This window comes from Hibiscus syriacus, unplaced genomic scaffold (assembly GCF_006381635.1).
Source record: "Hibiscus syriacus cultivar Baekdansim isolate YM2019G1 unplaced genomic scaffold, ASM638163v2 tig00110339_pilon, whole genome shotgun sequence".
Classification (NCBI taxonomy): Eukaryota; Viridiplantae; Streptophyta; class Magnoliopsida; order Malvales; family Malvaceae; genus Hibiscus; species Hibiscus syriacus.
The window spans coordinates 1,945,674-1,998,109 of record NW_024062692.1 but is presented as its reverse complement, the minus strand read 5'-3'; the positions used below and the strand labels follow the sequence as shown (position 1 = coordinate 1,998,109).

The 52,436-nt window shown below is 33.1% G+C and overlaps 2 protein-coding genes and 1 pseudogene across 2 annotated transcripts; 1 reads left to right on the top strand and 2 right to left on the bottom strand.

Moving 5' to 3' along the window:
- Positions 1-5,645: 5,645 nt before the first annotated feature.
- On the bottom strand, positions 5,646-10,296 carry LOC120120483 (bifunctional purine biosynthesis protein PurH-like). The gene is made up of 11 exons (XM_039140117.1): positions 10,020-10,296; positions 9,778-9,853; positions 9,373-9,469; positions 8,720-8,822; positions 8,484-8,617; positions 7,929-8,106; positions 7,518-7,672; positions 6,908-7,117; positions 6,414-6,761; positions 6,150-6,276; positions 5,646-6,007 (listed from the first exon to the last, which is right to left on the bottom strand). Exons 1-11 carry the CDS (start codon positions 10,261-10,263, stop codon positions 5,856-5,858), a joined length of 1,824 nt encoding a protein of 607 aa, XP_038996048.1. The 5' UTR covers positions 10,264-10,296; the 3' UTR covers positions 5,646-5,855.
- A 7,361-nt stretch (positions 10,297-17,657) lies between these two features.
- LOC120120482 lies at positions 17,658-28,997 on the bottom strand (annotated as a pseudogene).
- A 12,699-nt stretch (positions 28,998-41,696) lies between these two features.
- On the top strand, positions 41,697-42,023 carry LOC120120567 (protein RALF-like 18). The gene has a single exon (XM_039140179.1). It carries the CDS (start codon positions 41,697-41,699, stop codon positions 42,021-42,023), a length of 327 nt encoding a protein of 108 aa, XP_038996110.1.
- Positions 42,024-52,436: the final 10,413 nt, after the last annotated feature.

The following is a 52,436-nucleotide window of genomic DNA, read 5'->3' as shown; positions in this document are numbered from 1 at the left end:
TCTCTCAGAGCCACCCTCACAATCAGAAATGGAAAATCAACCAAATCAACCAACGAGGGTTAGTTTTTTTTAATTATTTTCTTTTTGAAATTTTTGCATTATTATTAGGTTTTTCATATTGAAATTGATGATTAGTTTACTGGTAATTTCAATAATAGATTAACCATTTCACTTAGATTGCTTATTAAATCAACCAAGAATCGCAACGCGAAATGCAAATCGCAACGCGATTTTAGTTTCGCGTTGCGATTCTCTCGTTGCGATAGTCATTTTCGTGTTGCGATTTTCATTTTCAGAAACTATTCTTCTTCTGCAAATTGAAACTTGAATGAATTGCATTAATTCAACCAAAAAACAAAGACAAATACGAAATTCACAGTGTTGCATATTTAAGTTTGAAGAATAAACTACTACTATTTATGTTTATTATTGTTTTCGGTATATCTTCACAGTGTAGTTTTTGGTATATCTAATTTAGTATGTTTATTGTTTTTGTAGAACTTTTATTCGGCTCAATTGACCTTGAGAAATAAAGTCAGCCTGGCCAAAACAATTGCGTCGAAGCTTTCACCTGCACAAAGAAAAATGTTTGAGGATACATGCTTCGGGCCATGGTTGAAAGTACAACATCCCGGTGGAGATGCGATGTTGACACACCTGTTTCTTCAAACCATGACTAGAGATCTACCAGAGACTATACAACGTCGTGATGAAGAGATATGGTTTGATTTTCCACCGGCGTATACGTGTTTTGGGCGGGAGGAGTTTTGCTTAATCACCGGTCTACGCTTCGGACACGATGATGTAGGTCGGTACACTAAACACATTACCCGCCCATCATGGCTATCCCGGGTTTTTCCTAAGCTGGAGAGGCTGAGTCTACACGTAGAAGACCTGACAAGATTTTTGAATAATAAAGATGGTTTTACTCGGATGGATGACGTCGACGTTGTCCGAGTATGCCTTCTAATTCTTTTGCATGCCGGCTTTTTAGGCAGAGAGGCCAGACAACCTATTCCAAATGATCTAATCAAATTGGTAGAAGACCTAAATGCGTGGAACCTGTTTCCGTGGGGCTCGTATTTATGGAAAGCTACATGGAATAAGTTATCGTCTGCCTTGGATGATCGAAAAAGTTTGCATGGCGATGGTTCCAAATACACTTTGACAGGCTTTATTTGGGCCTTTAAGGTAAGAATTTTTATATAATGTTTCCAAAATTATAAGTAATTATTTAACAATTACTAATGTTTGTTATTATATTGTTTGTAGATTTGGATATTTGAGGCCTTTCCCGCCATGAAGACATATGCAATAAAAACTTCAAATAATATTCCCAGGGCTATTTCCTGGAAGAGGAAACGAACCTTGCAATGGGAAGATTTACTACGGTATACGACAATAAATAATGTAAGTTTAGCAGTTTTGGCAGCAACCGAATAAATTTACTAAGCAATCTAAGTGAAATGGTTAATTTAAGTGAAATTACGAGTAAATTTATCATCAAGTTAAATATGGAAAATCTTAAACTTACCTCGTTGCGTAGAGTATGAACCTCATTCTGCAACGATACTACCATCTCACGTAGAGCGGCAACCTCACCACGTAAAGTAGACACCTCCACACGCCATGCACCATCGTTATCGCGTAGAGTACCGATCTCCTCACGCAAGGCATTGACCTCATCACGTAACTCCCTTGACTCATCCCGTGGAGGTGGAGAACAGGGAGATAGAAGTCGTGGCATCTTTGTCGGTCGCCTATCATGAGGTGATGGTGGAGAAGAGACTCGATGATGTGACGGGATAGGTGATGGCTCTCGTTGTAGAGGTGTATAGTCGGGTCGATCAGGTGATGGCTCTGGGTGAGGTGATGGCTCTCGAAGTGGAGGAAGTGGAGGCTGCTCATCATTCGTGCCATCAAAAAAACGCTGACTAGCTTGCCACCAATCAGTGGCAAGCTCAGCCTCCGTGGGTGTCAGTCTCATTAATGGAGTGTTGGCCTCCTAAAAATATAAAAACTAAAACAAAGTTAAACGTCTACTATTAATAACTTGTTTATATATGATAGTATTTGTGTTAACTTACATTATTTATTGTCGCATATGGTATTAAGTCTTCCCAATCCAACATACGTTTCCTCTTCCAGGAAATAGCCCTAGGAATATCATATGAGGATTTTAATGCATATGTCCGCATGCTGGGGAAAGCCTCGAATATCCAAATCTACAAACAATATAATAACAAACATTAGTAATTGTTAAATAATTAATTATAATTTTGAAAACATTATATAGAAATTCTTACCTTAAAGGCCCAAACAAAGCCTGACAAAGTGTATTTCGACCCATCGCCCCGCAAACTTTTGCGGTCATCAAAGGCAGACGACAACTTAGTCCAGGTAGCTTTCCATATATACGAACCCCACGGAAACAGATTCCATGCATTTAGGTCCTCTACCAATAATATTAGCTCCTGAGGAATAGGTTGTCTGGCCTCTCTGCCTAGAAAGCCGGCATACAAAAGTAGTAGAAGGCATACTCGGACAACATCGACGTCATTCATCCGAGTAAAACCATCTTTCTTATTAAACAATTTCTTCATGTCGTCGACGTGTAAGTTCGGCTTCTCTATTGACTCATCAGGAAAAACCCTGGATAACCATGATGGGCGGCTGATATGACGAGTGTACCGGCCTACATCATCGTGTCCGAATCGTAGACCAGTGATTAAGCAGAACTCCTTCCGCCCAAAACAAGTATACGCCGGTGGAAAATGAAACCATATCTCTTCCTCACCACGTTGTATACTGTCGGGTAGATCGCTAGTCATGGTCTGAAGCCACAAATGGGTCAAACTAGCATCTCCACCCGGATGCTGTACTCTCAGCCATGGCCCGAAGCAGGTTTCTTCAAACAATTTTCTTTGTGCAGGTGAAAGCTTCGAAGCAATTGTAGTGGCTAGGCTAACTTTATTCCTTAATGTCAATGAAGCCGAAAAAAATTTCTACAAAAAAACAATAAACATACCAAGTTAGATATACCAAAAATTACACTGTCAAGATATACCAAAAACAAAACAATAAACATAAATAGTAGTTTATTCTTGAAACTAAAATTTGCAACACTGTTTTTGTCTTTTGGTTGAAATGAAAATCGCAACGAGATAATGAGAATCGCAACGCGGAAATGACTATCGCAACGAGAGAATCGCAACGCGAAATGACTATCGCGACCAGACAATCGCAACGCGAAATGAAAATCGCAACCGCGAAATAAAAATCGCAACGCGAAATGAAAATCGCAACGCGAAAAGAAAATCGCAATGCGATTTTGGTTTCGCGTTGCGATTTTTATTTCGCGTTGCGATAGTTATTTCCGCGTTGCGATTTTCATTCTCGAAACTATTCTTCTTCTGCATTACTTCAACCAAAAGACAAAGCAAAGACAAATACTAACTTCACAGGCTAAACAGTTTAGCAGTATTGGCAGCAATCGAATGAATTTAATAAGAAATCTAAGTGAAATGGTTAATCTATTATTGAAATTACCAGTAAACTTATCATCAATCTCAATATGAAAAACCTAAAATAATGCAAAAATTTCAAAATAAAAATAAAAAAAACTAACCCTCGGAGGTTGATTTTCCATTTCTGAATGATTGTGAGGGATTTTTGACTGTGAATGGTTGTGAGGGATTTCGCCGGCGATGGGGACGGAAATCTTCGGAGATGGGGACGGATTTCGCCGTAGAGAGTGAGAGATGGAGATGGGACTGAGTGTTGTGTTTTTGGGTTTGAGGTTATGAGTTGCGATTATTGTGGACGGTTCATTTTCCGATTTATTAAGAAAAAATACGTGTTTGGAATTTGAAAAAAAAAATACGCGTTAATACGAATGGCGCTATGTAAATCGCGTTGCGAAAGTCAGTATCGCGTTGCGAAAGTAAGTATCTCGTTGCGATTTTTTATTATCGCATTGCGATTTTCCCAATTTGCGTTGCGATTTACTTATTCGCATTGCGAATTGGGAAAATCGCAACGATACTGTAGACCATCGCAACGCGATTTTCAACTATCGCATTGCGAAAATGCAACGCGAATTTGCGATAATGGAGATCGCGTTGCGAATTAGCGATCGCATTGCGATTTTGTTGGTCATTTTGGCAAATCCGGAAAAAGTTGGTTAAAATCGTATATTATATGGGATTTTTGGTCACTGAGGTTATTTTCTCTAAATTATATTATATTATGGTGGGAGGGGAGATATTGAAAACATGAGGTGTAGCCAATTAGTTTCCAATAGTATTGATGTGTTTTATTATGCATGAGGGTAAATTACGTATTTAGTACCTAAACTATCAATTTAGTCTGTTTTAGTACTTAAACTTTCAATTTCTTCAAAACTATACCTAAAGTTTACTTTTTGTTTCATTTTAATACTCGTAGTTAAACACTTAACGCACTTAATACCTAAACTATCAATTTGTATCCGTTTTAGTACCTAATTTTTAAACAAATTTCAAAACTTAAGTATGATTTAGGTACTAAACGTGTTTTGGTACCTAGACTTTCATTTTTTTCAAAACTTACCGGCTGGGTACTAAAATGAATTAAAAACTAAACTTTAGGTATGATTTTGAGAAATTGAAAGTTAAGGTACTAAAACGGATCAAAACTGATCGTTTAGATACTAAATGTGTAGTTTACCCTAAAGTAATCATGTTGTATATATTTAGAAACGTTTTAGATTTGTTGGGTTTAAATTATATTATATTATGGTGGGAAGAGAGATCTTGAAAGCATGAGGTGTGGCCATTTAGTATCCAATGTACGTATAAGAATGGAGAAGCTTTTTGCTACTTTTAGAAGATTTGGAGTTCCCAAACTGAATTGATTTCTTTGTTGGAAACATGATCAAACTTCCACTAAATGACCTAAAGACAACAATCATGCACAACTTTTATATAAATGGGATCAAAAGCAAAACATAGGCCAACATTCAATTTAATGGAACCCTATTCAACCTTCCAATATTATCATCATTTGGGAAGTGGGGAACCCTATTTTATTATCACCATTATACCTTTTCAAGAGTCGAGTTACTACAGACTTCAAGATTGATTAGTAATTTATGAAAAATACAAATATTAAGATTGAAAAGTCAACATAACAAAAAAAAATATTGTATATTTAGGTCGAGTTTAAATTTAAAATTAATAATCATTCATGTTTGATTAAAATAGTCTAATATTTAAAATCTAGCTTGAATTTATCACTATTCAACCAACTCGAACTCATGAACAAATTTATTTTTATTAGTTTTGAAAAATTTAAAACTCTAATTATAAAAATGCTTACTTTAATTGATATATTTAATAAATCCAAGGACTATATTAAAGATCGTTGCCTTTAGAGTGTACGTATGTATTTGAGGTCAACCATAATACGACTACTCTCATTGCAATTGAACGTTCCTTTGGTTTCTCGTTTGAGAAATTGCAGGCCTTGTTAAAGGACCAATATAAAGTGCCCAACTTTCTGTCAAGTCCATGAACAGGATTTTGTCTTCTCCACTTTATAATGCTCCCTTTCATGTCTTCCCATCAGATATTTATGATCAGCTTAAGAATTAGAGTACATACAAATAATCAATCAAAATTCAGACCTCTTATTCTATTATTTTGGTAAACCAAGAGGAACGATAAACGTCCGGTACAAAACTGTAGGGTTCAACCTCTAAATAACACAAACAAAACGTTTCTTAGTTGTGAAGATTACAGCCAAATGAGTTGCATAACACTTGCATCCTCCCCCTTGGAGCACAGGTTGAATCCATGTTGGCAAAAATGCAAGTATCAATGCCTAAAATGCCTTACATTTGTGAAAAGCAATGAAACACCATACTTGTTACAACAGTCGACGGCATCCCCATCTCTAATGCTCCCACCAGGCTCCGCAATGACTCCAATCCCGCTTTCACAAGCTTCTTCCACTGCATCTTTCCAAGCTATTAATAGAAAAGAAAACATATTTGTTAGCAAACAGGTTATATAGGCCAAGCAATCACTGCAACATTGCATGCCTGAACAATTTTATATTTACGGGAGAACATTTTAATTATTCACTAAACTTTTGAAGGTGGTAATTACCAAATGGGAAGAACGCATCACTAGCCAAAGCAGCTCCCTTGACCTCATCTCCTGCTTTCCTCAAAGCTATTCTCAAACTCTCCCGACGGTTTGGCTGCCCACTTCCCATACCCAACATACAGTTGTCCTGAGTAATAATGTCCAAGGGTCAGAAAATCTTGCAATACTACTCTTTTTGGGATATTTATCACAAGGATCTACAAGCCAACAAGGTTATCAAGCACCATTTTAACCAGAATTTAATATCCTAGCAAAATAACAAACCTTTGCTATTACAATAGCGTTGCTCTTGACATGCTTTACACACAGCCATGCAAATTCTGCATCACGAAGCTCACCATCTTGTGGCTTATTCTCAGAAACCACTTTGAACTGGATGTCTTCAGGCGTAAAGTCATCTGAATCCTGGGCCAGCCAACCACCACCAACCTGTCGTAGTGAGAGCTTCCCTTTCTCATTCTTCTTTGCTTCAAGTATCCTCAGTGTTTTTGACTTTCCACGGAGTATCTCAAGTCCCTTCTCTGTATACTTGGGAGCCACAACGATCTCATAAAACATCCGAGTTTCACCATCCATTGGGCTTCGGAACTCTCGGATTTCCTTAGCAAGAGCCTAAAGCCAAAAAAGTGAGCAATCAAATTGTCAAAAAGGGTACTCTATCACGATTTTGAAGATACCATATGATAAGATGATATTCAATGTGTGATACAAAGACGGCACAATCGCATGTAAGGATTCCAAAAAACTTATTAACTTGCCTCGTCTACTTCTATGTTGAAGGCTACAATTCCTCCAAATGCACTCACGGGATCAGCTTTCACAGCAAGCCTATAAGCCTCAAGGATGTCAACACGAGAAGCTACTCCACATGGATTTGTGTGCTTTACAATCACGCATGTAGGGTTCCTAAACTCTGAGACACAATTCCATGCGGCATCGGCATCTAGATAGTTATTATACGACATTTCCTGCAGCAAGATAAAAAAGTGTATTAAGGATATACCATGGAATAATACAGCTGATAACTAAATTGGAAAACACAATCATAACATTCAACAATTTGCAAAGGATTTCATGTCCTCAACCACCATAGTGAAAAGGAACAGCAACATAACAAGACACTCTTCAACATAGGCAACAATAAAAATTCTATCGGCAATTGGAACCAATTGGAAAGGAAAAAGTATGGCCCGACTGACAAAATCTTATATCCTGTAACTGAGTTTACCGGCAAAGCATCCAAATAAAAAAATGGTAGAAGCAAATACTTTCTTGGAAAAGAAAAAAAAGGGAAGATGATTCCATAATTGTCTATTGTTTTAACTTATTAATAAGCATGAAAAAAAATAACATTAAGAACTAAATCACCTTCCCATGGTGTTGAACAGCTGTTGCAATACCACCAGCATTGACCTCAGACAGACTCTTGTCAACATAAAATGCAGCCTTCTGATGTGGATTTTCACCATAACGAAGTGAACTTTTCAGGGATAACGGCACCGTCAAGTTGGGAGGGAATTTATCTTCCAACAGATAAAGAATTATGTCAATCTAAATTTGTAACAATTATAGGTAGCACTTAATGAAAAAGTTCAATGAGTTGTTGCATTGATTCTTTTAACAAAGAACAAAAAAATAGTTTCTTTTTATGCAATAGTATATTTTGATTGCTGAGATCTAAGCTTATGACATGTAAAGTAGATCTATTTTCTTCTAAATATCATTAAATGACTACCATTTCAACTACAATGACCAAGTAGCTAAAGCATAGAAGAATACCTCCCGCGGTCTGTATCCAGAGCCACTCTGAAACTGCAGAATCATAAGAAGCAACATGTTCAAAAGCTTTCCAGGCAAGCTTTCTACGGAATTGTTGATCATCCTGACCGCCTTTAAGGAACTCGAGGAGTGCAGGATAGTCTTGTGAGTCAACAACAACCAAGACATCCTTATAATTCTGTTCAAGTAAATGTGTTATTTTGTAATAGAAAATGATTAAAACAAAGAATGGCCTATTCAACTTGTATGTTAAGGAATGATAAATTCCTCTGCTTTTAGCATTGCACTTAACTAGGAAGCTAATACTGATTCAGGAAGTTGAAACACCCTTCATAACCTAATTTTATAGCGTCCAAAATCAAGAAGTTGAAACACCCTTCATAACCAATGTAGTTCAATTACCTATTTAGCTTTGCTTTCTGAATAAACATGCTTGCATATAAGACTATCTACTAGAACATGAAACTACATAACAATGATTCCAGCTAAAACACAACTTGGGAAAATGAATACACCAATCAAATAACAATTCACTACCAACTTGTTAACAGTTACCTTTGCAGCAGCTCTAATCATTGCAGGGCCACCGATATCAATATTCTCAATGCCCTCGTCAAATCCAATTCCTCCAGTAGAAGTAACTTTATCATAAAACGGGTACAAGTTCACAACCACCACATCAAATGTACCTGAATAATAACAATTTTAGCTAAAAGAAAAAGGAAAGGGAAAGTCTGATACCACACTTGGAAAAGGAACGCTTAAACATCAAGGAGTTTCATTTCACCAACCAATGCCATGCTTATTAAGAGCTTGCATGTGATGTTTTTGGTCTCTTCTAGCAAGAATACCACCGTGTATGTTGGGATGTAGTGTTTTCACACGACCGTCAAGCTGTAAAATACACTTCAGTCAATCTCCAAACTCGATGAGCTTTAAAGCTGAAACTAGCATTTAAGAGAGGTATAATAGCATTAGCATCATATCGTTAGGAAAGCATGGCGATTGATCATTGAGAGAAGATAATAAGTAGGCTTTGACTTCAAGGCTGGGTCTTGTGTATCTCATTTTCCTATTAAAAATTTATCATTAAAATAGTTAAAATCAAGGTCAAGTTTCAAAAAGAAAAGCTTCCTAAATTATCAGTAAGGACGTCATAATCACTTCAGGTTATTCTTTTTTATCCCCTTAGATATTCCTGGATGCCCTAACAAGCTAAATTGCACAGACTCTTCATTTTTCATGAAGTAACCTGTACCCGTGTCTGACACACTTGGATTTGAGGTTATGACATCTAAGGATCCTCCAAATACATAGAAAAACTTAGAAAAATCTAGCCATACCCATGTCCAACACTTACACCCGAGTCAAGCAACATAGCTAACAAGGCCATAGAATATTAATCAAGAAGGATAGAACAGCACAAAATCAGAACCAAGGTTACCATTTCAGGAAAACAAGTAAGCTGCTCCACTTTGGTTACAGATACACCAGCATTTTCCAAGGCAGATGCAGTTCCTCCAGTTGAAACAATTGTGTACCTATAGTTTCCAAAGAAGCAAGTTCAAACCAAGGCTTCAAAATTGTTGCTTTACATTTTACACTGATACTGATAACATTGACCACACCAAGTCCTAAGAAAAAAACGTTTTAAAGAATTGAATACGCAGATGGTGCCATATTTATGACATCTTGTTCCTCTAGCAGTCCTCAATAGTCAATGTAAAAGGTTATATTTTCCCTCCTTTTTCTCTTCTAAAGAAGAAAAAAGAATAAGCAACAAAGGTCCATAACAAACGATGAAATAACACATGAAAGTATCTGAGCAAAAAAGGGGTTATTAATTTACCCCAATTCTTGAAGGCCATTGCCAAGCAATGTCAAGTCTTTCTTGTCTGACAAAGTTATTAGTGCTTGCTTATTGCCTGACAGAGAAACCAAAAAGGCATATGTTGTTTTCTTCTTTTCCAGAGGAGAGAGAGAGAGAGAGAGAGAGAGAGAGAGAGAGAGAGAGAGAGAGAGAGAGAGAGAGAGGTGAAGAGTGTTAAAGAAAACAATAAAATAGGGAAAAAGGGCAGGAAATAGAAGTACCGGAGGCAGGGGATTGAGGGTCGAGTTCAGAAGAAGCGATCGCTTGAGAGTGCGACATGGCTTTGGTTGAAACAGCGGCGAAGGTGCGTAGCGAGACAAAATGAAAGCGACCGCAGGCAATGGAGTGGTAAGGGGAATAAGAGACAGAACTCAACGTATTTCGGTGAAAAGAGCGGCGGACGGTTTTGGCAGCGCCGGTGGTGGTAGGGATGGTGGCGGCAGAATAAGCAGCTGTCCCCAACATTCTCTTTTTTTTTCGACCTTGCTTAGGACTTCGCCGTGTTTAGGTTGAAAGGAAATAGTGACGTTTCAAGTCCTTCTACTTTCTTTTATATGGATATAAATGTGCACAAATTAAGCCATCTTAATAGTAAAATTATTATAATTATTTTTTAAGATTTTATATTCGAGTATCAGAAATATCATAGATAGAGAATTCAATATCAAACAACTAAGATATATATATTTAAATAAATATTATCTTATACTTATTTAAATATCACGATATCGAGTTAACTCAAACTGAACAAATCACAACACTGTGATACATGTCAATCGGTCAAATCGTTGCACTGCAAGGGTATTCACACTTTAGTACTGAAAACTCTTGTCAAACTGATCATCTTCAGAATTATTGTTGAATGGATCATCTTCAGAATTATTGTTGAATGGATCTTAGGGAGACGAACATGTATTCCAAAGGTATTTATTTCATTTATGTATTGCAACGATATCAAGAAATGTCGACGTGTTTGATTCGTGATTCAAAACCCTTATGGACAGTACATATAAGATAATCAGCGTTTCCAGACTTATCCAAGTTATTCGCTTAATTCTAAGTCTTTTAGGATATTTAGGCCATTTAGTAGTCATGTTATCCCGGTCACTTCAGAGTTTCCAAAGTAATTCACTCGTTTCCACAATTCAGAAACCTACGATACTTCCATTTAGTTCAACTTGGTCATATAATATATTCATTTTACACTTCAAGGGTATTTTGGTCATTTTATACTTCAGGGGAAATTTCGTGATATCATAATCAGGTAATTTCGATATTCAATTTTTTTAACAAGGATAAATAAAATTTAGAGATTCTGAGGTTATTTGTTTTTCTGGATAATCGCTGAACTTGAAATCATTATTATCAGTCTTCTTGGTTCTATGCAGGTAGTCTGAGCCTTATTCAGTTTAATTTATTTTATTTCACAATCGGACCGAGTTAGAATTTTTAACTACACACATGTAACTATATTCATGTTAGAGTATGCCCAAATACCAATCATATGATGATTGTAATAATACTTTTATTTACCGATTTTATTGAATAAAGACATTGCTGCTATTATTTTCAGTTATATATGTGTTTAACATAATCTGGAAGATAATAAAATCCATATAATGACATAATTGTTATTATTAAAAGATCCCTAGTCAAGTATTATTATGGGCATGGACAATAATAATACGCTTAAGACTAACATGTTATTGATTGATGACAACGAGTTGTCATTGACATAGAGATGTCAGAACTGATGCATGATTATATTGTTAGAGAACAATGTATTTGATTGACCCACCATGAGCATATGTCTTGGATTATTATGTGACAGTCATAACATTGCTCATGGTGATGACTATATGTATGATCCTCAGACTTGAGATCAATACTATCCCAACATATATTGTTGTATGTTTTGATTCAGCTAAACAAGCTCCGTAACTGGTTGCTCTATAAAGACTGTTATTGAATATATATCAAAATATGTAGTGGGTGTGTATCATTAAGATAGGATTTGTCCTTCCTACATAATAGGAAATATATCACATGCCACTTGATTGAGTAAAACTAGAAACGCATGGCTATGCTCGAATAAGTTGATATGAGATATCATAAACTATTCGTTAATTAAAGTCTACTCTAGATATCAAGAAACAATAGATGAGCTATACAAGTGTGACTATTCCAAGACTTGTGCCTATTCTAGATATAAAGGACATAAGGATGTAATACATAAAAGAGTTAATCACCAAGATGATATGTCGGATCATATTTTCTTGTAATTTAGGTGACAATGATATATTGCTAGATGTCACTCATTGTATGTAATATTAGAATTGTTCTAATAATTACTGCTAGCGTTACAAGAACCTACAAGGTCACACCCTAGGATTGAAATGAGCAAAGATGTACAATTTGTTGTACGTTACTAAAATATATTTAGAGTTAATTAAGTATATGTTTTAATAATCTTGAATATTTAATTTCAGTTAATTAAATATATATTTAATTAATTTGAAATAATAAAATCCCTAATATGATTGGACATAAAAGGATTATTAAATTCCAATTAATTAAATATAGATTTAATTAATTTGAAATAATAAAAACCCTAATATGATTATGATAACTTGGCTATAAAAGGGTGTGTTAGATCTAGCAGCCGTTTTAGAGAACACACAAAAACCTTCAGTCATTTTCTCTCAAAACGGTTTTGGGGAAAACAAAATTGCTCTCAATCAGGTGAACTGAATAGAGGTCGAGACGTGATTTCATGGAGGCTTACGATTCGAACCGATCTACACCACTAGTATTCACTGTTGTTCTTGCTGTTTTTCAAAGAACCCACTATAAGTATTCACGTCTCTTCCTCCCGATTTCAGTTTTTCGTACTTGGATCGCTGGTGAGATCGTCGAGTTTTGTTTCCGCTGCGCCATGGTGTGCGCTGACGGTCCCAACAGTGGCATCAGAGCCACTTGTACGATCTGAATTTGGGTTAAATTTTTGGTTGATGCGATATGTATGAGATGCATGTTCTAGTTTTATCGATTTCGGTAAATATGTTGATATCATTGTTCGAATCGATAACCGCAACGATTAATATGTTAATTTGTTAATATGTTTTTCAATCGATTTGTTCCTGGATGATCTGTGGGAATGAGATAGCATATTGCGTTTGGAAGTGGAACAATGGTTGTTCCAATGCAGAAAACCTTCGGAAATACAACAGTGCACTTCATCGATATTTCAATCAATTATCTTTTTACAAAAGAATCGCATTTATATGAAGATCTTCAAATTCTTCTTTCAAGTTGTTGTTTTCTCTTCAATTATATTTCATGTTAATGCTCACAATGTCACTCATGATTCGAGATCAATCATCATTGATGGAACTCATCAAATTGTTCTCTTGGGTTCAATTCATTATCTAAGAAGTACTGCTCAGGTAATAATAAAATCCAACTCAAATATTTAGTTAAATTTTGAATTCGTGTTAATTTTGTTGAATTTTGATAGATGTGGCCTGATCTTATAAGAAAAGACAAAGAAGGTGGATTGGATGCAGTTGAAACATATGTATTTTGGAATGCGCATGAACCGATTTGTCGTCAATATGATTTTAGCGAAAATCTTGATCTTATTCGATTTCTTAAAACGATTCAAGACAAGGGCTTATATGCAATTCTTCGAATTGGACCTTATGCATGCGCGGAGTGGAATTATGGGTAAATTAATTCACTTGGTTTCTTTTTATCAATTATTTGAATAATTAATTTTTTTAGTACACATAATTTTATTCATTTCTTGAATAATATTTAATAGGGGTTTTCCTATGTGGCTGCATAATATGCCTGGTGCTTCTTTTCGAACAGCCAATGCATGCCAGAACAGTGCATAACTCTGTTAACACATTGATTATTCGTCTTTGAACAACAACGGATGCAACTCATGCAACAACATCGATTACATATTCGACCACAGTAATTTGAAGTTACCTTGACAACAAGAACTAGAATAAAAAATACTTGTATATATAATTTTTATTAATGTCAGTCGGAAACATGATAAACTAGTATAATTTCTTAAAATAATTAAAAAAAATTGAATAAAATTCCTTTCCTAAAATAAAAAATACTCCATAAATAAAACTAAAAAATTTAAAGTATAAAATCTTCACAAACGGCTTCCACGGCTAATCTTCTAACTTCACAATAAGCTTTTCCGAATTTGTCTTGAGAAATCTTAAATGTACATGACTCTTTTCCTACGCATTCCTGTTAAATTTAAAAAAGGAAAAAATATTATCAATTAAAAACAAAAATATAAAATTTTAACCCACTTTTTGCATAAATATAGATTTTTAACTTACATTTTCCAGTATTGATACTAAATCCACATCCGATTCACATTCACCTTTCTCAAATGATCCACACACACCTTGTGGATGACCAAAACTTGCAAATTCAATCTTTGAAATCGGTCGATTATGACAAGACAATTCTACCCATTTTCTTTCGTAAGCATTAACGCAAATCGATCCAATTTCAACGGTTTGAAATTGTACATATGAAGGATTACCACCAAATTCTTCAAACAAAACCAATGTATTATCACCATCATGAAGAAATGATCGAGGAACGTGATACCTTTAAAACCACAACAAAATCACAATAGTCAGTAAAAGCAAATAAAAATCTCCTCGAAAAATAATATATATATATATATATACATATAACTTAGGTTACCATCTTTGCGTAGGTTCACCACACTTGGAGAGACATTTTTATCACTAAATCTGCCACAATAATCACAAGCCTTTGTTTTGCAAAGCTGCTTATTAGCTATATAACTTGGCCAATATCTACCAAGACTATGACCATTCACCCAGGCCATGCCTTTTCCTAAACCCAATAAATCCACAACAACTGGTTTGTTCCCAAAGGAGCCTTGAATGTTGTCTGGGATTTCAACATAAGAAAATCAATATCAAATATCATATATATTATAAAGTAAATCATTTATTTACCTTGTACCAAGTGAAGTTCTTGTTAATTGGAATTTGATCTGAAATCCATTTCAATGATGATTTTTAAGGGTCAAAAAGTTTGTTTGAAAATCCATTCAAACCTATTTTATAGGTCCATTATTTGGGTCACAAAATTTTGGCGTGAAAGGGTAAGCATGTGACAATCGATACTCGATCAAAACCATTCAGTTTGAATATTAAAATTTTTATTAATCATCAAAGAAACTCATAATCTATTCAAACTTGCGCATTTCTTTTGAAATTTTCAATCTTTGCGTTATAAGAAAACACAACCAACATAAAACATTCCCACAACGACCAAACGACCTATGGGCATGCTTAATTCTACCAAAACAATCAAGTAAAATTATTTTCTTTCTCAACTTACTTAAAAAGTACTTCCAAGTTTGTTCCACACGTTGTAGTGCCATCTCTACTATGTCTTAACATTTTATGACGACGTCCTTAGGTAAGGTAGTGGCACACTCTATATTACCTTTAGGGGTAAGATGTAACTACCTCAATACTCTTAATGTTTCTCTCAACCACTGATTAGTGATTATCAAATTATCATCGATTATATCATGGAATTTAATTGTCTTGTACCTATGGAGTCTCCCTATCAGAGACTTCTGTAATGTAGCTGAAGGAGCATGTAAGGTATGATGGGCTCTTGGAATCACTCTCGCGATCTTACAAATTACAAACTTGATGTTTCTTATGTATACTACATCATCTACTCCAGCGTCTTTCAAAAAATCAAGGTCATTGCTGTACAAGATAAATTCATCTCTAGTATCATCAACGCATGAAACATGACTCTCCCATCGAGCCTCTAGAATATGATCAAAATCTTCAAGCACAAAAATTCTATAATCAAATATGAACAAAGGGAACACCATCAAAATCTTAGTTTTAAAATAGTATATTTGAACCTAGGGGCATGTATTCATCGATACTTACTAAGACTAACCAACTAGCCCTAAGATCGACTAAATCAAGACTTTAACATAATTAAATTAACACACTAAACCCGACCTGTAATATACGATGGACCTAAGAAGCCATATTTGACCACCCGAGCGACAGACAAAGTCAAGCCTTAATTTTTATTTATTAAAAATGCACAATATTTTTAAAACATACATACTAGATAAAATTAATGAGTAAAAAAATAAAAATGTTTATAAAAAATCGGAACTATGAATATATCATAGTATAAATCAAAGTAAATAATAATAATAATAAATTTACAAACTGAATATTACTAAAGTCTTACAAATACCCACTAAAGAATTAAGTATTGTATTTTGAATTGATGACGGTAGAGATCCCACGTTAACGATGCTCCTCGAACAAGAATAGAAATATAAAGATCTACGAATAGAATCAATCTAGATGGGGAGCTTTATAAGCTCATTAGTATACATCCATTCTATTAGATCTAATGCAATTCATAAACATTAGAATGTAAATCAAACATAAACATAGAAGTGTGACATAAACATCTCAATTAACTTATTCATCAGAGTTTGTCATGTTATTAATATTGTACATAGGGTTACTACAAAGGCTCACTTTATTATAGCCAAACTCATACAAACAGGTCTTACAAATGGTACTATATTTTTCATATTCAAGTTACTCCCTTGGAGTATATATTAACTTATAGATGTCGAACAAAGGAATAACAAATCAAACAGAAATAGACACGTGGTTAGAGTATAATGTGCTTATTTTGTTTGGCATAGCTCAACTGTTAGTAAGAACAAATTGATGAATAGTCAAGAACCAGGGATGCAAATGAATGAGTTTAAACGAACACAAATGTGTTTGTGTGTGTTTCTTTATTTTTAAAGATATTCATATTCGTTCGTTCGTTTAATGTTCTCGAACATATTCATTTAATATTCGGCGACCAACACTCTTTCTATTCTCTTATTTACAAGTCAGAAAATGGTATAACTACACTCTTAATGCTCAAATTCCATAGATTTCATAGTTTAAACTCCAAAGTTCACGTTATATTCAATTTAATTCATATATTCATCAATATTTAAAATATAAAAAATAAAAGAAAATGAGAACCAAATAAACGAACTTGTTCGTGAATATTAACGAACAGAACATACATCTGTTCATATTTGTTTGTTTATTAAATGAACATACAAATTTTATTCATACTTGTTATTTAACTTAATAAATGAACATAAACGAACGTTATACGAACTGTTTATGATCAGTTCGTCAAATGCTATGTTCATTTACACCCCTATCAAGAACTTTTGGATACAGTTAGGCTTTTCAGATTCTAGGGCCGGAAGGAATGTAGTGTTAAGAGTCATTCATGCCCAACTCCAAGTATTGGTTTTTTTTTTTTGCTCCATTAGGTTCTCTGAACTGATAAGATACCAAAGCCACTGTAATTACATTATGCTCATACAAGTTATACATAATATGCAGGTGTCAATGAAGAATCCGTATTTAGATATCAATTTTATATATATTTTAATCAATATTTTAATTAAAAAAATAAACATGAATATGTAAACAGATAATGGATTTAAGTATATCCAATAACAATATTATCCTAGATGAAGCAAAGAGAATTCGTGTATTCAAAGACTCGGATCAAAGATTCCATGAAAACTAAGAGTAATTCACAAAAAAAAAAAAAAAAATCAGATAGAATAATTTTATACTATCCATTGTGATCCTAGTTTTTACCCAAGAAGGAAGTCCAGCTACTTGTACGACAAGGGCATGCCAACAGCTACCACATTTATGAAATTGTATTAGTTCGACCGTCTTTGAGACTCTACAACCAAGCGTATTTCTTATTTAGCATCAGCAAATTCCATGATAAGTACGGAATGTATCATTTACATCACATACCAGACGTTTGAAAGATCTTGTATGTGGTGTTTTCCTGGGTTTCTCTTGATCTGATTTGGAACAATTCAGAGCCTGCATGACAAAAATATAGATTCTTACCAGCAGCAAAAGCTGTGAGGCAAAATTTTCATAAAATATTAAGAAAGCTTGCAGCATAATGGATCCTACAGAATCGCTGCCAAACAGCGCATGCTGTCGACACAATCAAAATCAAGTAACAGATGATACTACCTGAATCAATGACTCCACATGCCGCCGCATCCGGCTGTGCATAAACCCCTCTGAGCACTAAGGAATAGAATGGAAGTCACATAAATTAAACATTGCACAGGTGTGTAATCATGCAGCAAACGGAAGTAAAAGACCATTAATATCAGTATGTTAAAAAAGCCACAAATGCATGGTGTTCCTTGAATTCATTTTAATAAAACACTAAAATGATCTTATCCAGATTAGTTCTCAATAGACATGAGTTCAATCTTTTCCTTCATGTCCTCTAAATTAGTTCTCATTATACAACTCCTTTTTACATGTCCTCCAAATTAGTTCTCAATAGACACGAGTTCAATCTTTTCCTTCATGCAAACATTTCTAAACTAATTTCCTTACGTTCCATACATCCTCCTTTTTGGATTGAAGCCATACATCCTACTTAATTTGCGCTTCTACTGATATCAGCTGCCTAACACTATGTCCTCTACAAATTTGCTTACCTTATGAGCATTTTGTATGGTATCAGTTAAATTTTGTGCAACCAATAAACTTCTAGAGACTGCTTCATGTCATCCATCCTCCTTAAATCCCATGATTGTCCTCAATATGAATTCTCCTCTTTTTAGACAACTAAGTGAAGATACTCAAGTTCCTCATTTTATGATATGCCATAATCTAAAGTTCTCTATATAACTCTATCTCTACTGCTTCTGCGTTCATAGTAAGGGTAAATTCTCCATTGTTGTCGTTTGAAAAGTGGATTTAAAAAGGTATTTGTTTTATCTGTTAATTTAAAATGTTTCGCATTGCTGTCAAAAAAATATTGTTAACAGTCAAAATTTATATTTTAGTCATAACGTTAGAAAGTAAAAAATTAAGTTAAATAGTATTTGAACAGTATTTTGATCACTTATATGCAAAAGTCGAAACCCAAAAGGGTGAGAAATCGAGAGAAGGGAAAAGAAATTTTCCTAATTGAAAATTCTTTCCGAAAAACAAAAAAAAAAAAACCTATTTTTGTAGGTTGTGGATTACTACAAGTTAGAGTCCTACTAGATTTCTCTTCTTCCTAACTTTTATATCCTAAAACTTGTCTTTATCTTCACCAATGGGTGCATTCAAGAAAGCTTTTGTTACTCAACAAGCTACAACCTTTTTTTAATGAGGCCTCCTATTCTTATCAAAAACAAAAAGAAAAAAAAAAAAACAAAAAAAAGTATAAATGCTTTTGTCCACCTATTCGACTGTGTTTGAAACCATGGGTGTATTAGATAAAGCGGATACAAACTCAAGAGGTTGAACCCTTGACACATCTCACATTTGTTCAAAATTTTGAAGCCGATCCAACAATTGGCGAAACTCACACAAGAGGTAAGAATGATCACCAGCAAGAGGAGATTCAAATAGAAGATTTAGAATTGCACATTGTTCCAAGGAAAGGTACTCGAAGTGTGTACCTTAATTTTAAAAGGCACAAGGCGCATTGAGGAGCAAAAGGTGCTTGTAACTAGGGATGGGCATGGGTCGGGTTTTCGGCCAATCTGATCCGAGTTTAGGGTAATTTGACCCGACCCGACTGATCCGAAATAATATAAAACTATTATTTTATTCAATAAAATAGGGACTTAATTGAAAAAAAATATAAAGAGGTATATTATTACAATTATCCCTAAATATATAAGGTATAATTATATAATATTCGGGTCGGGTATTTTTCACTTAAACCCAAACCCGACCCAACCTGAACTTATCCTCTAAAAAACCCGACCCGATTGGCATATGCATGAAATAAAACTGACCTTAAGATGATAATTCACATATGCATGATAATTTAAACAAAATAAACTGACCTTAACATGATAATTCACATATGCATGAAATGTTGATAAATGCCTGTAACCCCCCAGATCGATGCGGGTAACCCGATCCGATCTGGGTTGTCACATTAGGGCCACCGGAGCGACCCACTGTAAAAATAGCGGAAAATTTAAATCTTTTTATCAGAACATGTAAACTTATAAAATCATTTATCAGTATGCAGAAATAAAACAGATTTTCAGACTCAAATATTAAAACAAAATACAATTACATGCCCCCTAATCACATGTAGCATACTCTGCAATAACGCCGGAAGAACTCCCTTCCTGATGCCGATAGCTGCACTGGTACATTTCTTTTAACCTGCAATGTTGAGTAATAGAGTAAACTTCAGAAAGCTCAGTAATACAGAACTACCAGATGATGCTGAAGAACGTGTAGATACAAATAAACATACATTTCCTTATTGGTTCAGATATTTACAGATTTTTAGGCTGAGCTGAGATCCATTGATATTTCAGGTAGTAACAGATAATATTCAGTTCAGATGGAAATATTTCAGATGTCTAGGTTCAGGAGATTAGAATAGGTTTTCTAGTGTGTTCCTAAAAATCATGTAACTTTTCAGATCTTTTTAAAACGTATATATATATACCCTCATCCGTTCACATCATAAATGTGTAGGTTCCCCAGAACCATACACCCAACCGCACATGCCATTTAGACCCTGAGCACAAAGCCGAAGAGTCTGCAGATAATCTTCCTCCAACAATAAACCCCAGATAAAACATTTCTCTGTCGATAAACAGAGATATCAGAAATCAAAACGTAATTCAAATCAGATATCGTAACAGAATCCAGGTTAGGAATCAGAACATATTTCATATTAGATATCAAAACAGAATTCAAATAAAAAATCAGATAAAATATTCATATAAGTAGGGAACACACTAGAGTTTCCAGATATTATTTAGAGATACATGATAATCTTATCGGGCAGAGAAATACAAATCTTTAGTTTACTGATAGAATGCCGAGAATTAGAATCACTATTAGAAGAGCCTGTTAACTGACAAAATCATCAGTTATTCATAATATGCTTATCATGATCACCTTATTCAGACATTTATCGGAAGCTCTACGTAATCAGAAGGGTATTCAAGATCCTTTACATATGAGTTACTTATGTTTTCATACATGACCAGAGTGATTTGAGCTGATAAAGAATAACGAAGATTCAGGACCTTTACAATCTATGTCGATTGATCAGATTATCGAACAACTCCAGATGAATAGCTCCCAGAACTAATACTTGTCAACTAGTCAAATTCATTAACCTTCCAAGGTATTTACTCTTTAATACCAAATATTTTTATCCATAGATCACCTTCTGAGTCATCACTGAACAGATCTCAAGGAGACGAACATATATTCTAATGGTCTTTATTTCATTTCCATGTTTCAACTATATCAGAAAATATTGACGTACTTGATTTGTGGTTCATAATCCATAAGGATGATACATCACGTAAGTTCATCCGAGTTTTCAGGCTTATTCCAATCTCTTACTTAATCCTCAATCCTTGAGGTTACATAGTTCATTTAGCAGTAAAGTCTATTCCAACTACTTCGGATTTTTTCCAGAATAATTCCGGACGTTTCTGAATTTCGGATACATATTGTACTTCCTTTCAGTTCAATTCGGTCTTCGTGATTGATTTGTCGAACAAACGTCCAATTCTTAGTACTGAATGTGATCTAGAGTTGAACTAAGTTAAGATGAATACTTCCAAAATTTATTATCGAGCCAAACTTGAGAAGACGAACACGTATTCCAATAAAATCTATTCTATTCAGGTATTGACATAGCTTTAGGGTTGATCTACTCACTTCAATTGTGTTCCATTACTTTTAAAGGTAATCCAACACCTATGCTTATTTGGATTCCCTTAATTTAATTAATCCAAGACATTTACTTAGTTTAGGCCATAAGGGTATTTTGGTAATTTTGGTATTCAGTTTTATTCCATTCACTTCAGAACTCGAGGATATCCAATCATTCCTGAGCTTGGTGATATTCTTGGGTCATTTCCATTATAGGGGTATTTTGGTCATTTTACAGATTCAGTGTATTTTAATCTTTTTCTTCCGTCCGATCTTACTATTAAATTCAATATTATCATTTATTTCAGTCCTTTCGAATAATTCTGATAGCAGAATACCCCCGATAAATTATTCTTCAGGTATTTACTCATTACTCGAATATTTTCGGGTCCAATGCCTTCTCAGATTTTACAAACGGAATATCATGAATTTTTCTGTACAAAGATAGGATCTTAACAATTAAATTCGTACTTAATCGAGTTAAGTACAAATCCTCAAAGTACTTTCTCATTCCGGGTCAACTCAAACTATTTTATCTCTAAATGACATTTTCGTAATTTCTTAACCAGATAATTTCGATATTAGCTCTTAACGAAAATAATTATAATTTAAAGATCTTATGATTAATTGCTTTCCCCAACATTCTCTGATCTTGAAATGATTCCTTAACAGACTTCTAACATCTTGCTCAAACCCTCATGGGTTAAAAATCGATTATTCGTATTTCCTAAGCAAAACTAACATTTCTTATGCACATCAGTAATTTTTTACCGGATCAATATGTCTTTTCAGAGTTATTAACCAACTTCCAAGGATAATTCTTGTCATCTTAAAATATAAGGGTATTTTCGTAATTTTACCCAACCAAAGTATTCTCATAATTTCTCATCCGAGTATCTTTAATATTTAAACTTTGCTGATATAACATATAAGTTACAAATCCAGGGCTGATTTCTTTATCACTAATCACAAACTTGAAATTTAATTCTAACAATCCCTCAATCTCCTATAATAATCATCTGAACCATAATCAGTTGCCAAATTTCTACTATGTTCGGATCGAGTGTAAGAATTCATTAACTACACAAATGAGACAAACATTATTTTATTCATACATTTATCAATATTCACATGTTCCATAAAGCATAAAGAGGTAGTAAAGTATTACCTCGATTTCTATGCAATACTAATCAACCATTAAATTTCATTCGAACGCCCTCGATCTTGAAATCAACTTTCAATAATTCCTCAGATGCATATCAACAGAAATTACATAAAAAACGAAGCTTAATTGAGATAAACGGATCGAATCGAATGATAAATCATTGAAAAACAGCTTACCGGGTTCGAATTTGGCGAAACAGACTTCGGATTCGAATTCAGGACGTCGAAAGCATAAAATATGAGTTTTTGAAAATTTGGAAATTTCGGTCAAAATCAAAGTCAACGGGTTTGACTGGCAATTTCGAGGCCTTCGGGTCTGAATTTCGAAAAACGAAATGCGGAATCAGATTTGGAACGTCGAAAAACGTCAGGATAAGTATATTCGGTCGAAGTCAAAGGTCGTTTAATGCCCGGTCAAAGTTTTGGTCAACAGCGGTCAACGGTCAACGGGTCGGATCGGGTTAGAACCTGTCAAACAGGTTCAAAATCGGTCATTTTTTCCTTCCCCACGCGTAGTGGCGGCTCGTGGGGGTGTGTAGGCCCACTTCCGGCAGCCAATAAATCACGTAAAAAATTTTAAAAATTATTTTAAGGCATTTTAAGACACTTACCAAGCTCGGTTCACAATTTTGAATGGCGGAGAGCTCGATTTCAACAAATCAGAAACTTTAACCGCTTCACCTCCTCACGCGCCGCCGCCGACGGAGACCAAGGATGTTACCGGCCGACTCGGAACAACACAAGGAACATGATGGTGCGGGAGGTGTCGTAAATGGATCATCGGATCGTCGTGAATCGACGGAAAACCAACTGAAATCGAGTTATTACCGACGATACTTCCGAGTGAAATTAACGACGAACGACGACGATTCACGATGAAATGTTTGAGGGGTTTCGCTCCTCGGTCGACAACGAACACGATGGTGGTTTCGGTTCGTTGATCGGAGGTCGGACGACGAGTAGATCGGAGATCGAAGTAGGGTGAACGAGAGAGGAAATGGGAGAATTCTGGAAACTGAGCACGAGTGGGGGAGTTATATTTCATCATATATAAAAATGGTTAAATCATGGGTTTAGTCACTGAACTTCCTGTACTTCTTAAAATGGTATGTCAACTTTATGATTTTATAATTTAATCCCTAATTTCTTCCAAAAATACCAATTAAATTCACCACTTTATAATTTCTTAATTTTAGCCCCTAAATTGGGGTGTTACAATGCCACACAATGCAGTCCAATTTTCTGCCTTCTACATGCCGAGGGAAAATAACTACATTGTTAAACATCATATTTTTCAATATTGGCAGCAGAACTAAAGTAGAAAAAGAAACTCTAATATTCTGATATTACCAAAAGTAACAAATCCTGCATTTGTTGATAATGCATCATCAGTTGCTCTCTTCAATTCAAGGGATGGAGAATGAGACCACAAACGAGGAGGTGCATTACTCAGCCCACAGTACATCTTGACTCCATGAATTCCTAAAAGATGATGAAGCATTTAAAAGAACAACAAGAAATATAACCACAAGATCTGCATAAAATTGTTACACCCTCTTAATGAACCTGGAGGAAGGAGGTTGCTAGAATAATGTCTATTCGGCTCTTAACTCTTACATCTTCGCCTTGATTATGGACGACATCTATTGTGCGACACCAGACGGTATTCCATGGTGTATGCTTTTCGATGACGATATTATCCTAGTTGCTGAAACAAAAAATGAGCTGAATAGTAGACTGGCTACCTGAAAGACTGCTTTGGAAGAAAAATGTCTAAGGATCAATATTGAAAAGACAAAGTATTTATGTTTAAACTTCAATGAGAACCAAAACGATGAAGATGTAAAAATATGCATCAAATGACATATTTTCCTCTCAAAGGATTGTTTTAAGTACCTAGGGTCTATGATACTTAAAGATAGGGGTGTAGATGATGACGTTACACACCGTATAAAGGCGGGATGGCTAAAGTGGAGGGCTGCTACTGGAGTTTTGTGTGACAAGAAGGTGCCTCTAAAACTTAAGGGAAAATTTATAGAATGTCAATTAGACCAGCGCTGCTGTATGTATCAGAATGTTGGGCAATCAAGAAGGACCACGTTAGGAGGATGGAGGCCGCATAAATGAGAATGCTTCGATGGGCATGTGGTAGGACTCTGTGGGACATGACACCAAACTCTACAATTAGGAGGTCTTTGGTGGTGGTGCATGTATCTGAAAAGTTGAGGGAGGGAAGACTACGGTAGTTTGGGCATGTCCTTAGGCGACAACCGTCGGATGCGGTCAGGGTAGAGCCGATTACAGTCGACGGTGACAGAAGGAGAGGTCGACCAAGGAGGAAATGGGTAGACTGCTTGAGATCTGATTTGAAGGATTTAGCCCTTACCGAGGACATGACCTCTGACAGGAAAACATAGAGACTTAAGACCATGGTAGCCGAGTAGTGTAGGTCACAGCAATAGGGTGTAGCATATTTGTCTTCTTTTAAAGCCTTCGTAGTAATTTCCATGACTTCTACTTTTTATACGTTTCTGTCATTTGAATTTATGAAGGCTTAGAACTAAGGTAACGGAGTAGTGTTGCCTTAGTTTAGGTTTTAACCCATTTAACTTTATTCCTTCTCGTAACTTGCTATCGCTGACTACTGTGTATCATTCTCTTCATGTTTCATCTTTTTAAATTTAGCCCGGACTTACGTGTCTGTCTATATGAAGAGATTTTTACGCAGGGATTTATTTGCAGAGATTACTTCCCATTACAGATACGCACATGTAGACTGCATATGAAGACTGTTCAACTATGTATTTATTTATTTATTTATACATGCATTGTATTTTATCTTTATTTTTTTAATTTTGACTGTCGGAGGTCTTCCATGGAAGCTGCTCTCAACCTGGCGTTGGGGGCAGCCTACTACCCTACCTGCTCTTTACCCCATTGCATATGGGAATAGGATTTTGTTATTGTTATTGAATCCTTGAATCTCATCGGAAATACCACTGTCACCTTATTTGCCTGCTAAAGTATAATTTTCTACCCCATTAAATAACAATAAAACAATATTAAGGTAGACATGTTTGCACATCCAGCCAAAAAGAAATGAAACAATTATTTTTATGAAAAGAGAGAACGAGAAAGACTATCTGAGGCACAATAAATAAATCTATACCTACACGAGAGATGATAAGAGAATGAAATATAAAATATACTTACAATTTTAGGTCCATCATTAAAACTAAAATCAGACTATTTACGTGAAACAATACCTGCGGAACAAGGAAGAAGGACTCATCGGGTCAATGCACGAGGGCAACAAACTGATTTATATCAGGCGCAACAGTTCTTGAAGCAAGGTGCTTTAGGATTACTCTTAAAGGGGCCCCTAATACCACTTCTCTAACAGAAGAGATCTTTACCAAAAGAGTATGTATGTGCTCTGCATGTTATAAAAAGTCAAAACTGTCAAACAAGAACATGAATGATGCAGACTAAGGAAACAAAAGCTACACTCAGTTTGAAGGTGCATCTAATTAACAACTCTGTTAACTTTTCTGCTAAAAGTGCCAAGATGGATATCTAAGCCCTTAATCTTAATCAACCATGAAAGAAGTTAAATAATAGATAGAAATCACCTTTTCATAAGTATAACCCCCCGCCACAAGTTGAACAGCATACACCCATCTTTTTGTAATAGAATAGCCCAGGTATTTCATTTTTATTTAAGGGGAATAACATAAAATTTAGTCTAGTAATGCTTGTAATTCATCTGTAAACGTTGTCACTAATAGTTATAATTTGATTGCTCTGTTTCATCAATTAAAAATGACGGAAAGGTTAGCTGATGACTGTAAAATAATTTACAGGTCTCCTTCGTTCTAAAGAGAAACTCATTGCATTTTAAAAAGAAAGATTTATATCTATAATAAGAGTTGAGTTTGATAGTTGATAAAATTCAACTATATTTCATTTGTGTGATTAATGGAGTGGTTGTTGATAGCAAACCTTGGTGAGGCAATATCCCCAACCAGAGAGTGCAAGCAATAAGAGCACATTACTCCATTTCTGTGTTTGTAGTCCACTTTAAACATAGCTTATTCTATTTGCTGTGACACTGACTCCCTTGGTCACCAAACAGATTAGATATGATGAACATTGCATATGCATCTGAAACTATAGACAACCATCCTATTTGACATGGAAGCTACTTGGGAGAAGCACCATACAAAATATGATTGATCTTTTAAACTAAAGCTCCTATTGTGTTCCTGAAAAAGGTGTATATATACACATATGTATCCATCTTAAATTTATGACTATTCACCCAGTTATCTTGTACCTTTCGACTTCAGGTATAGCAATACTTACTAATATCAAGTTTAAACCCAAGAAAACTAAATGTAGAGAAGTCATTGAGAAACATTTATCAAATAATGAACCTTAGACATATTCATATGCTCCAAACATTAGTTAATTCATTTTTAATCAAGGACGGGAATTTTCAACAGGTTGATGCTAATATTTTGGCATATAACTGAGCAAGCTCATAAAGACCTAAGAAAATGAACTTGTTGATCTTCATCTTGAGGAATTTTAGACAAATTCAGTTTCAATGTCAGATTGAAGCCATCCCTCGGAGGATCAAGAATTTGCACGATTAAACCATAAGCTGCCTTTATAGCTTCTATGGCTCCAAATGGAAGTCCACCAACAAAAATAGTTTCCAGAGGTGGGGTAGGCAATGATAATGAAAGCCGTAGAATATGCAGATTCTTCATTGACACCAGCATATTACGTATAACTTATATGAGCATGATATAATTACAGTGGCTTTGGTATCCTATCAGTTCAGAGAACCTAATGGCGCAAAAAAAAAACGGCACTTGGGCATGAATGACTCAATTTCTCTTGCATAACTATAACAAAGTAAAAGCTTCTAAATCACCTGAACATGGTAACAAACATCATCAAACTCAACCCAGTGATGGTCTAGCTCAATTGCCTTTTCAAGGCTGCAAAATCAACATGAGAGAAATCAGCAAGCTTTACAAGAAAGTGGAAACAATAAGCTGAAACTGTCCAGTTAGCCTGAAAAATATTCAGTGTTTTCAACCAAAATAAATCTGTTTCTATACTCAACAGCAGCATGTGTAATCTACATGCAAATATTACAGCAAGGTACAAATGAGTCCATGACCATTAAACGCATGCACAGCATGGTTCCAACTTGGCATGCACCTTTAACATATAAAGTAGAGCAATTTTACACTCTTAACACTACATTCTTTGCAGGCTTGAGGCTTGTGAGAAGTGGAATTTAACAATACTAACTATTACTAAACTGTAAAACATAAAAAGCCCTAGAATTTAAACGCATCTGAATAGCCTAAACGTATCCAAATGTCCTTGACGATTCATCAATTTATTCTTCCTAACAGTTGAGCTATGAGAAACAAAAAAAAGCACAGTATACCGAACCTGTACACTTACAATATTCTAGTTTAGATATTTATTATAGTTTTTAATGGGAATTTGTATTTTTCATGTTAATTATTTGTATCATCAGTGGACATGATACATATATGGCATACCAACACGTAGGGTAGGGGGTCAAGTATCTAAACCTAAAATTAGTAGTTAAAAGGAAAAAAAACACTGGAGAAGAGCAACGCACTGCAAACAACAATGGAAGAATGGTCACTGATGAGGAAGAGGGACCATGAAACTCATATGAGAAGGCAATAAAGAATGATAAATACATCTATGAATTGTTTTTAATGAGGCCTCCTACTTTTATCAACAACAAAAAAAAAATCTATGAATTCGAAATAGAGTTGGATTCTTAACCTGACGCTGCTTGAATTCCCAACATGTCTTTCAATATATAAAATTCGAACAAGAACTAAAATAAAAGAAATCAAATAAAATAATAATAATAATAATAAAAGTATATATTTATCAGATTAAAGGAAATGAAATGAAAAAAAAGACGAAGGAAAAAGTACTTCTGGACTCGATTCAGTAAAGTCTGGAGAAGGAATCGTGAATGGGACTGTAAAAGTATCATCGATTTCTTTCAACGTCGATCGAAAAGGATGAAGACGACCAAATTCGTACTATCCGTCGCCTTTTTTTTCCTTTGTTTTTTCCCCTCTTTAAAAAATGGGATTGTTTGATTTTATTGCAGTATTCTTACTTTGGAAGAGGATCAAATTCAAATCACCCGTTAAATACATCTCCTTTTGGCAATTTAAATTCATTTCTTGAAAATATGTTGCATATAAATTATATATGGGTAAACTAGATTTCAGGTTATTATTTTATTTACAATTGGGTCATATTTTTTCTAAAATCTGTAATTTAGTAATTAAATTAAAATTTTATTACAAATATGTCACTTTTTCGTTAAGATTGTAACAAAAGTTTAATTGCTTTGGTATAGTAATACTTTTAGTCTCCAAAATTTATAGATTCTATCTAGGGGTGCTCGAACAGTTAATTTGCTTATCGACCGAATTGAAATAATCAAAATCGAATTAACTAAACTTTTTTCTTTAACCGTCAATCAAACTATTTGTTTTTTTAATTATTAAACAACTAAAAAGAGTTAGCTTAATTCAGTCGATGATCAAAATAATCAGATTTTTTCTTTTAAATTTGCTTAGTTAAATTAATTTGGATATACAAATAGATCTCGCCACCAAGGCCTCATAAGTATACATCTGTATTTTCGTCATCTTGCCATTAAGATTGATTAGACAGATGTTCATTAACCACTAAGAACACACATATATATATTCAATTTGTCACTAAAGTTACTCAAGCAATTACACTTGCGTAACTGTGACCAAACATTGGTACTCTAGGCCAATTACTCTTTTTATACATTTAAGCCATCATTATTAGTTGACTAGTCCTATAGAGATACTTTCATAATTTTACTCTTATAAGAGTATTTTAGTAATTTATAACCCTCAAATACACTCTAATTTTCTGAAGAGATAATACCTATTATTAATCTTATTTAACCGTATTAAGCCATCTCTCATCCTCTTCGCATGTTTTAAAAGGGTAAAAAAATTTGTCTAAGATACTCAAATGTTGCTATATGTCTTAAGAAAGTGTTTGGTGTGCTTAGACAAGTGACATTATGTGTATATAACATGTTAGACTCATATGTTGCATGAAAGGACCTAAAATGCATAATTTGGATAGGTGACTTGTGTGAAAGTTGATTTTTTTATGTAATATTGACTTTGGATGCTTGATTCTTGTATGAGAGGTTAAAGGATGTTGTGAAGCATGATACATATGTATTACAACATGATCTAATTGGTTCAATTGTGTTCAAGAAAGTCCATAGACCTTAGGATCGATTGTATGATGATTTGGTGGCTTGCTCTTGCATGTTTATATGAATTTTCTACATTTTTCAGAAAAACGACCAATCCCTTCACACAAAGAATCGATCCCTTCTTTGAATGATCAATCCCTTCATGCACAATTGTTAAGGATCGATCCCTTCACTGTATGTTCAATGAAAATTGGTAAAATTTGGTTCATTAAAGGTCCTAAGTATTCCTATGTCTTAGTTTGACCCCATGATGTTTTTTGTGAGTTTAAAATGGTCTAGAAGATGAATTATTAATTGTTACTTGGTCTTAAATCAGAATTTGGTGAAAACTTGTTCTGTCACCCTTTAACATACTTAATTGCATAATGGAAGTGTCAATTGCATGGTTGTTGTTCATATGTAACTTTTATATTATTTATGTTTTGGTCCTTAGAGTTGCATGTTCAATTAGGTCCTTGAATAGTGTCTGATTGATTCGAGAATTTTCATGTGTCCAATTGAGTGTCATTAATGACTATTGGTAAGCTTAATTTTTTTAACATTGGATTGATGATAGCATATAGAATGACTATTTTACCACTATGTTGAATAATCTTGTTTTTCTTGCGATGCATGATTAGATGTTTGTTTAGGGCCTGATTTTGTGTTATTTTGTTTGTGTGTTGCTTGTTGAATTTTTATCTTAATCATTTCCACTTAGTACGCATGATTATAGTTTTATTTATCCGATTCGCTTCGAAATCTAATGTTCACTCAGAATACTCGAGTCATCCTACATGGTCGAGTATAAGGTGTTACAAAAAGAGAGGGCACTAAGGATATCTTCATCATCGTTTTGGTTAGGTTACCAAGAAAAATGGAATTGTTTCCAAGCATGTAGCTTTGATTATATTGAAATAAAGGTGGTAAAATTAGGGTAAGAAAATAGGTTATATATGTTAGTGAAAATATGTTCATTCAAAGAATGAATAAATTGTTGAAGTTACTTTGTTGATTTATACATGTTACAAAGCTAATAATTTGAGCTTTAATTTTGACTTTGAGGAGTTAAAAGTTGGGACCAATTTGTTACTTTTGAAGTTTTAGTGGGAAAAAATGAAAATTTACTCAAATATTACTGACTATTTATTTAATTTCCTTTTTTTCAATTTTATATATTCACTATACCATATCAGTAATCTGTTAAAGATCTAACTGCAGTTAGCCCTAAATGACCATATCTTAATTAAATAAAAATAAAAATGACCAAATATTATGTTTTGAATTCAGTGGGGAAAAGTGTATAAAACTTAAATGAAAGTGATCAATCCTGTAGTTTATCCTTTTTTTTAACTTAACACAAATATTTGGAGAAATAGTAGAATGCACGCCCTGCAAGATTCTTGTGTTCTCACAATAGACTCTCATGATTCACCGGCATTTATTATAGTTCTTAAGCTCATAAAATCTTTCAATGAAGCCACCAGATTTAGATTTTGTTCAATTTAGTCCTCTAAACTTTATAATTTATGTCAATAAATTCTTTCAACTTTGCATTTCTTTAAATTAAGCCCATAATTCCAAAATTTATTAATTCCAAAGTCCGATTTACTTAAATTTTAGACATAATTCCGGTGTATTATACAACCAATCAGGATCTCATAATAGAAGTGATATCATATGATTATGAATTCTTAACACCCATAAAAAAATTCAATATGAATTATTGTGGATAGGTTGACAAATTCAGTTCATTTTTTGTCGGTCCATACAAATTATTTTCTCTAAAATCTTGCTAAGTTGAACATATACGAAACAATAAGACTACATAGCAATCTCCATTTCACATTTTGAGAGTTATATATATAATACTTGTAGTATAAGTAATTAATTCAACTTAGAATCAATTAAACTTCTAAAATCCATTCATTCAAAACAAAGAGAAAAAGAAGAAAAGGAAATCAATGAATGTGCTGCATTAATTTGAAGAAAGTGTTGACTTAGAATTAATGTAGACCACAACAGTTGTTCAGGATAAGAATCAGGATCGGATGCAAGATTTTATAATAGAGATGTGAACTTATAAAATTTTAAAGATGAATTTATAAACTATTAGGAGGAAGAAAATAAATTATCAATATAAAATACAAAAAAAATTAAATTATATGAGAATATAAAATGCTCAAAGGACGGTCGTCCCAATTAACCTCCCCTCCATACATCCCTAACAATAAGATGAGGTGCGTCAATACTTAACTGGCACAATATCTAGGATTGAAGCTTGGCATATTGGGCACTTTCCACTCCTCCATTGCAATTCATTCCCACATTTCAGACAGATGCACATGTGCCCGCATCTGAAATTGAACACAAAACCTACTTTGATGCTTAGTATATTTGGTACTGAGAAAGTTTAGAAAAAGGCAACCTAATTTAAAACTAAAAAACATCGACTGAAAATATTATAAAAAAATATAACATTTTAGGTTAGACGCAACCTAAAATGTTAGATTCTTCATAATATTTTTGGTTGAACCTAAAATATTACAAAAAATGTAATACTTTTAGTTGCTAACCGAAAATATTGTGTAGAAGGTAACATTTTTTGACGTGCCCATCTACACCTTTGGTACAAGGAATTGAGGAACACTGCATGCTAAGTTAGATTTGGACTTTGTATATAAATTTTAACAAATGCAACAAGTACGTTCCCATGGTCATTTATCTGCTGAATTTTTTAATTCCTCTTCAACTGTATCATTATAATTATTTAATCAAGACAATTGAGTCAATGTCCCAATTAGATTATGTATGTAAGAACATAAACATGGTAATATAAAAGATATCACTAATAATTATAATGGTGATCTTTATATTATTATAGGTTATTGTCATTCTCATCTGAGGTAGACAACACTAAACCAAGTTAAATATTATCTCTTACACATATCTTACTTTAACGTTAGTTTCACATTTTTTGTTTTTTGCCTACATATTCTTAACATATTATCAAATATTCAAGTCTCACCCAAATGAACTTTTCGATCGAAGGAGTATTGTTGCATTTTCATCTACAAACGTTACCACTTTAGGTGTCTCGTCCGTGACGGCTGTTAAAAAAACTCGTTAAGTGACACGTGTTGTATTATATTTTTATTTATTTTTTAAAAAAAAAAATATTATTTTAAAAAATCCCAATACTTTTTTAAAATCTAATAAAAACTCAAATCCCTAATTCCAAGCCTCCATTACTCCCGTTGGCCATCTCCGATGGGCATCCATTAACCGGTCATCTATCGCTGGTCATTCATTAACCGGTCATCATCTTTACCATCACCCCAATTAGGGCTGTAAAAAGCTAACCCGACCTGCAAAACTGACTGAAACCGACTCGAGTCAAAACTGTTTTTGACCTGCACTGTGGCGATCCGAAACTGACTCAAGTCGGAACTGATGTTGACCTGAACCCGATTTGGACCTGGAAATTGTGGATCCGAACACGACCTGAGAACGACTTGAACTCGAATTGAACCGAAAATATGATACCCGAACCCAAATTACATCTGACTGATATGAACCCGAACCCGAGATTGACCTGGTAAATAACTGGTATTACCCGACCTATTTTCAACCTGACATGTTTTTAACCTGACCTATTTTTAACCTGACCTGTAAATGATCTGACCTGTTAATGACCTTATCTGATATTTACCTGACTTATATATTACCCCAGACAAAATTATAAGATTTTAATAAAATTATGAGTTTTTTAACTTATGATGTAATTAAAAAATTAATATAATTACTTTTTAAATGTTATAATAAATTATTTATTATGATAATTAAATTAATAAATATACCTATTATATAAAATTATTTAATAAAATTAATAAAATTATTTAAATGTAAATTAGATAAAACATTATTAATAATGCAAAGGAAAATTAATATAGTTTAATTTATATAAATTATATAGTTTAATTTATGTAAAGAAAAAATAATATTAATAATGAAAGTATTTATTATGTAATATATATTAATGGTTTACATTATTAATATAAATAATTTTGGCAATAAAATGATAATTTATTTGATAATAAATGAATATTAGTATTGAACATGATTAATTCCTTAAAATATAAATATAAACTATACCGTTTAATTTTGGTACAAAAAATTATCTAACAATTATAACATAAATGAAAAATAATATAAAATATAAAATTAATTGATAATGATAATTTAAATAACATTTAATATAAACTTTGAATATATTTGAGTCAATTCAAGTCGAATACAATAAAATGAAGAAAAAATTTTAAAAAAATTAAGCTCTCAGATCTTATAACAAAAATGTTATAAGGCTAAAAGCCTAACTTTCCTACCATAGATTTCTTCATCGAGATTTTATATCGAAATAGCTACCAATATTGTTAAATTACGGGACACTTTTAAATCTACCAACATAATTTAACATGAGTAGTTATTTCGAAAAAAATGACAGTTTCAACAATCTATTTAAGTCAGACCAACAAAATAAAATACAAGGTAACAACAGGCAGGAAGCAGCAGGAGCAGGCAACAACAACAACAACAAACATATTTTCTGCATTAAACAAACATTTAATCAGTGGTAAAGCCAAAGGGAATACGATGGCCAACAGTGCCAAACATTTCCGACTTTACCAAACCCTTACATAATCAAATATTCAACATTGTTTATGAAAATAAAATTAATATCAAGCAAAATCAGAATGTGTTACTTTGGACAGAAGTATCCTACAAAAAGTAATTAATAAGTAATTAATAAGCAAAATCATCAATTAAAATTTGTTTCAAATACTGTTAAACTTAATAAATACAATAAGTAATTAATAAGTAAAAGTTACCTGTAAATGGAAGAAACAAGACTGAATCGTAAATTCCAATGGTTTCACTTAACGTTAACACCCTAAAAAATTAAAATTAAAATAATTAATAAACAGTTTGAAAATAAAATAGAAAGCAATTATATCATACCTTTACATAGCAGACTCATTAACCACAGTAAGGTAGTCTTCATCCTTATCATCCGGCTCAAAACCATACAACCAATTACGGGATGTAACAAAAATCTCAACATTTTGTTGTAAGAGTGAAGCTCTTAATTTGGTCAAAAATTCTACGCCCATACTAAAGGACGATCCAGATGCAACTGAAGTAATTGGAATAGCCAATATATCTCTCTCCATGCGACAAAGTACAGGATATGAAACATGTTAATTTTTCCAATACTCCAAAATATCAAAGTCCGATTCTCCAGTACGAGGGACAAGGGGAAAATTGATGTACGAGTCAACATCAGATCGTCCACTCCTTGAAGCTGCTAAATTGGCATCAAAATTCTGAAAAACAAAAGACAAGAAATTAGTAAATAAAAACAGGAAATAAATAAGTTAAAATTCAACTAGAAATTATATTAACTAACCTGAAATAAATCTGATTTTCTAAATGTTCAAGGCCTATTGGAGCTTGAGCCACTTCTATCCAAGGATGTGTTACTTTGGACAGAAGAAGAAGAAGAAGAAACACAAGGTGCATTTTTTGAATAAAATACATATAACTCAAGAAACTCATCATAAATGAGACTTACCCTCCGTTGAACCTCATCCTCTACATAAAGAACATTGTACAACTCCTTAAGCAGTTGTAATTTATATCGAGGATCAAGTAAAACAACAAAAGACAGAATCATAGAGTGATCAAACCAATATTTCTCATAAAGTTCAAGCATGGGTCATGCCATTGCAAAAATACCTCACAAGGATCATTATGAGCATCACACAACAATTTATCAATTGCAACAACGTTAGCCAAATACAAGTTAGAAGTGGGATACTTAGAACCAGAGAACAGAGTAGTAATTTCATAAAAATGCTCAAGAAAATCACAGATTGTTTGAATTGTTTCCCATTCATAATCAGTAATGATATCCAACTCATTTTCCCTATTAACAAACAAGTTAATCCCTAATATAGCCTCAAGTGCCCTATGAATCATCAAGTAAGTTGAATTCCAACGAGTAGGAACATCCAATACTAACTTACCAGAGAAAGAAGAATCACAGTCTTTAACAGCTAATTCAAAGGCACAAAGTTGAGAGTCAGAAGAATCAATAAACTTAACAATATGACGTAATTTATTAATGGAAGAATCAATTACCTTCAAACCTTTTTGAACTATCAAGTTCAAAATGTGGGCAGCACATCATACTTACCATTGCAAGGAATAGGAGAAATGACATTCAAATCATCTTTCAGTCTCTTAACCATTCTATCATTTACAGAAGCATTATCAAGTGTAATGGTAAATACTATTTTTAAGACCCCATTCACATATCATCTTTTTCACAAACTTAAAGATAGACTCAGCATCACGAGGAGGAGGAAAACGCGAAAATTAAGTATTTTAGACTGAAGTTTCCAGTTATTATCAACATAATGAGCAGTAAGGGTAAAATAAGAACATGAAGTGCAGGCAGACCAAGCATCACATATAAAACAAACACGACTTGAGACAGAATGCATTGAATCAAGCAGTAATTTTTATGCTTTTCATGCTCCAACATACAATACTTAGTAACAATATACCTAGATATATTCTTAACAGAAAAATTAAGGTATTGATGTAAAACCTCAAGTTTTTCATGCTCAACTATACTATATGCATAACCATGACACATAATATCATCAGCAAACAATTTACAGTATTTGTTTTGATCAAAAGAAGCTATATTATATGGATTTTCAGTAAGAAAATCCTTATATGCTTCGCATTTCTTAGTATGCCTTTTAGGGTTAGATGTACCAATATAAGAATCAGCTTTATACCTTTTCAATTTGCAATACTTACACTCGGCATAAACAGAACCATCATCGTCTTTGGTGAATGTGTAGTGGTCCCAAATAGCAGAGGTTCTTCTCCCAAATTGGAATGAACCAGTGAACTTCCTCTTAGAGGATTTATTTAAATCAACTGCTTCGGACAATACATCATTTATATCCCCTTGTAAAAAAAATTAGGGTTAACAACCAACCTTATAAAAGCAATTCGAATGAACAACAAACCTTATAAAAGCAATTCGAAAGAACAACCAACAGTAGCTACAAATTAAACAATTTATTTAAATTTTAAATAAAGGCAGCTAACAACCTTATAAAAGCAATCTGAATGAACAACCAACAACACAAACAAATCAACAGTAGCTACAAATTAAACAGTTTATTTAAACTGTAAAAAAGGCAGCTAATAACATTATAAAAGCAATCAAATGAACAACCAACAACACAAACAAATCAACAATATAAACAAATCAACAGTAGCTACAAATTAAACAGTTTATTTACCTTTTTCAGAATGCCCTTCATTCTAGTTTGTTGATTTTTCTGCTACAAAAGAAATGAATAATATATTAATAAACAATATTAAAATCAAAAACAAAATAATACAATACTAAACAATAACATACCTGGACCATTCAACTCGTAAGAAAAGTTGTCCATGAAACCCTTGAAAAAAGGATTTGAATATCAACAGATATAATAAATGAAGATGCTCGGTTATGGTTTATTTAGGTTTGGATTGGAATTTAGGTTAGGGATTGGGTTAGGGTTTTGGGTTCAGGTTTGAGTTTTGGATTCAGGTTCAAATTCAAGTTCGGGTTTGGGTTCGAGTTGGGTTCGAGTTGGGTTTGGGTTCGGGTTTTGGTTTAGGGTTTAGGTTTAAGTTAGGGTTGGGTGATAGAAGATGAACAGGTTTGGGTTTGATCGAAGAAAACAAAATGATTTAAGGGTTTAGGTGTTTGTAAGGATCAACGAGAGGTTTGATCTAAAAAAACATGAAGTAGTATGTGTTTTGGTGTTTGTGAAGATCAACAGACGATTTTTGTTAAGAACAAATATGAACTGGGATGAATACGGATGAAAAAGGGAGAAACGTTTGGGTGTTTGATCGAGAAAAACAAGAAAACATATGGATTTTGGTGTTTATGAAGATCAAATGTAGGTTTTCGTATGAACAAGGATGAAATTTCGAGTGTTTGATCCAAAAAAAAAATTGATTTAGTGTTTTTGAAGAACAAAACAAGGTTTTTTCAAAGAAAAATGAAGAACACGGATGGACTTCCAGAGAGATGTCAGAGAATTTGAGAGAAACGGAGAGCTAGAAAGAGCAAACTGAGAGAAATGAATAGGAAGTTGAAAATGAGGAAAAAAACAAAAAAATCTTACCTTATATAGCGATCTGTTCGGGTCGGGTATTTTGGATCCGCGTGTTTTTAATTTCTTTTGGCATTGCATCGCTATCCCCTCTTTTTGATTTTATTCAATTTAGTCCAACATTAATGATTCAATTTAATCGTTATATTTTAAATAATTTCAATTTCATCCCTATATAATTTTTATTAATTAAATATTTATAATTAATATTATAATAATTATATATTATAATTAGTATTAAAATAATTAATATTAATATTAATATTAACTTATATTAATATATTTAATATTATAATTAATATTAATATTAATATAATATAATTAATATTAATATTACTATTATTATAATTACTATTATAGTAATTATATATTATAATTAATATTAATATTAACTTATATTAATATAATATATTTTATAATTTATAATTAATATTAATATAAAATATAGTCTATAACATTAATATTAATATAAACTATTTGTTATAAATTATATAGTATAGTTTATAAACTATAGTTAATATAATTAATATTAATATAATATAGTTTATAAACTATATACTATATTAATATAAATTATAGTTAAGATAATTAACATTAATATAAAATATATAGTACATTAATATAAACTATAGTTTATAAATTATATACTATAGGTTATAAAGTATAAACTATATAGTACACTAATATAAACTATTGATTATAAACTATAGGTTACATATATAGTTTATATAACATATAAATAGATTGTATATATACATATGCTATAGCTTATATATATATACATAGTTTATATATACTATACATAGTTTATACATATACGATACATGTACTATAAGTTACATATATAGTTTACATGTATACATATACTATAGGTTACATTACATATATTAACTATTGTTTATGTATAGTGTTTAGGGTTTAGGGTTTAGGGTTTAGGGTTTAGGGTTTAGTATTTAGTGCCTAAAGTTTAGGGTTTGGGGTTTAGGGTTTTTATAAACTATACACTTTATTAATTTATGTAGTTTATGCATATTGTTTCTATAAACTATATAAGTAATTTACTTTATATGGTTTATATATATATACACACACTATACATAGTTTATACATACATGTACTATAAGTTACATATATAGTTTACATGTATACATATACTATAAGTTACATATATTAACTATTGTTTTTACACTAGGTTAATGTTACATATATAATTTATATAAACTATTGTTTATATAATCTATATATGAATTATCAAATGTGTCTATACATATATAGTTTATAAAGTTTAGGATTTAGGGTTTATATTTTAGGGTTTAAGGTTTTTATAAACTATATAATTTATTACTTTATTAATATAAATAATATTTTATACATACATATACTATATTAATATAAATTATAATATATAAACTATATATTTTATATAGTTTATACATATATAGTTTATATACATATATATATATACTATATTAATATAAATAATATTTTATAAACTATATACTTTTTATAGTTTATACATATATAGTTTATATACATAGTTTATATATATAGTTCACATAAACATAATTTATATATATAGCTTATAATAATTATATAGTTTATAATATAAATATAGTTTATATATAAACTTATATTATATATATATATATATATTATATTTTTTCAATTTTTTAAATGAATGCAATTTATTATATATTTTCATTATTTCTTCACATTTTGCATTTATTTCGATTTAATTCTTTTGTGTTTTTTTATTTATTTCAATTTTAAGTCTTTCACTTTTATATATATTCAATTTAGTCCTTAAATTTATATTTGCATCTTCCATTGTTAATTGCTATTTATTTATATTTTTGTAACTGGCCCATAATTTTTTAAATGTGCTTAATTAATCCTTTTTTATATTAATTTAAACCTCATATTTTAAATTTATTTCGATTTAGTCCCTTACATATGTGTGTTGTTCAATTTATATTTAAAGATTTTATTTGTAATTTTACATTTCTTTAATTTTGTTATTAAATTTATATTTTTTACAAAATTGATCTATGAATATTTATTTTTCTCTTAATTTACTCGAAATCATATATAATTACAACTTGCAATTCAACAATCACGAAAGATGACAAAATAATTAATCCAAAAAATAAAAACGACCCGACCTGAACTCAATTTGTATCCGATAAACATCCGACCTGAATTTTATCTGTCAATGATGTGACACAGTTTGAACGAGATCCGACTGAAGTCCACCCGAACCTATATTAACCTAGTCTTTATCTGCTTCGGACCTGAACTGACATCGATCCGACCTGAACCCGATCTGGATCTGGTGTCAAATCAACCTAAAAATAACCCGAACTGATTTGACCTGACCTAAATCCGCTCTGAATCTAGTGTCAAATCAACCTGAGTTGACCTGTACCAGATTTTACCCGACCTGCCAAAATCCGACTGAAATCTGTCCAATTACCTAATTTTACAGCCCTAACCCCAATCCCCTAAATCTTCAAACTAAATTCCCAAAATCCCAAATCATATATTCAAATTTCTAACTCGAATATTATTGCATTTCATTCCTATGGCAAGCGATGATGGCTCAAGCAATTAACATGGTGAAATGTTTCTACTGGGATTTGGGGGACAACGTTGGGGTGATTATTCAGGGGTGGTCGATTACGGGTAGATGGGTTCTTAGGGAAGATAATAGTGACCTAAATGGCCATCGGCAACGACAGTCTGCATGGGTGAGGGATTTAAAATTTTGATTTTTTTAGGAATTTAGAGTTTTTTTAAATTTAAGAGAAATTAAAGTTTTTTTAAAATATAAAAAATATTTTTATGTTCTTTTTAAAATATTTTTTTAAATTACCTAAATGTGACACATATCACTTAACAGTCTTTCTAACGGTCGTTACAGACAATGCTCCTAAAATGGTAATGTTTGTAATGTTAGACATCTAGATTGACTGAAAAAAAAGTTTATGCATCACTTTGAAAAAAAGTGTAATTTAGACAATTGTTTTATATTAAGCCTTTATAATATTAAGTCCTCGTATCATATTTTTTATTTCAAATCTTATTTTTCTAATTTAAGTTTAATTTCAACATTAATTGTTATCTAACTGAAAATCCTATAAATTACCCCCTACGTTTAATTTTTCTAATATACTATAAATGTAGGGAGACTTTTATAGCTGAAAATATCTCTCATTACTCCTATAATTTTCAACTATAAGTCTCACATCCTTTGCCTATAAAATTTTACACTTACATCTCTCTCTCTCACAACTTCCATTCCTTTGCCTAGAAATGGGGTTTTCCAAGGTCATGAGCTTTTCCAAGTTCCTCATCTTAGCCTTGGCAATGGTGGTTGCCGATTCCACCAGTACCCTTGATGAGGCCAGCTGCCAGCCATGCATTTTGGATCATCGTAAGGTTGAAGGTCAATTCGAGACGTCGAGGGATTCTGAGATAAATCATCGCCTGCTCGCCGAGAAACGAAAAGCTATTAGCTACGAAGCAATTAAGGAAAACGTAGACCGGTGCAACCGACCTGAATGTCTGAAGGGTGAGCCAGTCAACCCTTACACCCGCGGTTGCACCTACGCTATGGGTTGCAGGAGGATCACTGATTGATGATGATGATGACATGTGGTCTTGATGTTGGCGTTGTTTCTTTTTCTTCATCGTCATCTTCTTCTTGGGACCTTAGATAATCTTATATTCTTGTGATGCTTAGATTTTACTAAGGATTCATTACAATCAATAAACATTATATAAACATGCAAGAGTCCATACTGTAGATACTAATTTTTTTATCCATTTGTTTTTTAATATTATTATTAATATTATTATTATTTTATTTATACTATTATTATTATTATATTATTATTATATATTATTATAATAATTATTATTAATATTATTATTATTACAAACAGATCCATTTTACAAATCTCGTAGCCCAATACTAAGAGGCCCGTTTTACACCCAGACTGGCCCAGATCTGAGAAGCCCAACCCGTATCTACCCAAGTTTGGAAACCCTAAACATATTAGGGTTTCATCTTCTTCTCCAGCCGCCTCTCCTTGTCAGCTGTTGGATCTAACTTAGATCCAACGGTCCAGATGATCCCAACAACAAACCCTAGGGTATCATAATCCTAGGGACACGCGGCTGCCACCGCTGTTGCCACCGATCTACGCCGTTCCACGCCACTCTACACACTGCCACGACGCTAACAAGAGCCTCCAAAGGAAACAAGGAATGCCGTCCACGTTGAGGGCTATGGTGAGCCACCACTATAGTTTAGTGACTCACCAAACTGCCACCTTTTTACCCGGTCTGAGACGAGCGCCAGTGATGGTTATAAAACCATCAACCGAACCTGTGAAGAGAACACGAATAGAAAAAAAGAACGAACACAAACAACAAGCAACCAAAACACAACCAACAGAAAAAAAGGAGAGAAGAAAGAGAACTTACCCTTGAAGCCTCGATCATTGCCGGAAGCACCAAACGTCGCCAGAGAACAGAAAATACCGAAGGTATTTTCTTAGATCTACTCCGATTAAGAGTCTTTTAGGGAAAACTAAGGCCAGATTCGACATTGGGGAATTTTGTGTGTTATTTTCGTGTTAAATAATATTTTTCGGCCACCGGAGGCGGTGGTGGAGTTAACGGCGGCAGACGGTTGCCGGTCGGTGACCGACCTTCCTCCGCTTGGAGAATCTAGAGAGAGGCGAGAGAGTTTTAAAACTCTCTCAGTTAGAGAGAGAAGTGTAAAAAAAATGAGAGAATGGCCCTTAAGGGTCGGCCATATTCGGGTTTAAATACCCCTTCCCAAACGACGTCATTTTGGGGAGGGGTATTTGCATAATTTTAAATGGGTAAATTATACTTGTTGCCATCCCATGTTTGTAAACTGCTATTTTAGTCACTGAATTAAAGCAATGATCCTTTTAATTCGATATTTAAATTTTATTTACATTATAATTTAGTCACTAATATAAAGATATAGATTTTAGGTAAAATAATCGAAATAAATATTATAATTAGTCCTTGTAATTTTGTTAATTAATATTTTTATCCCAGAATTCATGTTTTAATTTATTTTAATTTGAGGTTCGAATTTAACATATGTTTATTTTAGTCACTAAATTAATAATAGGTAAAATAACCTGTTTAGCCACTAAAATTTTAAATAGCTAATTATGAATTAGGGTATTTAATTTTAATATATTATAATTTAATCATTAATTTCAAATACTTTCATTTATCTTACAAGTTTTATTACTTTTTATATTTTAATACTATAGTTTTAATTTTATTTATTTTAGTCATTATTTATTTATATTTATATTTTATATGTTTATATATTTAATTATTATTGTTATTATTATTATTATGTAGTCATATAAACTTATATAATAAATAATATTTATTTACTTAATTTTTTATATATTAAATAAAAATCCTATTTATAAATTTAATTTTATATAAATTACTTTTAAGAAAAATAATCATATTTTAATATTTATTTATTTATTTTATATTAAGAAATGGGCTGTCTTAAAGCACCTACAAGTCCTTTTCTGATATTCTTAAATAAATAAATATCCTATTTTTATAAATTATATATATTAATTTATTTTAATTATTTTTAGAGAAATGTTTTATTAGTATTTATTTATTTTTTAATATTAAGAAATTGGTTGTCTTAAAGAACCTAGAAGTCTTTTTCTGATATTTCTAAGTAAATAAATATCTTATATATTTATATATATATATATTAATATATTTTCTTAAAATTATATTAATAAATTTGAAATAACAAGATTATGAATTAAATATAATTTTGAATTTTTAAATTTCCAATAATAGAGACAATTTATAATTAATGAGTACTAATTTTGGGCGTTATAGGGTTGCTAATAATTCCCTAAACGTAATGGACCACGAATCTTTTCTTTACTACAAATTTTTGGTTATACGCAGATCAGTTTATCTTTTAAATTATGTTTTCTTAAAAACTATTTTAAAATGTTATTTTTAGGTATTTGACCTACCTAACCCAAAGGGTCAATGGCTACTCCCAAAATATTTTTATTTTAAATCAAAATCATTTATATATTCATTTTAATTTTCCCGCCAAGTAAAAATTCATACCCGGGCAAAAACCGGTTACGACAGCTTGGCGAATTCGTTGGGGACTGGTCAAGCTTTAAAATCAATTATAAATTGTCTCTATTCATTAGAAATTAAAAATTCATATATTTAATTTATAATTCTTTCCTTTCAAATTTTTTATATATATACTTATTATTTTCATAATATTTTATATATTCTTCTTTATTACTATTTTTTTTTCAGGTATTAAATTTCATTTTTTATTTGTTTGTAAGAGGTTTGAATATTTCTACTCACACACAACACTTGCATTGCATAACATAAGCTTTATAATCAAGCTTGTCCCTTTTAAGTGGGAGTCAAAGCGATGTCTTCGTGAGAATTTATTCTCCGTGTTAGACCTAGCAAGTAGTTTTTGGGGTTCATATGCTCTATGTCTTCGTGAGAATTTATTCTCCGTGTCAGGCATAGGGAAATGTGTCCCCTCGAATTGAACTCGATCCGCTTAAGTCTGTAGTGGACTAGGATTGAGGGTTGGTAGCCCAAGGGGGCACTAACAAGGACAATTCGAGTACCTTTACTCTTAGAACTGAAACTCTACATATAGTAAACCCTAGAAACTCTTCTGATTTGAAGCCATGCCGAAATTTTGTCTAAAATAGGCGTACACGAAGGAGAAATAAATTCTAACTTTTTCCTTTTAATTTATTTATTTACTTCCCTGCTAAATAAATTGCATGTGAATTTAGATTATTTAAAGTATGCTATGTAGAAAGCATGTTTAAATAGAAATATTTGGGTAGACATTAAATTAAATTTTTCTTCTCTATTATTTAAACTAATTCATTTCTTTTTATGTTTTCTTTTATTTTTATTGTTTGCATAGCATCATATAGGATTAAAGGTATTGATCTTCAAGTTAATCGTCTCATTGGAAAACCTTCATCTATGGATAAAAAGTGTTCAAATCAAATAGTTCAAAACTCAGAAGTAAAACAGTGGTCTGAGGACTTACAAAGACAAGGGGGAGACAGTCTACAGGATGATTATGTACCCAAGTTAGCAAGTTATGCTCTGGTTTCTCTAAAAAAATGATATGCAAGATTTGCGAAGCATTTGGGAGAGTTGGGACTCAAACAAGAAGTTGCAGTTCTATCAGTCTTACGGGGACATCCCATATTTTCTCTATGTCAAAGTTGATGATGAATTGCTTCAAGCCCTGATTCAATTCTGAAATCCCAGTTATAATTGCTTCACTTTCAATAATGAGGATTTGGTTCCTACTATTGAAGATTATATAACTTTGCTACATATAGAAGGGGCTTTGGAGAATCGAATTTATTCAAGGTCATTTAAAACTCAACCTTTCCGAGTTAAATTAACAAAGATTGCAGGAGTACGAGAGGAATGGGTAGTGGCCAGTACGAAACAAAAGGGCGAAGGCGAAGGCATTGCCTGGACCAACATCAAAGAAATTATTCAGAGTCATCAAGATGATAAAGTATGATTTGATCTCGTTGCTCTGAGTATATATGGTATGGTCATCTTCCCAAAAGCATTGGGATACATTGAGGCTGCAGTAGTAGATTTGTTCAAGCAGTTACAAAAAAAGGTCAATCTTGCTTCTGCAATTCTAGCAGAGACTTTTCGATCGTTAAGCGCTTGTAGGAGACTGGGAGGTGGACGATTTTTCGGATGTGCACAATTATTATATGTCTGGATCCGTAGCCATTTTTGGAGGAAAGAAAAGGTTTCATACCGACGCTTTAGTACGGACTACTCAGTGTTGAAAGATTTTCTAGAGCAAGAATGGCCAAAAGAAGTCACGAAAGATATGTGGATAAATACCCTTCGAAATTTGCAAAACAATGACATCGTTTGGCGTACCCCGTGGCAAATACAAAAGGAGTTCTTTTATAAATGTGGTGATTACAACTGGGTGATATTACTCGGTTTGTGGGGAAGAATTGGATATGCACCACTTCTGGTTATAAGGCAGTACGAGGGTCGTCAATTTGTTCCTGTTACTGCTGGGTTACATTCGTCTGAGTTCGCATTTCATAGCAAAAATTACAAAAGAAACATCATGGATATTGTTAAAGCTTGGAAAACAACTTTCTGTATTCGGGACAAAGTAGCAAAAGTAATGTTAACTCTTGATTATGAGGAATGGAGATCTATTAAGAAAAATGAAAATATTCCTCTACCAGACCAAAATGAGGATATTTCTATGGAAGATCACATTCGGGTAGTTCCATCAGATATAGAAATCCTAAGAGCCAAGTTTGAAGCAGAAAGAGAGGGTTGGTCAAAAGAGTTAGAACGAATGCGACAAGATAAAGCTATATTGGGCGTCGACGTTGACTTTCATTCAGCACAATGTGCAATGTTGAGGGAAAACAAAGAAAAAGTAGATGGTGAGTTCAGAACGTTAAAGAATAATTACCATGAGCTGCAAAAATCCTAGAGAGCATCAAGATCGAGCCGAGAAACAACACAGATGACAAAAGAGTTGAACATTGAGAAATGCCGAGTTGAAGATTTGAAAGGAAAGAATAGCCGTTTACTCAAAAGCCTTGAGAAAAGAAAGCAAAAAATGGAAGATCTTGAGGTTGACAAAAGGGATCGAATTATGAAGCATAAAGTTGAAAGTCGTGAGATTATAAATGAAATGTAGAAAGAAAGGGATCGAGCCAAAGAATTAGAAAATATGAAGAATAGCATGTTTGAGGGGTTTGAGGTTGAGAAAAACACCATGTTCAAGGGATTTGAAGTTGAAATGAACAATATGATTGTCGAACTTGAAGTTAAGGGCCAAAGGATTGAAGAGTTTGGTGTTGAAAAGGAAAAATGGGATTTGAAGAGAAATAACTTCAATACCAGACTCGAAGTAGAGCAAGAGGTGGCTAATAATTGGATGCAACGATGTAGAAACAAGAATGTACAAATCCAGAAGCTTAATCAAAGAACACAAGAAACACGAACAAAACTTGAAGAGGATTTGGATCAGTGTAGAAATAAAAATACAGAGTTTAATGCTTACATCTTGCAACTTCAAAAATCATTATTCCAAGAGAAGGTTCTTCTAGGACCTAGTGATCTTAAAGAGAGTTATGAGGAGAACTCTTCACTACGAAGACGAATCCGAGATCTTCAAAATACTCTACACAGTTTTTAAGTCAGAATCACTGAATTAGAGCAAACTCTCGAGGGAACTAATGAACAATGGCAAAAATCTACTGATTTCTATGAAGAAAGAAGTGAAGAAAGAAGCAGTATAGTATTCGAGGCCATGGAACAAATGTGCGAAGTTGTCAGATATATCGGGGAGTTAGCTGCTGAAGCAAAGATCATTGGGCATCATGTTGATCCAGTTTCTAAGTTTGGAAAGAAGATGTCATGGCTGATGAAGGAAATCATAGAGCTTAATAGGAAAGATATGTTGTATCTGTAGTTATGAACTATTATATAGAAACTTTTTTATGCCGATGGAAGTTGTTCTATGACAGTTAACTTTTTGGGATCAACACCTTTTGCATACATGTATTTTGCATACATTCATTAGTCATTGCATTATTTTCTTTATGTATAATTTTTATTTTACATTAAGATAAACATTCATTAAGTAAAATTCTAAAAATAATATCAAAAGGATTTTAATTGCAGTTATCCTGACCAAACAAGAAATTCAACACCACTACGGTACTAGAAAAGCAACTAAGAAAATGTAGGATAAAATACAACGTCTCGAGGAATAGCATAGTAAAAACAAGCAGAAATGAGAATGAAGTTAGAAAAAATTGAAGCTAGCATTGCAAACTCACAAGACAGTATGATGCAAAAAATAGAAGATATGCTCAAAAACAAGCTACCATTGGGAAAATTCATGAAATCCTGTATCTTTTGACCAGGAACCTATGTATCCTTTAGGTTTTTCGCCGAAACCAATTTATTATTCTGGTATCACACCTATGCAAATCCATGCTCGCACTTCAGCACTTCAAGAGACCAAACCTAATGAAAATCAACAAGTGGATCCCGCATCTTCAAGCAAAAATCCGCTTATGTCAGATATGAAGATAGGAGAATTTAATCTTGAGCATCTAATTCCAGATTTGAATGAGTTGAATGAGAAAGAAAAAGTCAATGAAGAATTGACCAGACAGATCAAGAGCTTGGAGGAAGGAATAAAATCCGTAGAGGTAACTGAATCATTCTATGGATTTGACGCCAACGAGTTGAGTTTAGTTCCAGTCCTAATCATCCCCATCAAGTTCAAAGTTCATGAATTTGAAAGATATGACGGTACTACATGCCCTTCGTCCCATATTACCATGTTTTGTCGCAGAATGGTAGGTCATGTGAAAGACGAGAAATTGTTAATTCATTGCTTTCAAGATAGCTTGACAGGACCAGCCTTAAAGTGGTATACTCAACTGACCAAAGCCAATATTAGATCATGGAAGGATCTGGCAAAAGCATTCCTAGAGCAGTACCGCCACGTTACAGATATGATCCCTGATAGATGGACTCTCTAAAATCTGAAGAAAAAGAATAATGAAACATTCATACAGTACTCCCAGAGATGGCGTGACACAGCGGCCCAAGTTCAGCCACTATTATCAGAAAAAGAAGCCACAGTGATGTTCGTCCACACTTTAAAAGCCCCATACTTAAGCCATTTAATGGGGAATACAACCAGAAATTTTACAGATCTGGTCATTTCTGGAGAACTTATTGATAATGTCATGAAAAGAGGAAAAATTGAATCAAGTGAGGGATCTAGTTCAAAAAGACCCATATATCGAAAAAAGGAGAATGAATTTAACAATGTGAATGCCTACAACAAGGATGCCTCGAAAAGTGTTACGATAACCCAGCCAAGGGTCAAGAAGGAAGAAACAAACACTAATAGAATAGAATCCAGAGGATCTCAAAGGGAAAATGAAAGGCCTCTTTTAATTCCCATACAACCACCGTTCCCTCCATGGTATGATGTGAAAGCACATTGTGTTTATCACGATGGAATTATAGGTTACTCTATTGAAAATTGTTTGGAATTCAAAAGGGTGATCCAAAATTTGATTAATACTGGAAAATTGGAATTCAATTCACAAGCTACGTCAAATCATCTGTTGCCAAATCATGGAGATAAAAGCGTGAACGCAATCCAGGAAGAGAATAGAAGGAAAGCAAAAACCGATGTTTCAGAGATTAAATCTCCCTTTGGTTAAATATTTCAACAACTCTCCCTATCTGGTATGATTCAGCAACAATTCAAGCCAAAGCATATGAAGGTGAAAATTATTGCGAATATCATCAAAAAAAGGGACATGGAATTCAATTATGCCCTGAATTTAAGGATTTAGTGCAAAACTGATGAATGACAAAGAAAGAGTTTTTTGAAGAAGAACCAGGAAAAAGAGAAGATAACGTTTGTTCATTAGAAGATTCTAAACCTAAGCAGAGAACAAGTGATCCCGTGATTATCACTGTGAAATCATCTACAGTGAATCCTGCTCCAACAAAGTCGAAAGTGGTTATCACAACTCATTTACCATTTTCATATAAGGATACCTGCAAGGTACCTTGGAATTATACTACCAATGTTTCAATGGTAGGAGGATCTATTTCTCTAGAAAAAGCAGAAGAGAAAGCACAGAGTGTAGATTCGACATCTGAAGCAGTAAGTGAAGTCAGATTCTTTACAAGAAGTGGGAGGTGTTATTCTCCTGAGATATCGAATGCATCAGAACAAACTAAAGCAAAGGGAAAAGATACAGTGATACCCCAAAAGGTATTTGATAATGAATCCCCACCAACAGTCAATGAGCCCGTAACGGAGAAACAAGCGCAAGAATTTTTGAAATTTCTGAAACATAGTGAATATAGTGTGGTTGAACAGCTATATAAACAGCAAGCACGGATTTCAATTCTTGATTTGTTGATGAATTCAAAAATACACATAAATGCCTTGATGAAAATGCTTAATCAGACATTTATCCCAGAAGATATATCTCTCAACAAGCTTGACAGGATTGTGGGGCACATAGCCGTTGATAATTACATAACGTTCACTGATGATGAAATACCTGAAGGTGGAATGGGATCAGTGAAAGCTTTGAATATTACCACGCATTGTCATAGCCATGTGTTGCCAAGAGTACTGATTGATAATGGATATGCTCTTAACCTGATGCCATTGGTTACACTACAAAGGATGCCAGTAGATAAATCGCACATGAAGAATTATCAGAATATAGTGCGAGCTTTTGATGGCACTCAAAAGGAAGTAATGGGAAAAATAGAAATACCATTATTGATCGGACCAGTAGTGTACAATATTGACTTTGTGGTAATGGATATTCACCCTACATATAATTATTGGGGAGGCCGTGGATTCATTCTGTAGGAGCTGTTCCTTCTTTGTTGCATCAAAAACTGAAGTTCGTTGTTGACGGTCAACTGATATGTGTAGGAGCTGAGGAAGAAATTATTGCCTCTGTAACAAGTGATACTCTGTATATTGAGACCAATGATGATGTTATCGTGTGCTCTTTCCGAGCTTTGGAATTTTTCAATGCAACCTTTATTGCTGAGGGAAGCAAAATTCCACATCCCAGATTGTCCGATTGCACTAAAATGACTATACAACAGACTTTAGGCATAGTAGCTAAAACTGGGAAAGGTTTTGGAAAGAATCTTCAAGGAAGTTCAGTTCCTGTAAGTATGAAGATGAAGAAAGATCATTTTGGGCTTGGATTTAAGCCCAACTTTCAACAAAGGAACAAAGAGATGAAAAAAAGAGGTGAAGATAGAAGGGCAAGAATTAAAATAGAAGAAATTCTTTGGGAACGCATGTCTTTTCCTTATCTGAAGTCCATATTCAAATCTGGAGGAGTGGTTAATATAGAACAACATCTTGTTGACACTCTTAAAGAAGAAAAGTTGACAAAAGATCAAAACATAGTTGAAGAAGCTATGAAAGGGTTATTTATCAACATGATCACAAATGACCCCAAGACTGACAAATACTTAGCTGGAATTCTTCATTGCCTTTCTGGTGAAACGCTAAACAATTGGATTGCTGAAGATCTCCCTGTTGTTTTTAGTATTAACTCAGAGTAATACTCAAAACCAATCTTTTATGCTTTAGCCCAAAAAAAGAAAAAGTTTTTGTTATCTTGTAAGGGCAATTATGGTAAGTTCACTTAATATTAAATATAAGAAGTTTTCTTAAAATTCTCAAATGGCAATCATTCTTTATACCTTACATTTTTTCATTCATTATTTCTCATTCTTTATTTATTTCATAAATTTACTATATTCTTTCGGAAATATGTCCGATTTAAATTTGTAGGTGTCACAATGTTAATAGCATGATTATTCCTAAATTTAATCATGAGATAAATTTAGAGCAACCCATATGTTTGGAGGAAATCAATGAGTGTGAGGATGAAGTTGAATGTGATGTTCCTACCGAATTGTTAAGACTGGTAGAAAAAGAAGATAAACAAATATTACCTCACAAAGAAGAGATTGAGACTGTACATCTGAGAACCAATGAAGAAATGAAAGAAGTGAAAATTGGCACTACTTTGTCAGCTTAGATAAAACAAGAATTGATAAATCTCCTCCAAGAGTTCAAAGATATCTTCTCCTGGTCTTATCAATATATGCCTGGTTTGAGTACATATATAGTGGTGCACAAACTTCCAATCAGTCCAAAATATAAACCTGTTCAACAAAAGCTCAGACGAATGAGGCCAGAAATATTATTGCAGATTAAAGAGGAAGTAATGAAGCAGATTAATGTAGGATTCCTACAGGTATCCAAATATCTAGAATGGGTAGCCAACATAGTTCCAGTACCAAAGAAGAATGGGAAAGTTCGAATGTGTGTGGATTACAGAGATCTTA

What these genes read in the sequence shown, in the direction of transcription:
- LOC120120567 (XM_039140179.1), top strand. Translation starts at nt 41,697, where the DNA reads ATGGGGTTTTCCAAGGTCATGAGCTTTTCCAAGTTCCTCATCTTAGCC.
- LOC120120483 (XM_039140117.1), bottom strand. Translation starts at nt 10,263, where the DNA reads ATGTTGGGGACAGCTGCTTATTCTGCCGCCACCATCCCTACCACCACC. An exon ending in AATGGCCTTCAAGAATTGGG is followed by an intron (nt 9,470 to 9,777) that starts GTAAATTAATAA and finishes TGGAAACTATAG; the next exon opens with GTACACAATTGTTTCAACTG. An exon ending in TCAACATAGAAGTAGACGAG is followed by an intron (nt 6,762 to 6,907) that starts GCAAGTTAATAA and finishes TTTTGGCTTTAG; the next exon opens with GCTCTTGCTAAGGAAATCCG.